Genomic DNA, 72,089 nt, shown 5'->3' on the forward strand with positions numbered 1-72,089 from the left:
TCTGTGTTGGGAGACACGCTGCCGGAATTCCAAACGGCACTGGAGACCTTTTCTCTGTGCCTCGGACATCCATCGCCCATTTCATCCTCATAGTGAGGGCGGACAACCCTCTTGGGTAAGATTCATCACCTTTGTTTTGGCTTCTCGCCTTCCCATCCTTGGTTTTCCCTGCTTGGCTTCCCATGCATCTTGCTCCAGCCGGCCTAACCAGGCCCACCTCTCCCCACTCCTACTGCCTGACCAAGTCCTCCTGATTGGTCCATGTCAGGAGACGTGTGACCAGCACTGCAAAAGGCATCGGAGACCAATTTTGCGTGCCTCGGGCCTCCATTGCCCATTTCATCCTCATTCTGAGGCCGGACAACCCCCTTGGGTAAGATTAATCGCATTTGTTTTGGCTTCTCACCTTCCCATCCTTGGTTTCCCCTGCTTGGTTCCCGTGCATCTTGCGCAGCCGGCCTAACCAGGCCTACCTCTCTCTGCTCCCACTGCCTGCTCGAGTCCTCCTGAGTAGTCCGTGTTTGCAGACACGTGAGCAGAACTGTAAAAGGCATTAGAGACCTATTCTCCATTCCTCAGGCCCCCATTGCCCATTTCATCCTCAAACTGAGGGCGAACAACCATCTTGGGTAAGATTCACTGCATTTATTTTGGCGTCTCACCTTCCCATGCTTGGTTTCCCCTGCTTGGTTCCCATGCATCTTGCTCCAGCCGGCCTAAACAGGCCCGCCTCCCTCCACTCCCACTGCCTGCCTGAGTCCTCCTGATTGGTCTGTGCCAGGAGACATGTGATCAGAACCACCCATCTTCAAGGACTCGCCATTAGCAGCCTGGCCCTGGCATCTAGTTAAGGGTATAAGCAAAGGGCCCCTCCCTAGGGCACCCCCCTCGCCTGTTTGCCCGTTCACCCTGGGTATCCTAGCCGAACCTCTAAAGATGCCTGCAGCAAGTTCCGGGTAGGAGATGAACATTTGGTTGCATAGTCAGAGCTGTATGTGTTTAAATGTAAATTGTAATTGGTTATTTATAACACGCTTAATACCCAGAGGTTTCTAAGCGTGGACCCGAACCTGTGTTGCTCTGTGCCGTCTTGCTACCAAGACGAGCACGTTTCCCCTGAGCTGTCCTCCCAAGAGCACTTGACACTGTCCTGTATCCACCTGAACTACAGTGTTACCACAGTTTTTAACTCTTGCTGTGCTCCTGCTTTCCCCCACCGTGTTTAAATGAAGCTGCATTTTCAGTTTAGCAATTGTGTGAAATTAAGCTGCGCTCTGAGTATAGCCACTGTGTTTAAATTGCATTGCATGTTTGAGTACAGGCACTGCATTTAGATTTAGTTGCAAATTAGAGTATTATTATTTTTTTTAATTTGATTTAGCTGAGAAACAGCCTTTCAAATTTTAAAACATTCAAGTAATACAGTATAACAAATCCACTTCAATTCATTCATTTCAATTCCTCTTTCCTATTTACAACAGAAATCATAATCTAACAAAACAGCCACTTAATATTTTTTCCAAAAACATATAAGCTGCAAACAGCACGAATCACTTCTAAATAGGACATATACATAAAAGTGCATCTTTACTAATGCGCCAACAAATTAAGAGATTGCATAACATTTATTGTTGCTACATTCATTCTGCAGTTGGAACTATTGTGGAGCAATTCTCAGAACGTGTCCAAATCCAAGATCCGATATTTGGGGAATAAGTGTTTAAAAACTTTCACTCGCATTGGTAATAATACTGGGCATTGTGCAATCAAGTGCCTTAAGGCTTCTATTTTAGTGACATCAGAGCAGAAAGGGCAATAATTACAATCACACATATTTCTAATAAACATAACCTCTCTAGTGTACCAAAGGTTGAATCAAAGATCTCTGTTTGGGATCTGGGAATTTGATCACATATTGTTCAGCTACATTTAATTTCTTCAGGGCGAAGGGCTGCACCCCGAATAATCTAAGAAGCTGACACATGTCCCTCGTCCGGATCCAAACCTGTAACCACGATTTTCACTTAACCCTATTCGGGTTGGCAATCAGTGTTTTTTCAGACATCCCTATTTGCTCCAGAATACTTTTAGCACCGGCTTTCCATTTCACCATTTTAACATGATGAGTAGCCAACACATATTTAGCCACAACAGTCAAGATAGAGGGTACATTTGTAATGATAAGATACTTCCTATACAACGAAATCAGCTTGTTTGATTATAGCTTTAGTTACATATTTCAGGATAGCCACTGTGTTTAAATTTAGCTGCATTTTGAGTATAGCCACTGTGTTTAATTTAGTTGCATATTTTAGTATAGCGACTGTGTTTAAATGTAGCTGCATTTTCTTTTTAGCCAAAGTGTAATCTGTCCACCTTTTTAGTATAGCCACTGTTTTGAATTTAGTTGCATATTTGAGTATAGCCACTGTGTTTAAATGCAGTTGCATATTTGAGTATAGCCACTGTGTCTAAATTTAACTGCATTTTCAGTTTAGGCACTGTGTTTAAATTGTAGATTGAATTGTATATTTGAGTATAGCCACAGTATTTGAATTTGTATGCATTTTGAGTGTAGCCACTTTTTTAAATTTAGCTTTGTTTTGAGTGTAGCCACAGTGTTTAAAGTTAGCAGCATTTTTTGAGTGTAGCCAGTGTGTGAAATGTATCTGCATTGTGAGTGTAGCCACTAAGTGGAATTCAGGTGCTCTTTGAATATATCCACTGAGTAATATTTTGAGTATAACCCCTGTGCCAAACCTAACTGCACTTTAAACTTTGCTACTGAGCTGAATTCAGCTGCATTGTTATTTATCCACTGCATTGAAGTTAGCAGCACATGAATTTGACTGCATAAACCTAGCTCCTTTTGAGTATAGCCTCTGTGTTAAATGTAACTGCATTTTAGTATTGTCACTGCGTAAAATCTAGCTGCACTTCGAATTTGCCACTGAGTTAAGTCTTGCAGCATTTTGAGTACACCCACTGTGTAGACTATTTCTGTGCTTAAATGTTGCCACATTGTTATATTTAGCTGCTCTTGAGTATAGCCACTGTGTCAAATTCAGCTGTGCTTTGAATTTGCCAATGCACTACCTCTAGTTGCCCTCTGAGTGTAGCCCCTGCATACTTGAATTCCGTCACTGTGTTGAACTGAGTTACTTTTGAGTGTAGTCACTGTATAATTCTAGCTGTGCTTGAACTTTATCACCGCTCCCACACTAGCAATGCTTTGTAGTTCACGGTCGTATTAATCCCTAATTGCATTTATTTATTTATTGAGCATTTGTTAGGCGCCTATACATCAGAATTGTGTTTCAAGGCGCTATAAGGCTAAATGTAGAGGGAACCAGGGGAATTGATAACAATGGCAAAAGCAGCAAATGTAGATTTGTCCTACTAGGCCTTGTGGCATTCAGATGTGCAGGTGCAGTGAAGAGAAGTGCAAGAAATAGGGATGGTTGGGGGTGGGGTGGACAGTGATAGGGTGGACGAATCCCAACGGTGGGGTGCACAGCCGACAAGCATGGGGCCCACAGAGGGCAGTGCAGTGGCGGGCAGTGCAGTGGAGTGGGGAATGTGCGGGTGTCGACAGGGTTGAGGGCCTGGTGACCTGTGAGATGCATGAGGACCAGGCCACCTGTCCCAGTAGCAGTGGGGTTGTAAGCAAGGAAGGTAACGAGAGAAAGAAGTAGAGCAGAGCAGAGTTTTGAGACGTTTCCGTAACTTAAGGAGGTCCGGCTCAAGTCTAAGGGGGACAGGGAGGATGTTCAAAAGGGAGGCACCAGCCGAAGAGAGAGACCAGCCCCCACTCTCTGCTTGGTGAAGCATCTGACAATCAAAGAGTTGGAATTAGAGGAGCGGAGGGCTTTAGCACAGTAGTATTTAGGAAGCGAAAGTTGGAGGTAGTGTGGTCGTTGGCCCCAGAAAGTCTTGTGGATGATGCAGAGGGTCTTGAATTTGATCCTTGCGGTCACAGGGAACCAGTGGGAAGATTTTAGGGCTGGAGATATATGGTCCTTGGGCTTTAGGCCAAGGATAAGTCTTGCCACCATATTCTGGATTAGCTGAAGGGGGCAAAGGTAGGAGAGGGCGAGATTCAGGAAAAGGCTGTTAAAATAATCAGGCCTAGAGAGGACCAGAGCTCTGGAGACATTGAGCTTCTGGGAGAAGGTGAGGAAAGGGGCAATGCCCCTGAGGAGGTGAAGCTGGAAGTGGGCCTTCTTGGCAAGGTCCAAGATGTGATGGGCGAATGAGAGAGCGGAGTCAAAGATGACCCCAAGGTTTGTGGCCTCACATAATGGTGAAGGTAGAGGGCCCAAGGAAGGTGGCCAGAGGGAAAGAGGAAAACAGGGTGCATGCATCCAAATGAGGAGGATCTCCATCTTACTGGCATTAAGACAGAGGTTGTTAGTTGCACACCATGTCTGGATGGGGTCAGGCAGTCGGGGATGAGAGAGAAGGAAGAAGAGGTTGTGGAGGGAAGTTTGAAGGACAGCTGTGTGTAGTCAGCATAGCACTGGAAATGAGGAGATAAGGAGGAGATCAAGTGAGCAAGAGGGACGAGATAGATATTGAAAAGTCATGGCTGTAGGATAGAGCCCTGAGGGACGCACAGGTCGAGAGTGTGGTGGTGGAGGAAAAATGACCCAATTGCAGCTGGAAAGGGCAAATTGGTGAGGAACGAGGTCAGCCATTCCAGTGCCCGATCCGTGATACAGAGGGTATCACAGAGTCCTCTATGAGGCTAGAATTGTTGACAGTGTCAAAGGCAGAGGAGAGATCAAGGAGAATGAGAACAGCAGGAGAGTTAGAGTCAAGATTTGCGGGCATGTCTTCACAGGTGTTCAGGAGAGCAGTTTCCATGCCTCTGGATGCCCAGAATTCAGATTGATGGTCGTGAAGGCAACCAACAAGTTCAATGTGGAGGGCAAGTTGGGGAAGGACCAGCTTCTCCACGAGTTTACCCAGGAAGGGGGTAGTGGAGATCGGTGTATAGTTAGCCAGACTGGAGGGATCAGCAGACAGCTTTTTTAAGATAGGGTGAACAAGGGAGTGCTTGAGGCATAGAGGGAAAGAACCAGTGGCAAAAGAGTAGTTACAGAAGTCAGAAAGGGCCAGGGTGAGGGAAGAGACATTGTCCTTAATAGTCCTAGAGGAACAGGGGAGCACCTTTTTGGAGGAGACCTTCATAGAGTGGACAACTTTAGAGACCTCATCCGGTGCTATGGGCATGAGGGAGGAGAGAGTGGCGGATGGAGGAAGGGGAACCAAGGGAGGCAGCGCAGTAGGAGCAAGAATGAGGATGGGATGGAGGAGAGTGAGGACAGGATGTCCTGGGGTTTAGATGAGAAATGGGAAGCCAATGCAGTGCAGAGCGCCTTGGAGCGAAGGAGAGAGGTGGAGACTGCAGTTGGATTGGCGAGTATCCTGCAGATTTTGAAACATTCAGCTGTGTTGTTAGTGGCTCCAGAGCTGCAAGCTTGAATGTGGGCCCTCTTCTTGGAATGGATAGAGTAACGTTATTGCCTTTGGAGCAGTTGGCAAGCCATGTTTTCAGAGGGTACGCCCAAGGTCTGCCAATTCCGTTCAGCAATTTGGCACTTACTTTTCAGAGCTGCTAAATCAGAGTCGCACCAGACATTACTCCTGGGGGCAGGTTTTAGGTAGATCATCATGACAGAGGCAAGGATATCAAGGGTGTTCGAGATGGAGAGGTGCAGGTTGGCAAGGACAGAGTCAGAGGGAGAGTCAGAAGCAGGAGTAGCGGGGGGGATGAAGGCAGAAGCAAAAGCAGCGACTAAAACTCACTTCATCAGTCGGATGACGGCGAAGGAGGCTGGCAGTTCTGGGGGTGGTTCACATAGAGGGCCAACAGGCCGCAAATGGGAGAAGTGATCAGACAAGGAGAGGGGGTGGTGACTGGGTTGGAGATAAGGATGTCACCGTAGATTAGAGGGCACCAAGAGTGTGTTTCGAGAGTGGGTTGGGCCAGAGGGAAGAATAGTGAGAGAGAGGCAGTCACAGAGGTCACAGAACTGTGAGGTGGCTGATTCAAGGAAGTCGAGATAGATATTGAAATCACCCAGGAGGAGGAGTTTGAAGGAAAAGGTCGTTACGGGGTGGCAAGGTTGGCCCACTCAGAGAGGAAGAGAGAAATAGAGCCAGGGGCCTGCAGGTGGTAGTGAGGGTGAGAGAGAGAGGGGGTGGGCAAGACCCCAAGCCTGCAGACGAGGCATTTAAAAGAGGAGGAGGATTGAGTAGCTATGATAGAAGCAGGGACCCATTCAGGGAAGATCAAAGCATGCATTTCACGCTTCTTCTTTAGGACCTCCAGATCATATTTATGTTTGGTAACAAAGTGACATTCCTTGGCCCGTATTTTTTTTCCACTAATTGTGTTAGTAAGTGGCCGTATTCAACTTCATTTTGTTCGCTGATATACGCTTTTGCTATTTGATTGATTTCAGCTTTCTGGAGTTTTAACCTTACCCTAGTTGATGCCACCATGATGGGGTGTTTCCAGAATGTAGATTCACCTTTCCCCGGTGCTAATAGTGACATGATCACCATCTCGTGATCACTGTGAATCATTGTAGTCACCTGCAGGGATATTGTTTTTTGCTGTATTTTTTCAGTCACAAAAAAGTGGTCTATGATGAAACTTTGATCACCTCTCTTCCAAGTTGGATTGGCCGGAGTATCGCCAGCGGTGTTTCCATTTAGCATGACAAGATTTCTTAGCTCCATCTCCAAGCACCATCTTGTCGCTAATTGATCTGACATAGACTTGTCTTTGCTGTCTCTCTGCTTTGTGGTTATTCAGTTTATGTTTAAGTCACTGCATACTATAATGTCTGCTGTTCCATCTTCTTCAAGTATCTGGTCCACTGCAGTCGATACTTGATCTATGAAGGCTGTTGTTCCATGCGGCCAAATGAGTCCAGTATAAATTGATGATGTGGGTTAAACCCACATCCAGATTTAGTTTTCTTGTTGTGACAATAGTTGTTGCCTGTATATACGCCGATATGTTCGATGATTTGATGATTCGACATCCCAACCTTTTTTTAACAAGCGTTAGCAGGCCAGCTATCGGTCTGCCCTTTAGTGTTTTGATGGCTGGATTAATAGCCACCTCATAGTCATCAGATAAGGGGCAGACATCCAGCCAAGTTTCCTATAGGCAGGCCACATCCAGTCCGTCGAGCCAGTGTTCCTGGAACAAATGTGAGAAGCCCCTAGTATTCCATGTCCCAAACTTAAGCACCATCTGCTCTTCCCCTGCCTGGCGTTATCTTCGAGGTGGTCTACTTAGTGATTCAGCCAGCCAACAACACTTGTTTGTCTTGTCGTTTTTCTCCTTAGAGGGTGTGCCTTCATTGCAATTTGTTTTAGTTACGTGCCCGCACTGTTTGGTGATCTTGATGTTCTCTTCTTTGCATACTTTTTCTAAAGATTCAAGTTCAGCACTTGATCTGATAGAAACTTTCATATTGTTCGTACACTAATGCTCTAAGCGACTCCCTAGCAGCCATCCTTGGTGCCCACCTCTCCCTCACCATGCTAAGAGATCTCAACATATGGTTCAATGCCCCACACAACCACATGACACTTCCACTCCTGCACAATCTGAAAGCACTCAACATGACACAAATGATATCAGGTGCCACACACACTGCAGAACATACCCTAGACACAATTTCAGTTCCTCCAACCTTATCTCCATGCTCCTGCTCAACCACTCATATGGACGGACCATGCAGTCATTGTCTTCTAGCTTTTGACTCCTATCCCCTCACCCTGTTCGACTATTACTGCATCGCCCACCCACTGTGGAACTGGTTTATAGTAACTACGGACTTGGCAGACTCCCTGCTTTCCTCCCTTTCAAATTTGCCAGTCAAGGGAGGTCTACTCTCTATCAGCCATTTCTACCTATGGCTCTCCAACGCTCTCTAACCTCTCACCCCCTTCAGATCGGCCTCCCAGAGACAAGACCCTTCGCCAAGATGGTTCACCTCTTCTCTCAACACTCTTAAAACACCGAAACACTCACTAGAGCACAAATTGCAGGCCGACCCAACACCCCTTAATAGAGCTGCTTATGCTCTATTACGGGGAGCTGCCTATAAATATTAAACAAATGCAAAGAAATACCTGCCAGATCCATGTCTACTAGGCAGAAACCAGAAGTTCACAAAATCCTTCTACTGGAACATTATTTCGAAAGCCTATAACAGCAGGAAGGAACTCCACAAGATCATCTCAAAATTCATTGCCTCCCCCTCTCATAATTTCCAAGCACTCTGTGATGCCATCTCAGACCATTTCTACATTTCAATAGAAGGAAACTGCACCACTAGTGCAAAACTAGCAGCACTCCAACCCTAATCACCTGCACTCCCGTCCAACCCCTCTAACCCTCCCACCCCCCACCCTATCTTCTCCTATTTCTCTCCCATTTCTCGACCCAAATTCCTCAAGCCACTTGCTAGTAGGGGTGTACCGAACTTCGGCTTCGAGTAAGTATTCGGCCGAATTCCGGCTGAAAAAAAGCTATTCGACTCCGGCCGAATAGTTTCTTGCTATTCGGATCTTGCCGAATACTTTCACTTTCTCATTTGAATACAATGCAATATGAACTCAGAAAGGCAAATATAGACTTTAGTTTGCAAACCTGAAAAGAATTAGACCAGATAAATTGCTATCACACAGCTGAAACATATCTTGTAATGTAATCTGCTCTTTAGGGCATGTTTTGTTACAGATTCTTAGACATAAAAGGTGCTCATCTTTTATTCTTAGCCTGCAACAATACAAGAAAATCTTATGTTTATATGCAATGTGCATTTTTTCAGTTGAAAAAGACAAACTGAAAGAAATGTGCATAGATACTTTCAGTTCCTGTCTGTCCAATCCCATTGCGTACGTCATAGTCCCCACTATTTTTTTTTTAAGGACTTGAGGCCTAAGTTTAACATTATCTGATATTTTATCAGGAAGGATAAGTTGCATATGTTTGGGTATTGGCGAAAAGGAGTGGCTAAGATAAGTGAAAAGTGAGCAGCATTTCGTTGGGTGGGCTGAATATTTGTGAGATGGTGTTCACACATTTCAGATTTCCTATTGACTTGTGTCCTGCATGAGCCAACATGATTCATTTTATACATTTCTATGTGATCTGCAAAGAAGTTTCGAAACTCGACCGCATCGACTTTGCAACCGGATAGAGAATGCAGTGCATCTGATTCAAAAAGCGAGTCCTTTTACATTTGTGATGCCTCATACTTTAACTGGCAATGAATATGCAATAATCTTCTGTACATTTGGCCCCTTCATTTTGGTTACATCTGATTTATTTCTGGCTTTTATACGTTAAATAAAGATGCTACATTAATTACTATGAAGAGAAATAAAAGTATAGGATGCATTTAAAATGGTGCTTTATTTGCTTTTTAATAAGTGTGTTTTTGAAGTTTGGAACATGATTAATTAAATAAAGCAACTATTCGTCTTCATATTCGGCTTCCGCCAAATAGTTATCAAACTATTCGGTATTCGGCCGAATACTAAATATGCTATTCGTTACAGCTCTACTTGCTAGTAGCCGGCCGTCAGGATCCCTGAGTGATCCATACCCTCCCACCTTTCTCTAATAAATCTTTTCTTCAACCTCTGCAGGCGGCATCATAAGATCCATCATTAACTCCTCCCTCACCTCAAGTATTTTACCAGCAGTGTTCAAGACATCACACATCAAACCCCTCCTCAGAAAACCTTCCCTTGACCCCCCTCCTTCCAGCCAACTTCAGACCTATATCTAACAACCGCTTAGCCAAACTTACTAACCAAACGGCCTACTCTCAGCTTTGCCTCTTCACCAAATCCAACCTCCTCCTCAACCCAGCACAGACCACCTTCAGACCCCTCAGTGGAACTGAATCGACCCTAGTCTCCATCTGGGACTACCTCAAAAGCACAGCAGACACAGAAGGCTGTGCCACACTTATCCTCCTCAATCTCTCAGTAGTCTTTGACTCCATCGACCGGAGCATGCTCACTGACAGACTCCACTTGCTCGGCATGTGGGACACAGCACTAAGGTGGAGTCCCTCATTCCTCGCTAACAGATCACAAATTACCCTCCTTCCTCCCTTCACTAATGGCCCTCGCCATGTCATGAACAGGGTCCCACAGGGTACCTTCCTGTCTCCCTTCCTCTTCAGCCTCTACATGAGCCCCTCTCTGGCCTTATTCGCTCACATGACCTAACCTGCTACAACTCCGCAGATGACAACCCAGATCACCTTTAAGATACCCAAGTCCACCTCCAGCCCCCACCCCGACCTTGCATCCTGCCTCACAGATATCAACCCTTGGATGACTGCCAACCATCTCCTCCCAACCCTGGAAAAACAGAAATCAGGATCTGTGGGAAGACGGCTATTTTCCCTCAACCCAGCCCTTGGCCATCCTCCCTAGCCTCCATGCCTCCTGGCTGAATCCAACATAGTAGATAATCTGTGATGCATCATGGTTGTTGATTTGCCACTCTTGCACCACATTAACAAAATATCTAAATCTTGCTATTTACACCTGTGCATTCTCAGACGCATCTTCCCTTACCTCTCATACTTTCACAGAGTCACTGCAATCATGGCAATCGCCTGGACTATGCCAATTCCCTTTACCTGAGCACCCCTGCATATCAACTCAGAAAGCTCCAACGGGTCCAAAACAGAGCAGCTAGTCTCCTCCTGGTCCTTTGACCCAGAGAGCACATCACATCACCCTTAATGTCCTCCACTGGCTACCTGTCGGGTGACGGGCCTCATTCAAAGCTATGTGCATCACTCACCGTGCCCTCCACAAGACAGGCCCTGAATACCTCCAATAGAAACACATCTGTTATCAACCCAACAGAAATCTGCAATCTGGTACTGCACTCCTCCTTGTGATCCCTCCCTTTAAATCGACACGAATAGGGGGATCCTCCTAGTCCATCCAAGCCCCCTCAATCTAGAAATGAATTCACCTTAGCATCTGATGCATAGATGATCACCTTGCCCTGCGCAGGGCCCTCATAACCTGACTCCACCCCCTGCACCCTGACGATCCCATGCCCTCTTCGGGTTAGCTAACCATCTTTCTGGTAAGCTGGGGCAACAATGAACCCACCACGAAATGTACTGAAAGAGAGAAAAAAACTCCAGCAGACCACAGGACAGAATCCACTCCACATCTACAAATGCAAGAAAGCAGCTAGAACACACAAGTATGTAACACACTACACGTGTGTTACATACATACTTATGGAAGATAGCCAAATGCAAGGCCTCCCACCCGCACGCATCTGCCATCATACATCATTTTAAGACACATCGCACAACACCTCTGCCATAAGAATGCAGCTATCCCCCACGACAAACTTCAGTCTAGCTGGACACATAATGAGTCTCCTACACTTGCATACTCTGCAGATGACCTCACAGCACCCATCCACATGCCAGCTCAGTATGGGTAGCTAGTAGTGGCGTGGCCACCCCTACCCACTTTCATATTGGCTAAAATGCACACACGCATTCTAAACTCCTCTGATGATTTTCCCTCAACTTGGACTTTGGTCCACCGAGGACTTTCACCTACAGTGCCTTGAGACCATACCACTGGGAAAAGGTGCATTTGCGGTTGGTCAGCCTGGGTCACTTAACAACAATCAGGGAGCCAGCAGGCCCCCCGACAAAGGTCCTCTACCAAGGCCCCTGTCTGGCCCTGTCCGGGCCTGTGAGGGCCCCCTGCCATGCCGTTGAATTCCACCTACTCTGCCATGGTGGCTTCCATCCCACATCACGGGTAAGCCCTCATCATCCTGGCAAATTACATCGTGTTCCTTTTCTCTTTACGGTTTATCACAACCTGCCCATCTCTCACTTGCTCAGCCCTGCCTAGTGCTGTCATTACACTATTCTCTCAGGACATGCCTGCTAACTCTGCAGCCTCTTATGCTGGATCGTATGGTCTCTCACACTGCGCTACTTGACAGTTGTCTGAGGACCCTCACCTGAATCGACACATGGAAGCCTGCTCATCTATACCCAGTGTTAATTGAACCTTGCATCTTGATGTTCCCCCTTTCTGTTTAACTCTGTACTTACATTGCTTCTTTCTCTCCCCCGCTACCGTCATATGCATCCTGTTGCCTCCCCTATAGCATTGCAAAATGTTATGTCGGTTTGCCCTGACTGTTTGCGCTGACCTTTGTTGCCTCTTTACTTCTCTGTCTCTACATCCTAAATCTAGCTGTGCCCCTAAACCTGCTCACTGAATAGCTATTTGCTGCATTTTTGGTGCTTTACTAGAAATTCGATTCTAGCTGTGCCTCTGAACCGGCTCACTGATTTTCGTTTGTGCTGCATTTTTAGTGCTTTACTAGAATTATGAATCAAGCTGCGCCTCTGAACCTGCTCACTGAACTGCTTTTTGCTGCATTTTCTAGTGCTTTACTAGAAATTCGATTCTAGCTGTGCCCCTGAACCTGCTCACTGAATTGTTTTTTGCTGCATATTTGTTAGTGTTATACTTATAAGAACTCTTGGCATCTTCCTGTGCTATACGATTTTTACTTGAGCATTTTTCTATACCAAAAATCTTCTGTGCTCTGACTGTCTTTGTGTATGCCTGAACCTCAACCCTTGCACCTCTAACACCTCTGCTCCCCAACTGTTAACCCGCTACCAGTGCTGGTTTTCCAGCTCTGTTTGGCTGCTAGGCTACCTGGTGAGTTCTATTGTGAACTGTGAACTGTACAGCTTGTCCTTCTCCCTCCACTGTGCACCCTTGATACCCCCCTCATCCCTATGGTGCTTTGCATTTCTGCTGTCTATTCTAACTACTTCTCCATTGCCTGTCCTCCCTCTCTCATGAGTCTGCAAGGAAGAAATCTAAGAAGGCTCTCCTGGTTGCCAACCAAGGTCTGCCCATAGCAGACACCTATATCAAAGCTTCCTCCAGACAGACCGTCACTTACATTCTCTTTGTGGTTCCTTCTCCTGACCTATGGACTCCCCATATTTATATATTTTATTTATTTATGTTTTATTTTTGTAAAGCGCTACATGCCCATGGACCTCCTAGAGCACAAATAACAGACAGACATTCAGAGGGGATCCAGCAGTTCATAAGGGGAAGGCAGAGGGGTCAGGCAGAAAGAGAGAAAATAATTTATCTGCTGAAGTATAGAGAAGTGTTTTGACAGTCTTCTTAAAAACTGCCAAGGAAGAGAGGGATCTCTGGGCAGGCGGGAGGGCATTCCATTCTTGTGCTGCATGGATTTCGAAGCTTGATCCTGCAAACTATTTCAGATGAAAAATATGGTCTCTGTCCTCTCCCCTTTCTCTTCCTCACCCATTAATGGTGGTACCAGATTGGAAGTGCTCTTGGCTCCCTCACTTCTCATCATCCAGGTGCATCATCAATGTCTATCGAAAATGGCACTATCATGGCCCAGGGCTCTCAGACTTGAGCCGGATCTCCTTACATTTTGGAAACTTCTCAAGACTTCCCTTTTCTCCCGCTCCTTCCCTCTCCCCCTCCCTTGCAAATGCTTCTCTGCTGCTGCGACTGGTGCCTGGTCCCTTATAAGTCGTACAGGGGCCAGGCCCTCCTTGACCAGTCACCCCCAGCATCCCTAACCGGCACTTGCCCTTGGGCACCCTTCCCGGACTAACCTTAATATGGTCCACCCCGTCCATCACACTTGTTTTTCCCTTCCTCCCTCTCCTCTGGCACTTGCCTACGTGGCTCCACACAGCGCTTGCTCATCCCCCTGGTCCCCCTTCTCGTGCACTTCTTCCCCCCTTCCAAGCACTGCCCCTCTAGCTCCACCCTCCCCTGCACTTTTTGTCCCTGCATTTGCACGGTAAGAAGGTCACAAGGCCTAGTACGACCGTTACGGTTTTTCCTATGCCCCCCACCCTTTCTTTGCCTTATGACGCCTGGAAACACTTGTGTATAGGCGCCATACAAATGTCCAATTAAAAAAAAAACACTGAATATCCATCATATGCCATTATTGTCTACCCAATAATGAGACGATATTAACAATGGCTGGGTGCTGACCCTGTCTGTAATGGCTCGCCGCCCAAGTTAAGGTCCTGCTGCCCATGTTAAGGGCCCAAGCAAAGTGAGGGTCCCTTAACACGGGCGATGGTGCCGTTACCAAAACGGTCAGACCTCCGACTAGGGAAATATTGTTATTACAACCGGTGTAGTTAACTACACAGGTGCTAATGGTTTCTTTTTTCGTAAAGAAAAAAGAAATGTACATTTGCAGCGCACCCCAGTGCCACGCAGTGCTGTCGTCCCCAAAGTCTGTTTTCAGTGTGTATGACGTCAGTCCACACTGAAGACAGACTTCGGGGACAACAGCACTGTGCAGTGCTGGTCCGCAAAGACAAAGTAAGGGTTTGGAAAGCTTTTTGTTGGGACCCCAAAGAAAGGTGTTTAGCAGATTGTGCAATGATATGATATGGCATTTATTACGCGCCTGTACACAAGTGCTTCTAGGCGTGACATTCATCCTGTCTCAGCATCTGGTTAATACAGTGCTCTGACTTCGAAGAAACCTCTGTGGGTTCATCATAGTGATCACCTTAATCATCCCCCACAGGCTAAAATACAGAACATGCAGTGTTTTCATATATGTATTAGTTTAAGGAACAAAAATCATGTTCAAATACTTTATTACCAATAATTCATAGGGTGACAGCAAAGCATTTGAAAACATCCTTATTCCATTCAGAAATCATGATCTGTGGGAAGACAGCTCTCTTTCCCCAAACCACCCCTTTGTCATCTTCCCCAGGCCCTCCTTCACCACATCCATCGGAGTAAAGAACCTGGGATGCACCCTGGATGCTGACCTGACACTCTCACACCACATTAACACTATGTTTAAATCTTGCTCCCTACACCACCACATTCTCAGATGCATCTTCCCCTACCTCCCCTATCCTCAGAGAGTCACTGCAATCTTGGCCATCGTCCTCTCCCACCTAGACTACGCCAATTCCCTTTGCCTTTTCTAAGCGATATTCAATCAACACTACAGCTAAGTCAATGCCTAGTCTGGGATGCTGAGGAAAACCCTTATTGATGTATTTTTATGTCCTGTTCAGTACTCTGGATGACAACCCTTGTATCACACCCCCCTCTTAGAATCCCCCTGACCCCATTGAGCCAGGAAGTAGGTTTGTTTTGCAAATTTAAAAGGTTTATTTGGACAATTCAACAATATATATCACACTTTAAAAATAAATTGATAACTGATATCACACTTCCGAATACGACCGTGATCAACAATGGATAATGTTACAGGGGTACACTGATTTGGTTACTTAGGAGTAGTGTAGAGGATGAGGTAGCTGAAAATGCTTGATGGTTTCAAGGAAATGCAAGGTGGAATAAAATGCAGTACAGAAATAACTTGTTATGATTTTAGCAAAAGGTAATATGATCACTTTTTCTTTTGACAATTCACTCCCCCCTATGCAATGCAAGAAATGGAAGGAGAGCACACAGTCTTCAAGAATCCCAACAAATCACACTTTATAATGCAATACACAGTTCCAGTTCCCCCAGCAAGCTTAGAGAAAACAGGGATGAGTTTTAAACACAGGCGAATTACTTTAATGTGGTTTGCAAGGAAGTGGAAAGGTGTTAAAATTGCTTTTAATTCCCTCTAGAGGTTCAGAGTGAGTGAGAGATGCTTGTTGGTATTAGTTCAGGCTCACTTTAGCAATGCCCTATGAGTTATTACCAGGTTGCAAACGGATTTTAACAAAGGAAAGAAAGGAGCTGCTATTTTGACAAGTGGAGAAATTGAGCCAAATCGCAAATCGCTGTAAGTTTTGCGAGTGCGTGAATCGCGATTGCGGTAAAAGTATAAGGAGTAGGACGTCGGTTCTAAATTTCGTTCCTAACCCAAACGGTTCAAGAGAGACGGACGATTTAATAAAGGTAGATTTTCGGATTTAAAGTAAAACTCAAAATGACAGGTGACAGCTTGCAGCTTTAGAATAACAGATGACAGGATTACTAGGAGGCAGTTCTACTTAGGTTAAAATAGTTTGGATTAGATTATTTTAACTACGAGATTGGGTTCTGCACAGTTCTGGCGGTACTCACAATATATTTTGGGCAGGAATGGGCCTCGCCACGGATCTGGTCAGGTTTTGGACTGGACTCCGGTTCTGGTCTCGGCACTTCACAGCGATCTGGGTCAGCTCTCTGGATACAGCGGCCTGTGGTTCTCTGGATCTCTGGTCTGCTTCCGGTCTGGATCAAGTGGATTCTGGATGTAACACTGCTTTCTGGGCACTGGCAAAAGTTCTTGGCACAGAATTCAGACAGCTCGCCCGGCTGTGGAATAGTTTGAAGATGATTTTAAGGATGCTGAGGCCTGCTGAGAAGAGTTCTCAGTTTGTGGGTTTAGGCCCTTGCTTTAAGTTCTGAAGTAAAGTTCTGGTCTTTGGAGATTGATGGATGTGAAGTCTGGAGTCTCCCGGCAGAGCGTCCCGCAGAAAATGGAATTGAATGTCCCTACCTGTCCCAGCAGTTTCTTTTTTATGTGTTTTGAAAATGGGTGTGTGCGTTGCATAACTGAGCCTGCCCCTCTCTACTTGTCATTTGCCCAATTCTCCTCTCTCCCATGATTGGGGGAAGGAAATGGATTGTCATCATGATGAGGTCCATTTATGGGTCAGAGGATCCTCCCCTGGTCAATTTGCCCACAAATCTATATTTGATTCAAATACATATTTTCCAGATACACAATTTGTTGAAATTACATGTACACATTATATATTCCTTATGGTCCATGCTTGTCCGCCTCTGATCTTCCTGGGGGCTTGCATTCAAAAATGACAACATTTTGCGCTTTTTGACTGGTTTTGCAATATCGGACATTTACCCAAAATTACACACATGTGCGCAAGGAGTATGGACATTAATTAATGAAGTGTCAGATTTTTAACATGCAGACATTTGGAGTAAGACCCTATTTTCCGCTAGCAACCCCCCAGAATACACCACAGGGTCCTAACGCCTCTTAAAACGTGCACAGAAAAATCACAAGAATAATGGTATTTATTATATAATTTTGACCAGTCCGCACTATGCGTTATCTATCTTTTTTAAATTATGCTCTGGTGAAAAAGGGGTGTGGCTTCCCACATCACAGGGTGGAATAACTGGTTTATCCACTTCCCCCAAGCTCAGCTGCTAGCAGAGGCACTGCCCCTCCCAGTTTCCCCCAAGAGGAAGCCACTTGTTACGCCCCCCCAATATAACATTTGCCTGAGCCAAAGAAGGCCCATTGTTCAGTTACCTGTAGTCCCCAGCTGCCACTCCCCTTTCAATCAACAGGGCCATGTGACCTCCTTTTGAGTGGGGCCAGCAGGATGCAGCCAGGCCTGGGAAGAGTGGCTGAGCAGGTTTCTCCTGTCGGGGGTAGTTGTCAGGCAGAATACAGTTTCATTAAGCCATGTTTCAGCTAAATGTCACTTTTTGTTCCCAGTTTTCTACATTCAAATCAAACTGACAATTTTTACACATGCAGCTAGAGTGCTGATTCTAAGTTCAAAACTATGACATTTCAACAGTTAAAAACTATGTGACACTCAAAAGTAGGTCCCTCTTTTAATTTAAACATTTCAATTTTAGTGGTTTTCAGTTCAGTTTAACTTAAGCTGCTGACCTCCACAGCTCAGCCAGTTTTGTTATGAACATTGTTTTGGGCTCTTTTTCTTTCCAGATTTTGTATGCACACAAAACTTCATTCTGCCAAATGTCTGCTGGTGTTCAGTGAGATTTTTGAATATCCTGCAATGTTTGACATAGGCATTTTTAGCTTGCATTCAGAGAAACCAAGGTGATTTCAAAGGGCTTTTTAAGCTAACAGGCACTGCTATTTTTCCTTTGGCACACATTCCACTCATGGCACCCCTGGCCCATCACGCTCGCACTGGTGGGTGGAAGGTTAGGCGACCATTTTGGTGTGCGCACAAACTGCGCGGTTTTCCTGGATTCTGGCGCACATGTGGGTTTTTTGGCCATCTTGGATTTTCTAAGCCCACAGCACCAAATGTTGCAGCTTAATGACTCAAACGTGGGTCAATACACCTGACACTGAACGCCCCTGCATATTAACCCAGAAAGCTCCAATGGGTCCAGAGCTCTGCAGTTAGGCTCTTCCGTGCCTTTGAGCCCAGAGAGCATATCACACCCGTCCTCCGTGTCCTCCACTGGCTCCCTGTCGGAAGACGTGCCACTTTCAAAGCCATGTGCATCTCCCACAGTACCCTTTACAAGACAGGCCCAGAATATCTTCAACAGAAACTCACCGCTACCAACCCAACAGAAACCAGCATTCAGGCACTGCACTCCTCCTTGTGATCCTTACCTTCAAATCAAAGAGAATAGGGGAATCCTCTGGAACTCATTTCCCCTTAGCATTGGATGCATAGACATTGACCTAGTTTTCTGGAGGGCCTTCAAGAACTGGCTATTACCCCCAGCATCCTGACAAACATTGCTCTCTTCGGGCTACTTAACCACCGTTCAGCTATGCTATGCCAGGGCAGCAATGAACTTCCATGTAATTACCGAGTGACAGTGAGAATAATCTCCAGCAGATGACAGGACAGAATCCATGTCACATCTATGAAACCAAGAAGCCAGCCAGAACACACGGGTACGTATCACAGTCAATGCCTTTGCAAGATAGCCTAAGGCAAGGCCACACGCACCTGCAAGCATACACCATTTTCAAGAAACATCGCACAATACCTCTGCCTTTAGATTTCAGCTATCCCCCAAGGCAGAAATGAGATCTACCTGAACACATAATGAGTCTCATACTCTTGCATACTCTCCAGAAGACTTAAAAGCACCCATCCAAATGCCAGCTCGATTTGGGTAGCTATTAGGGACTTGGCCAACCCTACCCACCTTCGCATTGGCTAAAATGCACACACACACACATTCTAAACTCCCCTGACTAATTTTCCCACACCTTGGACTTGGGTCCCCCAAGGGTGTTCAACCTACACCGCTTTGGGACCATACCAATGGGAAAAGGCGCTATACAAATGACAAATTACATTGCATTCAAAGCCTCAGTTGTCCAATTCTTTCTTGAACATCCCACTGGATAATGAGGTGATATTTGACGTAATCCAGTTAATAACAATCTGATATTTACAACACGTTTTGCGAAACCCCTTTACATACAACAGGTTTATATAGAATTATTATTACTCACCCAAAGTTGATACTCATTTGAAAACCCTAGAAGGATGAAAGGCTGAGGTGGCCTTGGTGGGATTCAAAACTGTGGCCTTCAAATCACACACATGTCTCAGTAGCAAGCACTTAGCCCACTGAGCTATCTAACCAGCATCACCCCAAACTCATCAACTAAATTCACGAGAAGAGGAGTAGCTCGAAAAGGCAGCCTGCCATTAGCACACACTATTGATCTGCATTGTTCACTGTCCCACTGAAATCATTTCATGTTTATGCCTGATCTATTGATCACTGCCAGAAGCCAGAGAGCAATACTGCCAAACAACATTGATTAGTTCCATTCCGAAATTCTAAAAACTTAGGCAACATTGTTTAATCATACAATAGGGTCGTGCGGCCTGCATAAAGTGCTTTCACAATACCTAAAAGGTTTCACCAAAGTGTGTTAACCAGGATGGCCTGGAGGTAGTCCCCTTCAGTATTGTTGAATGACTTTTCGACACCCACACTGACCACTGTACAGGCGATTTATAGATTATTTGACAAGTGTATTATGTTGTAGACTTGCCTGATGTTATCGTAGCCAAATGAGAACTTAATGAATCCATGTTTGTCTTTGCAAATTAGCTTCTTCACTGTTCGACCCAGCCTGTTACTCCCGATTTAGGCCCGGAACTTGCAGTCAGTGTTCAGAAGTACAATGGGCCTGTAGATGGAGCACATGGGGAACTTGCAGTCAATGTTCAGAAGCGCAATGGGCCTGTAGATGGAGCACATGGGGAACTTGCAGTCAGTGTTCAGAAGCGCAATGGGCCTGTAGATGGAGCACATGGGGAACTTGCAGTCAGTGTTCAGAAGTGCAATGGGCCTGTAGATGCAGCACAAGGGGACATATCTGCCTTCTTTTCAGATTAACCTGATATATAACATCTTCATCTGATTCAAGAATGAATAGGATTTTATGCTACTGAAGCAAAAGCAACTTTGTGGAATCAAGGGTGCCGGATAACAAAATATCCTGGATAACCAAATGTCTGCATCCTGGATAGTGTAGATTGAGAACAAAGCATCCTGGACTTCTGGCCTATTTACTAGCATTTTCTGATGTGCAATGTTCTGTTATCCAGAATGTAAACTTTGTTATCTGGCATTTTATCATCTGGCATGCTACTACTAATGGCCATGGGCGTTGCCAGTTATTTCTCTGAAAACGTATCAGTAACCTTCATTAGTATGAGTGCAACATTTCCTAGCCAGAGGACTTCTTTTGAGGGTCAGTCCTCACCCCAGAGACAGGCAATCCAAATGTTGCCTCTGTTTGAACAAATAATCCCATACTTGTATCTGTTCGATATTATAGGAATAATTTTAACAACTTTCAGTCTACATAATTATTGACCTACAAACATTTGTTTTAACTTACCTGTGGGAGTGGGTGCAGCCTACAATGATTTCTTATAAGAATTCAAGACGGACATACTCGCCCTTAGGGGGTTAAATCCACCTTACTAGAAAAGCAGAACACGCCCCCAAAACATCCTGCATATATCAAGCTATAATCAGGGCATGAGATATTAATACATCAGCAGGGGGGTGGGCCTGCTTTATGTGACTCTGAAGTCTTGAACTCACAGTATTGAGGATTATTGGTAAGTAATGAGAGTATTGGCTGAATATTTGCCTTCCTGGGCACAGTCATTACCTTTCAGGATTTGCCAAGCAGTATCCACACATATTTCACATAGAGCATGAATCAGCAAATAGTATATGATATACATGTGTTTATTGAACCCGGTTTTGAATGAGAGCTGATTCAAAGTGAATTCAGTATTTTAAATGGTGCATTTTACAGCACACCTTTTGAGAAAATGGGAACAATAGCCAGACAATATGCAATCATTTCTCCAGGGTAACATATGAAATATATCCAAAAGATGTCAGGTCACCAATAGTGCAAGGGAGAATTTTGCACCATTTTTGAGATGTCTATATCCACAATATATATCCGCATTGTCATTCTAGGTCATCTTCATAATGCTGCACCCATAATATATGCAAGAAGTGCCACTGTAAATCACTTTGATGATGATGCTGGACCCACAATATATGCCAACATTGCTACTCTAAATCATGTTTATAATGTTGCACAAACAGTGTGCGCCAGCATTGCCACTGTAAATTACTTTCATGATGTTGCACCTGCAATATATGCCAGCCTTCATACTGCAAATCACTTTAATGAAGCTAAGCCCACAACATATGACAGTATTATTTGTTTGTTTTTTAGTTTTAATATTTGTAAAGCGCGCCAGACCCGAAGGTATCAGGACGCAATAGGCATCAAGAAGGTTGGTCAGCTAAGGTTACATTGCTGTACAGGATCATACATTTTATACAATAAGTTGTAGAAAGGGCAGTTTGTACAGAATAGGGCATGAGGCAAGCAGGTTGCACAATACACAAAATACACAGTAAACAATATACACAATACGTACAAATGGAACAGGAATTACATTGTATATGTAGTGAGAGGTCAGAGGTAATATTCCTTGATCCAATGGATGAGGTTGGACCTAAAGCATAGGTAGGGTAGATCTTCCCTCAAAGGCGGACGGAGGGGGTTCCAATATTGGGCAGCTTTGACCGGGAAGCTGCTTCCACCAGTCTTCGTGCGTTTAAATCTGGGCACCGTTAGGAGGTTGGCGTTAGCAGTTCTCGTGGGACGGTTGGAAGGTTGTCTCGTAAATCTGGCTATGAGGTATTGTGGGGCGGCATAGTGGAGACATTTGTGTGTCAAGGAGGCTGTTTTGAGCAGGATTCTGCAGAGGGGAACAAATGCACCACCTGCAGAGCACCATTGTGAACTACTTTTATAATCTTACAACAACATTAATGTGGTGATGGTGTTTCACAGGAAGATTTGTGTCATGGGATATGATACAAAACAACCAAATAATGATAATACAAAACTGAGAACAATAATTCCTCTGGTTTCAAAGCCAGCACGTGTTTCCCCCTTCCCAACCTTTCTCAAGGCTGCAATAGTTCTCGTAATGAATAATCTTTTGTATACATTACTAAATACATAATCTGTGTATCATGTTTCCATATTTCATAATGGAGTTATCCAATTTCAATCATGAGATGAATTAATGTAGAACTCCTTGAGTCTATCATATATCCAATTTGTTGTTATCACGGTTGAGAACAATTATATTAATTTCCTATTTGAGGGGTGCCCCACGATGAGCACGTTTTATCCTTGTTATCAATGTTGAGTTTTTCATATTTTCAAGGGTTCAGATTCCCATGTTCCAATTCCCGTGCCCACTGTTGGCACACCATATTACTTTCTGCCAGGCTCTTCCTTTGAATCTATGGCAAAGGATGTGGGTCGCCTGCACAGAGGATTCCTCGACTCCTCTTCTGCCTCAACATGGTCTCAAACAATGGAACTATCGCAGGCCGACTCCTGCCCTTCCATACCTTTGTAAATTGTGGACAGGGAGATTGGATCACTGGATATTGTTTAATTTTCCAGCTTGACTTATTGAATGTCGTATTTAATGAACGTCAACGTTATAAAGAACCCCTTTAAAGATCAGACTCTTTTCCTGGGGTCCAACTTCTGCTGGTCTAAGTTGTGGGACTTCGCCTTCACACACTTCATGAAGTTTATTCTAAAAACCTTGTAAACATCAGCTAGTGGCCAAGCCTTTTGCAGGCACTATTAAATACCTGCAATTTGGGATTTGCAGGTTTATAACTACAGACATGGTATTTTAGTGCAAGAAATGGTGCTCAGCAGGTGGTGCATTTGTTCCCCTCTGAAAAGGACTAACACCGAAAAACTAATTCTGCTAAGCAGTTGTACAAAGGAACACAGAGCAGAGAACTCCCAAACCAGCGAGATTGCCTAAAAAAGAGGCGGCTTGATTTTGATGTAAAGTAAATGACCTTGGAATATGTTTTAGTGACAAGGAGAGTAGTGACACGCTGCGCTATTGGGCATGCCATCACTTCAGCATTAAAAGTGATGTGTACAAAAGACTGCAGCTCAGCCACAGCATTGCCCTTGCTCTCCCACTTAAATTCCCTGTGTTGAGTGACAGGGCTGCTCTTCCCCAGTAGGTGGTGATATCACTCATGTTTTGAATCACATCATTGGTTTGACATTTGGAGTCTGATCATTTTTTAAATATACACTGATGGAGAAAATATAATATAGACAATACATTACTTGACTTTTGCAAATGGTATTATACAGCACTGAAGTAATGGCATTGGAATGATTCAGCACAATTAATTCATAATAATCATGGATCTCCTTCCAAAGAGCTGAATGATCGGAGCATGCATTGAAGTATTTTTATTTGATTTCATTTTTATATATGATTTTTTTAATTTGATTTTGACTGCTAATTAAGTATATGAATATTTAACACCCACCCCTTTAAAATAGACTCTACTCTCTTTCATACCAGGTAAACCATCCTGACTGCATCTGCTAGGCCACTTCTTTAGCTACATTTGCCACACAGCTTTTAAATATCCCTTGGCTACTTGCAATTCTTGGTCTGTTCCAGGCACTTCTTAGGCCCTGCCCTCAAATAGTGTATCCTGAATCTTTAGGACCCTGTACAGAATGACATCTGTGAGGGGGGAATCTCCTGAGCTTTTGTTTAGTAGTAAAATGATCCAGGTAGCTCAGTCTCTGAAAGTGAGGTTTGCTAATCAGACCTCCCTTTACTTAATGCTGCATATTAAACAAAATAATCCAAATATGTAACTCTGCTGGGCCAGTCAGCAGACACCTCTCAGATTTGGCAACATGAAAGAGCAACGTGTTCATGCGGGTTCAAACACCCCCATCTGCTGGGCCTTGGCATCTCTTGGGGTCAGAAAAGGGACTCTGGAGCAAGCAGGAGACTGGGGCAGTTTTCAAGAAGACATCAGTTTATTTTCTTCCAGAAGGCAATACACCTCATACTTCAGGGATATCTCTGGAACTCTGCTCAAATTGTAAAGTTTACTCAGCCTTATATACAGTCCTAGGGAGGTGAGCTAATGGTTTGGTCACAAAGACAACTCCTTCCTATCTCTGATTCGTTAACTCATATGGCATGATCAATGAGTTGTTCCTATTTCTACTTTGTGATTGGCTGACCTCCCTGCCACTCGACTGGCCCATCTGCCACTTGAGCCTAGTCGAAACTGGTTCTGCTCACTACTAGCCCCCTCCTTTGTCCTTTTCATGAACGCTTATAAACAAGATCCCCACTGGCGTCATCATGACTCACAGCAATCCACCATTTTAGGAATCGTCTGACTCTGCCTGACCTATCACAAAATGGTGGATTACCCTATTTCTAGTCATATCTTGACACCCGGTCAATTTCAAGTCTAGTCGTTTAGTACAATATACTTATCATGTACTACTTAACAAGCCTTCCATTATTTAAAACATTCTAACCTTATAAACATAAATCAGTTTTTAAAGCGCTTTGCCACAAAGCACTATCATTTCTAGATTTCTGCACATTTTAAGGCATAGATCACCCCACCAAGTTATCTGCGCTCAGTTTAAGGGGGAGGGGGTCTATCTCCACTACATTCAGATTGAGGGAGGGGGGATAGTCATTGCTTTCCACTCCCCCATCTGGACAGTATTTCGTTAGTTACTCAATACTTACAACCACACCATGTCCACCCTCCTCAATTCTTAATGTACCTACACATTTCTGTCCTAATCACCCTTTTTTATAGGTAGTTTACTTTAATCTAAGAGATATCCTAACACATTTCTACAACATCAGTATTAACACATTATACTCCCTTAATCTAAAAATGTATGTGTGCCTAAAGATACATTTATTTACTTTTATTTGAGCCCTACCTCCATTCCCCAGTTTACTTTAAACCAACTATATGCCTCAAATAATTTTACAGCCACTATGCCTTTTTTGAGACACAGTCACTACTTGAGGTAACCCAACAGCCCATCATCTGCATACAATTTAGCCATATTGTGGCTCATCGTCCACATCTTTTCTGCTACCCCCACCCCACGACATCATTCCTTGCTCCCATTGTCTTGCCCATACATCTTTTCAAATGCACAAAGTTTATTTTTTTCTTTTCACTGTTAAATCTTCCACCCAACTCATCTCGGTTTGGCATCTGCGGACCGTCTGTTTCCTGTAGACCTTTGTCCTCTCTTTTGAGCTGGTTTGCAGCAAGTCTTTGGGCCTTCAATTCAAGGCCAGCTCTCTCACATTGGAGTGTCTCTTTTTCCATAGAGCATCAGTTATGTCCTTTCAACATGGGGTGGGGGGTGTCAAATCTAATAAGGGATGAAGGGTTTCAACCCCCTCTCCCGAACCACAGAAGCCGAATAGATCGACCCTCCCACCGTGGTTGGCACGGGCGTCTGAATTGAAATACACAGATAACCACGTGGCAGCCAATGGGGGAAGATGGAGTTAGGGAAAGGGGGTGGAATGACAAAGGAAAGATAGGGAACAGAAAACATGCAACTCAATACAATTTCTTAATCCTGACCCAAAAATAACCTAGTACTTCCTGCTTGATACTCCCTGTCTACTTGCCTCCTGAGTGGAATATTAGGGTTCTTAATTACCCTATACCATGACCATAATTATGACCGTGTTAGTATAACATGTAGCAAACACATAGCAGACCAGAGCGATACAAAATGCATGGCACATACAAGGGGAACTCCCTTACATGAAGTCAACAGACACATGGCCCCATGGGCTGACATTGAACATGAGCGAACAAAAAGCAATGAACATAACCCAAGATTTCCCTTCAGAATCAGAAGGAACAGACTTGCCCTTTATCTCTCAGTAGAAGTGTCTCTGCGGTAAGTATTGCCTCATACTTCCCATAGAGATTAAGCTACCCACAACCTGTGGTCATGCCCGTAACTCCTCCAGTCTTTTAACGTATCAAGTAAACATATTCTCGCCAAATAAGCAAAACATGTATTAGTGTACTTATCTTCGAGTCCAGGTGCCTCACAAGTACACCCGGACGTTCTGGTATGCCGCCGTGAAAACGCTGCCGACCCGTGGAGCAGCTGCCGCGTATGGAAGTGAAGGCAGTATGGAAGTGAAGGCAGCGGTCTGAGAGGGAGGAGGTTTTCCCGCTGCGGCCCGGGAGCTATGGGGAGAGCTTACGCGAAGTTCGCGTTACCTTCCAGGTTAACCCGCAAAGCTACACATGCTCGGGCCAGACACTCTACCTCTTTGCCGTGGTTGCCGGAAGCCTTCGTCCGCCTTCGTGGACATAAATCACTCGCTCGCCATCCTGCGTTCCTCACACACGCCGTCGTAGCCGCCCGTGCTGCACAACATTAATTATCAGCACCTGTGCACGGGCGGTCAACGGCTAAATACACCATTAATGAACTCCAGCTGTCTCTTAGCGCAAATACGTGGACTACCATTGCCCTCTAAGCATGCTGGGAATCGTAGTTTTGTCCCTATTTCTTACAACACTGGCGCCTAGACTTGCTCCAGACCCTTTTCCTGACAGGGGGGCTCTTTTAGCAAGGAACACAAGGATGGGTGAGTTTTTTTGCAGATCTTAATATATATGGGTAATTTGAACAGGGCGTTCCCTTGGATTCCTTCATGACTTCTCTCTGCTTATGTAGTTGGCCAATTTTCTGAGCCACATAGGTCTCTCGTTGTCTACCTGTAATATAAAAGTGGAATGAGTTTCTTGTGTAAAATAAATAGGTCTCTATTATCAGTACATTTCCTGTCAACCCATCTCCTTAAAAACCTTGGTTGCATATTCTGGCAACTTTCACCTGCCTTCTAAACAAACTACATGTACATATTTTCTGAACACCCCTACCTCCTAAAAAACTACAGTTAAAAGATTTTCGGGTCATTCCTGCCTCCTTGATAAACTATATCCAACATTTTTGTTTTGGTATATTAAAGCTACTAATTCTCTAAATATTTTATACATATTCTACTGTATGATCAGCCTGCTGGAACCTGATTTCTTTACAAAACATATTACATTTTAGGAAATAAATGCATTTGCATTCATTTTCTTGCCCGTATGTTTATCTGGGCTTTCTTTTTACACACATCATTTGTCCTTCGAGGGACACATTTTCTCCTAAGGTCGACACATTCAAACCAGGGAGACAAAAATAACAAACAACACATAAACACATTGAAAAAGACATTAAAAGAAGTGTGTCTTTTCTTTTCCCATCTTCTAGGCGCATCAGTAGCAGATAAGGACAGCTTCTCTCAAGGATCCCTGTTGTCTGTAGAAAATCTAAAATAGAGACAAAAGTCATTCGGGGACTGGCAAGGGAGTCACGTTTCTTCCTAACCTAAACCCTTTCTCCTTGCTGCTAACAAAAATGGTTATGAAAGATCATCTCTCACTTCCTTCAGCTCATTTAATTTATGGCTTTCTCCGACTCGGTGGTGCACATAAGAACAAACTTGTTTACCGGACCTGTGCACCGTTTAGGCCTATACTTTAGCCTTTTTCTCTGCTATGCTGAACAGTCTTCGTCTGCTTATCAGAACATGCTTCTATGGCTTTGCTGAACGTGCTTCTACAGCTTTGCTGAACAAGCTTGCTGCTCAGCTGTAAATGCTTCATGCCTTTGTTCTTCCGTCTTTCTCCCGATTACGTTGGACTATGGTCTTTTCTCTTGTGCTTTTCTTTCATCCTGTTGAGACAAACAGAAGCGTTTCGATGCATAATATCTCTTCCTTATCCCACTATACTTAATTTAGTCTACCCCAGTTTTTCTGGACTATGGCACCAATTCTTACTACGTGCCTTCATTTTTATCATAAAACTTCAGGGTTTGCCTATTCTAAAAAATGTTATACCCTTGCCAAATCAGGCCCCTTTAGCATTATAAACACAAAAATAATTACCCACCTTCAATTTGATTTCTATTTTCTGCTTTTGTCTGAAGTGGCCATGCTTTCATCTATTTTCTACTCTCTTCACACCTGATTGCACCTATCATGGGGAAATGGCTACACACTTGAAGACACTGTGTCTCTATCTACCTTTTTTTCTGTTACTTACCTGGATCCTCTTACTTTTAGTAATGATAAACTGTGTGGCAACACCCTTCTAGAGTGAATCAGTACTTACCTCTTGTTTCTTTTTCTCCCTATTTAAGGCCATGCAGACATCCCTCCTGTGTTCACGCAAGGTCCACGATTTTTCATCTGTAACATAAACCAAAATTGTTATAGGCACTAAAAAAAATTGTAGTTTACTCACCTTTATTTTCTTCTTAAATTGGTCCTGTACACAATATTCCTTGTCTGGTTAACCCAATTTTGGTCACCATACCCTTTCTGGTTCTCCATTGTTTCCTGAGGCTTTTTTGTCACTTTACGCAATTTTTTAATGTCAGCTGGGAACTCTCATTGATGCTGTATTTTGTAAAATTTTGGTTTTTGCTCATTTTATGTTCCCTATTTAATTCCCTATCCATTTATTCATTCACCCAATCATTTCTTCATTCAATTTTCTCTTTCATTCATTTTATATTTTATTCATATATTTATTTACATACATTTCTTTTTGCATCCAAATGCCTTTAATTTTCTAAACTGACCTCCTTACCTTTATACTATTTAGAATAGAATATTTCTTTTTATCTTCTCCTAATTCATTTTTCTGGACCTATGCCAAAAAGGCCCAAAGTCTACTTAACGTTTTGACACTTTTTCCAATTCTTTCTATTTATTCAAAATACTGCTACATCATTGTCATGTATACTACAATGGTTCCTTTTCTTCTAATGTGTGATGTTTCCTACAGCAAGCACCATCCCATACTCCATTAAGCGCTATCTAGGTATACTGTCATCTGTGGTGCTACTTAACCTAAATCTTTTTATCTTAACCAATACTGTCCTTCGTGATCCTATTTTTATTCTTCACTCCTTAATCATTTGCCATATTTCCTTACTTTATGGCTGTCTCTAATTTCATGGAGGTCAACTGTCCCCCCTCAACACTTTTCTACTAGGTCACACAAAATACAGCGCTTTTGCCACAACAATAAAAAGCTTTAGTCTCTACCAACCAATTTCATTGGCCTTCTGCCTTGTTCATGTCCCTATAAATATACGCATATTCAAATGGTATATTTCTCAAAACAAAGCAAAACAAAACAAAACATGCTTTTCTTTGATGACCTAAACAACATCATCATGCTTACGCTTTGCCATCCAATCCTTTTCTCAACCACAGGCAGGTGCATGTTGCAACAAAACCAAATTCGTCATAACACACTCTACTTCAGAGATTGCTAATTTCATACCAGACAAAACTTACACTTATAGTCTACAAAAATCATCCTCAGCCTTCTACTATTCATTCACCACCTTCCTGTCTTTGCTGCATGGACATACAGTCCCAATGTCTACCACTAGACCAAACATTGTTCTCTCTTTGCCATATTAATTCCTGGCACCTTTTAAAACCTAGTGGCACTAACAATTCTGAACGCATCAGGTCATTCTATGAGGTAATCCTACTGTAAGCGCATGCATACCTCTGTTTTTGTGAAAGCAGTTCTTCCTTTTAGGCTAACACCTTTTATTCCTATGTGTCTTTATGTATTCTGTATTTGCATATTGCTAAATCTGCAGGTGGACTTATTTGTACTTAACTTCTGCAGTAAGTAAATTTTATATACAATGCAATTTACTTATACAACATGCAACGTGTTCTTCTTTATTCAAACCGCACCATTCCTCACACACATTGCTGCGTGGTTCTTTTTTATTGATGTGCTCAAAACAGTATAGTTATCCTATCACCCTACTATAATGACTACTGGGAGTTGTAGTGCTCGCTCCCATGGGCCTATTCAATAACGCTGCGTGCTGCACAAGAGTGCCCCCCATTTGGAGGCCACTCTTCCTTTTCCAACATGCTAGTTTTGTGTGTACTGTCGACGTCACATAGGTTGGGTCACTGTACACCATTACTTTCCGGTCTGCAAGATTTCTCTGGCGTGACAATCAGTGCCATTAATCCAGCATCCTATGATGAAGAGCAAGACGGTAGGCATATATTTTGTCAATACCTCAAACATCTCCATTAATCGTGCATTTTACCCCAGCGGTACCTGCATCTCTAAGTCTATTACCCTGATTGATTCTTAAAGAACCGTCAGAAAAGAGAATCTCCCCTACTTCCACTATTTCTTTCTTTACCCTTGAGGGTTCATCATAAATATTCCTCCAAATATAAACAATCATGAGCTTGCTCAATTTCTGCTAGTGCCTTTCCCTGCACCCATGGTAGAATTCTCTTTTTTATGTCTGACTATTTGATCGTCAGTTTTAACACAATCCCCTCATAGGCAGTATCCCTTGGAGATAGCATCCTACCCTCAGCTTTTCCTAACCAGAAAAAAACCCTACATGTTCAATACATTGGGCCTCATTACAAGGTTGGAGGTAGCCTTGCCGGTAAAACCAGCAAGACTACCTCCAAACTTGCAACAGGGTCCGGCACCCGCGAATGGGCAATTAATAGGGTATTCCCGCCCCACCGGACCCGGTAATTGCCCTTTCGCGGGTGCCGGAACTGGCACATCCCCATTCCCATTGAGCCCTAAAGGGGTCAATGGGAATGGGGATGCCTGTAGCACCGGCATGGTTCATTACCGTGCCGATGCTACAGGCTTGATGTGCTCGCAGGCATCTTTCAATCCGCCAGGTCAGACCTGGCAGAATGAAAGGCACCCGCGAGCACAGCTCGGAGTTTGCCAGTTCAGATACAACGGTACCGGTAAGTTTACCGGTACCATTGTATCCGGACCGGCAAACTCGTAATTAGGCTCACTATGTCACAAAATCATTCAGCATCTCGATGCCCCTGGGCTGTGTGAGCGCTTTAAAAATAAAGGCAAATACATATAATAAACAAATCTTATCACCGTACTGTCAGGCCTCATAATGGCATACTCAACAGCTGTCATCTCTAGTCACAAGGGGAGTGACCCCTTATGACTGGGTCCAAAAATCCAGTCGCATGTAGTGCGCATGAGGCCCACCCTAATATGAGTCTCTGCATGCTCACATTCATTATATCAGTTCCATTTGCATATGGCAAAAAGAACATTTCCTCAGTATAGTTTGAGCATCTTTGAACTGGAGTCTATTTTGTACTCCTTCTCTCATTCATCAAAGCCCTTTCTTGATTTGTCAGCTGTACACTAGGGGCATACAGCCTCCTTTCTCAAGAATTCTCCATTCTGCATGACTCCGTGGCTACTACACATGTGTGCAAGGTGCTGTGACATATCTCATGTATAATACACAGGAGGAGGTCTCCTAACCTGCCCATACTGCATATTTTAATTGTCGTTCTGCATATTTTGGAATTTACCCAGGTTCCTCTGAGAATTTCCCTACCTATTTTGGATGCCTCTATCTTAGAAGCCTCCCCTACCTTATGGTACTGCTTACTGTGCATTTGATTCACCTCTACTACTCCCATTGCACTTCTAATGGTGCATCTCAACAATTCTTTAGCATTTATTTCACTTTTTCCTCACTTGCCCAGCATTGCCTTATTTGCGATTCTTTTCTTGCAAAAACTTAACTACATCTCTAATCATGACCTTATTTCCAGGCCCACTAATTCCTTAGGCTGTGTCAGCATAAGCTCTGATTGCTTCTGGCATTTTGATAGATCCCCCATCTGGTGTGTCTGGACGCAGCACTATAAATGCTTTCAAGACTACCACCCTTTAATTGTTTACACAGCACTCCATTATGGGCCTCATTATGAGAAGGGCGGTAAGGGATACCAGGCACCGTTAAGGAGACCGGTGCCGGTAATCCCTTGCCTACCTACTACGAGTTCCCTTAGCGGGTCCCTCCTTCAACGCCTGGTTTTACCAGGCGTTATGAACCGGACCCGCTAAGGGACTTCAGAGTTAATAACTGTACCGAAAATGGTGGTACCGTTATTAGCTACTTCCCCATTCCCATTCAGCCCTATGGGGGCTCAAATGGGAATGGGGAATGGTATTTTCAATGGGGGCTTACCAGTCCCGCAAAGGTCGGACTACACCGGTAAGTCCCCATTGAACGAGACCGGTGCTGGTACCGTTATTGGAGGCAGTCATGGTGCAAATAGCGCCATGACTACCTCCAATCTCGGAATGAGGCCCTATGAGTGGTAATGCTTACATATCTTACCTTTGACCAACTGTCATCAGTTTTTTGTCCCCACAGCTAGAAGACCTTTGATATCTTTTGTAGCTAATGTGCCTCTTTCTGACACTTTTTCTAGTACATGTATCCACTTCTCAGTGCTAGAAGTCAAAAACTCAGGGGTTTGCACCTTAATTTACTCTTACTCATCTGGGACCAAGGTACATACCGTGATCTGGTTCGCACTTTCTCTGGCAAGAGAAACTATGAAGCCCCAAACTCATTCTCATTTCTCATTATCTGTCTGTCCATAGCGAGGGCAATGGCTCTGCATTGCCTTCTACCTGACAATGATCTCAATTCTACTCACATGAGATGGCAACCTCCCCGCTCTTATCATGAGGTTGCTTTTTTTTAAAAATTGTTCTGGCTGCACTAGTTATTCTGACGCCCGAGATGCAAATGCATCTAAACCTGACCATTCTCAAAAACACCCTTCAGGGCCACACTGTCAGGTTGCTCTGTCCTGGCATGCATGTTTAATGCAGAACAAAACCTTTCTCATTTTCAATCTGCATTGCTGCACGCTTTTGATTCAAAAAAGCCTATCAGTGGTTCAATCACTTGTATGCGATTTGTAACGTTTCCCATTACTTCGTTTTTCTCAGCTATGGCCTTCGCAAGCTGTTATGTACCAAGTTTGATTAATTATTTTCGCTCGCAATGCGCGAGTGCTGCATTCTTTATTCTCTCTTAACATGAGCCAATTTTAAATTGCCAAACCTTTTTCTCAAGACTGCTCCATCGTGAAATATTACTGCATTCCTGTTCAGTAATCTCAATATTACTCCCTCGTGTTTTGAAACAGTCTTTGCCTATGGGCGTACTAAAACATAATTGCTGTTTTTTATTCCTGCTTGCGCATTGCAAGAATCTCAATATTCCTGAATATATAAACACAAAACTCTGCCCTTTCTGTTTTTTTCTCAAAAAGGGATTAACTATTGTCTATGTCAATTTCTAATTTAGCTGAAGAATAAAAACCCCTTCTGTGCACTTGTTTATTGAATGCTTGCAAATGTGCATAGGCATTCTTTAAATGCACTGTCCTAGTGCACAGATTAAATATATATTCCATACCTTTGTATATGTATCTTTATGTGTGCACATGTGTGTTTGTGTGTCTGTTCTTATGTCAGTGCATCTTCATGGATGCCCACATATATCGGTATAGTTTGCTATCATTTTACTTCAATACGTTCATATTTCTTTTTAAACTGTATTTGAATATTTTTCCAAATTTGTCATGTTTAGCTCAAAAATGTTTGTCAAATAATGTTTTTTCTCATATATTACTGTCCCTTCCCATAACTTATTTACTGTGCTTGATCCAAGTATCATCTATTAGCACATTGGCCTGCTTTTTGCTGTATTCTGCACATAAAAACACAATTTAAATCTCAGCTACACCTTTCTCAAATTGTGTGCCCCTGGGCACCATTTCTCTGATTTCATGTCCAAATGTCTTTTATCATGAACCACTTTCAACTTGTGTCAAAACATTTTCCTCAAAGCCAAAAAATGGCATGCCTTTTTCCCTGATCACTTTCAATACATAACACCATATATTTTACCATTCTTAAAACACATCACACATATTTTTTAAATCAATGCTTCATTGATACATGGCAATCAAAAACTCTTCAGTTTTCGCATTTTAAAGACATCAATTTTGTCAACATCTCAGTCCATTTAAAAAATGAACTTGCTTCGTCTTAAAACAAAACTGAAATTCATTCCTATTCCAGTGCCACGCACACCTCTGCTTATCTAATTTTCACTGCGTAGGTCGTTAAACAGATTCATTCCTTAGGTGTCAGTTATCTTGGAATTTTGCCAAGCTACGCACTTCATAATCTAAACTTTTTCCCTGCTTAGGAATCATTGTAAATCAAATGTGATTCTCTGTCGTACAAAGCCTATCAGCTTCCTGAAGGATCTGACCTCGTTAATATAAAGGATTTAAACTTCTGTTTGCTTGCAATATTTTACCACAGGGCTTTTTAAGCGACTACAGATTTGTCAACAGTAAATCTGCTTTTGCTTTTACACAGGAGCTGTTTCGCATACATACAGCTCCCTATTTCATGGCTACACAATCCTATCTCTAAATTTAAAAGAAAATTCAATGCGGTTTTGAACCGTTGGATATTCGTCACGCCCTGGAAGATGTTAAATCATAAATATAGAGGATTTAACCTTCTGTCAAGTGGCATTACTCTATCGCAGAGTTTCCAAAGTGCCCATGCATTTTTCAACAGTACTTCAGAAAAAAGGGAGTTTTATTTCCTACTTTTTCTTATCAAGATGGATGCGGTTGCTTACCGTATGTGGTCCGTAACATGAATCAACTTGCTTAGTTTCAACAAATGTAATAATTAACCTTTTACTTGCTGGACTTTAATTTTTTACAGAGGCTCAAGAGAAGCAGTTTCTTCCTTGTTTTTTCCATTTATTTCACCAAATGTTATTTTGTTTCATGTTAAAACAATGCAACCCTGTTTACTTAGATCCATAGTATATATTTACCTCACTCATTTGCATAATTGATCACTTTAAATTTTTGGCTAAATGCCTTTTTTTTAAAATAGACTAAAAATGCATTCTCTTGTCTTAAATCATAAACAAAAATGTACAGTGCACACATGTGACATGAAACACAACACATAAACAAAACAGACAACAAACACACTTGGCCGGCCACATATATTTTCCTCTAACAGTCTTCTTCTAAGACATATTCTTGCCTTCTAAGAATTGCTCCAATTGGAACGTAAGTTGACCCCTTTGGCACCAATTTTAAGTGGGACTGTCTCCTAGTATCCCGCTATGGGGCTATGGGTTCAAACATCTGCTAAAACTCTTTAAAGCTTAGGAACAAGGCAAATTCTATTGTGGTGGCCTCTCTCACGACACTCAATTGCTCGGCCACACTCGAGTCAATTATTTCACTACCTCAATTGCTTGGCCTCTCTCAAGCCAATTGCTCAATGTATGCACTACTCATTTCTTAAGCTATGTCTACCCCATTTTCCCGTTACACCCTAAAAACATTTATTTTCCCCCATAACTGATGATCTGGATAGGCATTCCTTTACAAACGTGACATTTGCATTCTTGCCCATAGACTGATAGAGCCCAAAGCTCCAGCACTGAGGATTTGCCTTCGAGGCGAAGCCGTAGGTCTCCAAAAAAGGGCATTTCCTTATCCATCCCTTAGGAACATTTGGAGGGATGTGCTGGCTGGACACGGCCTCCTGCATCTGACACCACAGGTATCCAGAATCCTGCCCACGTCTGGAGCAATTCTGTGGAATGCCTGCAGTCACAGGATTCCTGACACTTCTGAAGTTCACTGCGTTCATGGTGCTGCTAGCCCAAAACATTACATTGTTCTATTGTGCACAGTTCCTGCAATTTTAAAGTCTTGTATTTATTTGTAGAAAATAAATATAACTATGCAAATAAAGATTAAAGCTCCACCTGTCATAGCTGGATTGGCTCCACGATCTGCAGTTCCTATACAGATGCAAACATCTCATGTTGGCCTACTGACAATGGTTAGAGCCCCATATGGTTCTCCTTTAAACTGTTATCTTGAAATCATGTTTTATGGTAAATGGTTGATAACTATAGTAGTAATAAACGTGTTCCAAAGAGAGAATACGTGTGTGCATTTAATGCAATCTTGCATGACTTATGCAATGCTAAATTAACAATCGGTTGCTTGCAAGATTTGCTCAAATGCATTTATTATTTTAGTATCTGTTTCAGTTATTTCCATGTGTTTACACTCAATGCTTATATTCTTTACTGTAGGAATAGTCTAGTGGTATGTGCAGCACAAGATATTAGTCTTTATAACCTTAGCCGTATTTCCTTTCATTATTATGGCCCAACGCCATGTATTCCCTCACATCTGGGTCTTCCCCAGAAAATACTTTTGGACCAGTACAGATTGACAACAAATGGGCAAACACAACTCCTATCCTTACCCACTTCCTTTTGGTGTTCCGCCATTGCTAAAAGTACCAACTGCTCATTCTGATTTTGCAGTTCAACCTCTGAGGAGGGGTATCCTTAGAAAGGGAAAGCACAGCAGTGTTTCAGATAATCAAATCGCCCTTGAGGCAGCAGAAACAAGTGGAACTGGAAAGGGTGGGTTTGGTTCACATGCGCCCTCTCCTGGTGCAGACTTGCTCTAACAAGTTGTGAATAACTGAGCTCTGTCTCAGAGGTTAATGAGTGCAATGAGGAAGAGGTGCGGTGAAGTAATATGAAAATACGTTCATGGGGGAAGCCACCTTGGTGCGGGACCTAGTGTTGGTTATACAGCAACAGCAGTGCTGGAAACCCTTTACAAAACATACTGGGGTTCCAGTGTCATCAGTGCCAACACTAGAGAAATGCAACAGAGCAAACGCGGCGGACAACTTCCACAGGAAGTTGCCATTTTAAGAACAAATAACTCATGTTATAAATGATGCTGTATTTATTTTTACTATAACTAAAGGCACCTAGTCTGCTTTTCTCACTATTTACTGAAAATTAGAGTTGATGTTCACTGTAAGAGGTCCAGAGCAAGGCTCAGACACAGAGGCATATTTTGGTTATAAACTTTCATTTTGAAAATGATAAGAAGGGTTGTGGAAATCCTATCTATCCCCAACTCTATGAGGGGTTTCCCAGCCTCAACAAAACCATGGAACTTCTGTGTTAGGACTTTAAACAAACAAAGCGTCTTCAGTCCTGTGTCCAAAATCCTAAACTAACCCTTGCGTCTAAACTAAATACAAGGTGAAAGTGGGGATTTCCCTGAGCTATAGACTTATAGCTTTCTCTTGAGGTTTCAAACATAAAGTTCTAAGGTGCAGAAAAGAAAAAATAAAGTTCCACTGGAACAGGGGGCTTCCCTTCCTCTGGATTTAGCCTGCTTTTTCAACGGATTTTCCGTTACTCTTCAGAATAAAGTCACAATCTTTAAGGAGAATGACGTTTCCCCTTTTCACTCCTTCAGTTTGTCCTCCACTGATGGATTTCTTACTTACGCAAAAAAAAAAGGGGAACGGTTTTGTGCAAGAGCACCTGGAGAATTTCCAAGTGCCGAATGGGATTACCACAATAAATGATCTCAGGCCCAAATAAACGGACAGACTCAAGGAAGATGGCAAAATACTACTTTATTATCAAATTCAATAAAGTAGGGAAACCTGGCGAGCAAAACGAATTGCAGCTCACACAATCTTAGTGCATGTCAGTTACACAAAATGTTTTATAACTCAACATACGTCAGTTATGACCTCATCCTACGTGGATTACAATAAAAGCATACTGGGTGGAGGGATTGGTTAGGGGAAATGTATGTATATATATATATATATATGTATATATATAATTTGGATAAATGTTAGTATCATCATTCGATGCTCCTTATCTGGTAGGCACGCCTCGAACCACCTCTAACTATGTAAAATACAGATAATAGCATAACAACAGCAGTGTATAGGCCCTTGCTATAATGTATGATCCACCATTACATAAGACCTCATGATTGGTTGGTACACTCTTGCCAACCTTGGACATCCGACTCATTAGCAGCACGTAAACAACGAAACCCAGGTTCAAGAGAACTATGTCAGGCAACTGCCTTTCTTGGCTATTAACCTACCATTTCTCATCCGTTAGGACTTTAGCCAAGATGTCTTGTTTGTAGTTGACCTTAATGAATGTTCTCTTCTTCAGAACTTTAAAGGGAGTGAAGGTGCATTGCTATCTTCGCATGGAGTTTTATGAATAGGCCTAGTCTCCTGGTCCCTTCTATTTAATGCTATTTGATTCAATTATAGTGGGTGCTATTACTCTCCTTGGCCTCTGGAGACTTGGTTGCTCCATCCCACATATGCTTTCCATGTCTTTAATCGTAGAATACTTGACATTCGCAACTGTTCACTTCTTTACTTAATCTAAGAGAAATATGTCCTACGTACATAGCTTATCCACTTCGACTCCCCTTCGAGCCATATAGTTGCTCTTTCTGCAGCATTCTTGGTCCTGTGCCAAACAAATATCCTTTGTTCTTGCAGAAATGTGTACTCTAGTGCCTGTCAGCCCTGCAGCCTTGGTTTTCTTTTTCAAGGCTTCTCGCTTACTATTATACGATGCTGATGTCCATTTTCTCAACATGGATGCTTTACTTGTGTTGTATTTCCTACTTTAGCAAGCTTCTGTATATCTTGTCTACCTTGCATTCTGCATATATACATCTATAACTTCCCTTGTTTACTTATTTATTTCATGTATAAAGTGCGCAAACAACCCAGAGGCATTGAGGTGCTGTTACAGGTACAAGTCAGGTAAGCTTAGTTTGTCTTGCAGTTCACGTGAATTACATCAGTAGTGATACATAGGATCAAATACCAAGAACAACAGTATTATCATGCTTGTTATTGACAGTGTACAATTGCTATATACAGGTCTAGGGGATGAATGGGAGGGGTTTCAAGGGGAGGGGATGCAAGTTATGCAAAGAGCTGTGTTTTGAGCACTTTGCGGAATAGCCAGTAAGATTACTCTGCTCTAAGGGAGGCGGGGAGGTCGTTCCAAAGTTTTGCAGCAATGTATGGGAACCTGGAACCTCCTACTTTACATCTCTTGACTTTGGGCATGACTAGACAGTCAGTGTAGGGGGGCCTCTTAGGTCTGGTGGTAGGCGCCTTGGTGATTCTGTAAGTGAGGTACGGGTGAGCTGTGCTGGATAAACATTTGTGGGTGATGGAGAGGGTTTTAAATCTGATGCACTATTGTATGCGGAGCCAGTGTGCTTCTCTTCAAGCTTGAGAAATGTGATCTCTTTTTGGGATGTGGAGTGCTGCTCTCAGGGCATTGTTTTGTACCACTTGTAATCATTGTATATTACTTGCTGAGGTGCCTGTGAATAGGACATTACAGTAGTCGATCTTGGAGCCAATGATTGCGCGGGCAATTGTGAGGCAATTTTCTTTAGTGAGGAAGGGTCTGGATGCGTTCAGGACCTGGGTGGAATAGGCAGCTGAGGAGGTAATGGCGCTTACTTTCCTAGACATGTTAAGAGAGGTGTCAAGGTAGACTCCTAAGGTCTTCACTGTTGATGAGACAGGAATTGTGCCGTTATCTATCTTGAAAGCAGAGTACTGTTTGTCCAGGGACTTCGGGGCATTTGGAGGGCCGACAATTAGAATTTCCGTCTTATCACTGTTGAGGCAAAGGTGGTTGGCTGCCATCCATGCCTGTATGGTCGAGTAGATATTGTTGCGGAAGGTGGAGTCGGCTGTGTAGTTGCCTGATAGAGGGATCAAGATTTGAGTATCATCAGCATAGTTGGTGAAGGCTATGCCAAATGAATCAAGTATGTTGAAGAGTGGCCTGGTGAAAATATTGTAGATAGTTGGTGCAGTGCAGGACCCTTGTGGTATGCCGCGAGTGACTGGAGATGGTGCAGAATGTTCAGTGTTTGAAAAGACCCTCATGACCTCCCTTCCAGAAAGGATGCAATCCAAGCAGTGGCAGGTGGGTAGAGATTGGTGTGTGTTAAGACGGATTTCTGAACTCTGCCCTGGCGGCACAGAAGTTCAGAAGGCCAACCTAATTACTTGGAACAGGGTAACCTCTGGACAAGCCAGACCAATCAGGGTAGCGATCGCGGCGGTCAAGACTAGGTCTCAAGAGGTTTGAGGGTGACTGAAAGCCCGCAATGAGCACACAAAGCAAGGACACTTACAAACTACTCCAAACAGGTGTTATATTAAAAATATATACACATTTATTCCAAGGCCTTTGCAATAATGACCGTAGCGAGAAATCACAATAAAACTCTAGTAAACCAACACATACCAAACCAATACAATATATATCCAAATACAAACGAGTCTAAATCGTTAGATGCACGAAATGTGTAGTCCACCTAGAAGGGGAGGAAAACAGGCAGTGTGAAATAATGATTAGACCCAGTCCGCCTTCAGAGGCACCTAACTAAAAGGAAGTCCAAGCCCTACGAAGAGTGGAGCCTTGTGCTCAAAAGTACCTGCACACGCTGGTGCCAACGGGCAAAAAAGGGGAGTCTCTTCGAGGGAATCAGGCAGTTCAGTTTAGTGCACAAATGAAGAAGAACAGAGTTCCGCGACTCAAGCGCAGCCTCCACTGTGGGCAGAAGCAGAGCGTGAGTACGGAAAGGCGTGCTGTTTTGACACAGCGGGGAAAAGCTATTGGCTCCTGCAGGAGGGCGACCAGTTCCTAGCTATGCTACTCACCGGTCCCCGATGCAAGCAGACCCAGGCTTCTCTGCGTCAGTTTCAGTGCTGGCAGGTTCAGGGGAGCAGGGGACGTCTCGTCGTCGTGTAGATTCTGCAGCAGCAGAGTTGAGTTAAAGATGTCCCAAACGAAGTGAACCCGCACAGTTTGTTACCACAGCAGGGCAACGGAGCGGCCGTGTGTATCTCAGCCAAATGTACACTACTCACTTCAGACCTGGGAACGCCAAGTGTACGAATCGTGTGAGAGTGACAAGGACTAGAAATACAACACAACCTGGCAGCGGTTACAGAGCAAGACTCCTGGGTAGGCTGGTCAGTCTGCTGGATGGCCCAGAGACACTTTCGAAGGCTTACGTGCAGGAGATGGTGAAGATGCCGAGAATAGCTGTCCCCGCTATTCCAAGGGCCAAAGTACCAGTACAGGCCTTCTGGTTCGATCAGAGGTAGAAAGGGTTTCACAAGGCGACAGCAGTGCAGAGGAGCAGTCCTTCAGTGGGTCACCAGCGATTCCTCGGTTCAGCCTCTTGGTTGCAGGATACTTGGCTCCTGTATGCCTTCGTTCGTGAGAACTCAGGAGATCGACATGGTAGTGGCATTTCCAGCCCCCTCTTATCCACGGTTCCCTTCGCGCCAAAACAGAGGGGACCCAATGGGAGATCCGCTCATCAACACTCACACCATATGTGGACCTATCACGGACCACGGTGGTCCCAGGCATTCACACCACCCTAGACTCTCTGGCACCCAGGATGTGTATTGGGACCAGACATCCCAGCCCACATCCTGGAGGCACACACAAGGCCTGTAGAAGCCTGCAAAAGCATCTGTGTTTCGCGGGAAAGTACATGCCCAAATAAGGAAGGCCCCGGGTTGGCTCGACCTGGGGAAGGTGAAAGGAGCAAGACGGTCAGCGGACAGGACAAAGGAGCCTCGTGGTCTGGCCATTTTGGGAGCCAGGCCACCATTTTGGGCTAAGCGCGAGAAACACGCTTAAAACGCCAAAAGGAGCTCAAAACACAAGAAACGATCGCTGACACCATTCCCGTCCGTGATTCACTTGCACCGATCAGTTACAATCCAAAAAGAGTATCTAGGGCCTGTAGAAGGCTAGAGACCCAAGAGAACAGTAACTTAGCTTACAGTGCCCTCTTGTGTCATGTTGCACGAAAGCTGCAACATGATAAAGAAACTACGGAAAACAGCGTTTCCCGCTACTGACTGTCTTAAGGGCATGTCAGTTTCCCCGTAAGAATGGAGCGAAAGCCCAGAGGAGTGCGGCAGAAGGCTGCACTTCTCTGGCAACGTCTAGATCATAGTGAAAACAACAGCAAAAAGTTTAGGGGTTGCCACATGGAAGGAAAATTACCCACAATTACGAAATCTTTCCTAACAGCGTGGGTAGTAGAGTGGTGGAAAGGGATTTGGTGGTTGACCAAGTCGAATGCCACGGACAGTTCTAAGAGGAGGAGCAGTGCAGAATTACCTTTGTCTCGAATCTCGTCAAGTTGTTTCTTTAAATCGAGAATAGCAGATTCTGTTCCATTCCCTGGGTGAAAACCCGATTGATGCATCCCTAGAATTTGGTTGACTTCAAGGAAGTGTTGGACCTGCAGATAGACTGCGCTGTATACGATTTTTAGTAAGAACAGGACTCTGGTGATTGGCCTATAATTTGATGCAATAGCAGATTCAAGGGTGGTCTTTTTTAGGAGGGGGAGGACGCAGGCTTCTTTAAGGCTGACATGGACGATACTCCTAGCAAAAGAAGCATTTCTGAAGGAGGTTATGACTGGCACTAGCATGTCAGCGCAATCTTTAATGAGAGTAGCAGGGCAGATGTCGCCTTTGAAATTAGAGGGCTTTAGGCTTTTAATCAATTTAAGGAATTCGTTTTCAGAGAGATCTCTGAAGTAGAACTTTGCGGAGGACTGTTTGGACGATGTCGTGAGGGGGAGCAGCTGGTATTGCTGGCTATGGGGTGGGCGTTGAATAATGCTTGTTGAGAGGTCATTTTTGCATTTAGGGTATTCATTTTACCTAGTAATGCTGCCTGGATGTCAGTACACCACAAGGCGTCTTTGTTGAGTGTAGTGGACGGTGGGGCCAGTGCCTCAAGTTCTCTGTAAACATTGAACATTTCTTTTACATCAGAGTTTGCGTTGCTTATTCTAGAGTTGAAAGAGTTAGGTTTTGTAGCAATTGTGGCATATTTGTAGAGTTTGGCAATTGTACTGAAGTCCTTTTTGTGAGCGTCGGTTGGGTCCTTTACCCATGTTCGCTGGGCGTGTAACTTCAGGGAGCGCAGTTCGAGTAGGTTAGGGGTAAACCAAGAATTAGAGTGTCAAACTTTTTGGGCTTTGTGGTAGGCTTGTCATTCATCTTCTCAGTATATATAGTTTTCTTCATGTTGGCATGTATATTTACTCCGTCACTTCAATCACATCTTCATTCTTCAGATGTAAATACGTTGGTTTCAGTGCGTCCACAATTCTTCACGCATTAGTGGCATCACATTTCATTTAACTGACTGTGCTTATAGTTTTTCTATGTCCAGTGGTGCCTGCAAGGTAATGTCTCCCGCATCAATTTGAGGGTACATACAATATGGTTGTCTAAGCGTATAAAATCTCTCATATCTTTGATGTGGTATTGGGATTATACCAGGTGTCAGACAAAGTGTTTTCTTGTTGCTCTTGCAGTATGACAGAGGTGAGAGGGTGGGCTCTATAAATGACTGGTACATCTGCCTCTTTATAGTTTCATTTTCCTCTTTCCCCGATTCACATTTAATGTTCTCTTTTCTCTCTGAATCTTTCGATATGATTTCATTACAGTTCCAATTTGCTGAAGTGGGAAATCTCTTCCCTTTTGCCTCCTCAAAAGTACACAATTCTTTTTAATCAAAATACAGTTCTCTTGAATCATAACATAGTTTGCAACATAGTTCTCTTGAATCCTTAAAGGGGTATGAGTCTTCCCTTTTCTGTTACGCACTTTCATACATAGGGATTTTGGCCCCTTAGTTTTCTCAATCGTCCTTCCTCCCTCTGTTATACTCTCCTGCCAGGGTATCTATCATTTGTTGTTCCTGAAAAAGGGGTCTGAACCTTCCCTTTTTATCCTTTATCTTCTTACTCCTGGTTTACTCACCTACCAGGATATCATCACTTTTTTGCTTGGGTGTGAGTCCCAGACTCATGGTTTGCCTGATTCACTAACCTGCCAAGTTCTGCTAGTGTAATCATGACAGAGAGTATGTATTTAAACAACAGGTCTGCCCCAATAAAGCCTACTATTACGATTGCAGCACAAGTTCACAATATGTCTACTAAAATAACTAAGTACTTTGGGCCTCCACCTGATAATAATAATTAATTTAGCATTTATATAGCGCTACGAACCCTCAGGTATCTGAGCCCTGCTTATTATTACCCACGGTGTGTGGTGCTCATTTATCAACCTCGGAAGGATGAAAGGCTGAGTTTGGCTCTGCCGGGATTTGAACCTGCGTCAGCAGTCTCTGCACAGATGTCAAAGCGAGCGCTCTACTCGCTGTTCTATCGGACCAGCTGATCATAAAAACATTGAAGAAAGCAAAGGTGGAGATAAAGGGATGAGTACTGCTTGGCCCCTGGATTTGACACCAATTGGCAATGATAATTTTTTGTTAAATTTATATTTATCACTCCGAGGCGGTTAACCAGAAGGAACTGTCAAAGCAATGTCTGCCATTGGAAGGAGGTAATGTTGCAGTTTTACAAAGCCTGTGTACTGAGTTGTGGGTGCCGGTTGACCTGCAACGATTATCCGTCTCACCTTGCTTGACGGGTCTGATTAAAGAAACAATTGTTGGAGTGCAAGAAAGTGCTACTCTAGGCAGCGACCAGCCAGGCTCTTATGTGTGTGATGAAATAGACCAGCTCAACATAGGCAATGAAGCAACCCATTTCGCTTTAAGCATTTGATTGAAACAATGCATTTTTTTAATCAAATGAGGTATCCAAGCACTCAATAATGCTAAACCAGATTGTCACATTGATTAAGGAGCAAAAAGCATATAAGGAGGTGCAAAATGTAAGGTCTGATTATGTACATCCCTCGAGTGAGACAAATAACATAAATAATAGAGTGGGCCCGTCTAGTGGGGATAATCCATTGGGGGCCGGCCCATTAGAATCAACAATCGGTGATCAGCAAAACTAATCCACTACAGCATCAGCAATTTCCTGTGGAGAAAGTGTGAAATCAAAAAGAAGATATCGAGGCTGAGTACCCCAAAAGGAAATACACCAAACGCGGGTTAAAAAGAAAGATACAGAGATCTTTATTCTATACTGAACAGTTTCAAAGGACAAAGCAACAGATAGCTATCGGGCCCTCAGTACAACACAGCAAACTCCAGCCCTGTTCAGTGTGCTCAGTGAGTGGGGCTGTGCATTAGAATGGTCGCACTTTTTGTACAGTTTGAAACATGATGTCCAGCCCACCTACAAGTTAATACATCACGGATCTAGGGTTCATGCCGAGTTCATGCATCTATACATTTAGGGTTTACCATAAATACATTCACCAACAAGTTACAATGGCAACAGTGTGTCTTCGGATTTCTCGTTGAGCCTTCTCATACATCTTTATACAATGCATTTTAACAAGTGTTCACATTTCAGTATTTGAATATATTATGTTTAGCATGTGCTCGCGGATTAGCTTTGTTGGCGAAGGTAATCCTCTATACACAGGTCAATGAAGGACAAGGTCTCAGTTCATGACCCCAACATGTGGCCTGCAGGCAAGTTACATATTAGTTTGTACACAGAGGTCAAGACAGCCATGTTACATTCGATATGACGCTGTCCACCATCTTTGAACACAAGGTGACTTTAGAGAGAGAATCTAAAATGGCGGGTGAATCTAAAATGGCGGCTTACACTGATCTAAGGTCAAGACCTTGTAACACGGATTTCCTCGCAAAGTGGCTTGGCTTAGGCCAATATACATATATTCATACTGTATAGGAGGCACGATATGATTTACCGTTCCACAAACCCTCCTTTTGGCCTATGCCAAGCACTAAAACTACTTCTGATCACTTTACAAACAACGCCACGTCTCAACGTCCATACACCCTGAATCACTATCGGAAATATCTATTGCCATTAGATCTGTTATCAAAATTTCTTTCAGCACATACTCATTGGAGTTCTTGTCTGGGGCGTGTACCTTGCGTCCTAATGCATCCATCGCCTGTGCGCAACATTCTCCTAACATCGAACATATACTAGGGAGACACTGTATACAGCAACAAAGAAACAACAAAATTCCCAAAATGATCATCAAGACTGAAAGTACCTTCCAACCCCAAGATCGCAAGAAGTCCCTGAACCAAGCGCTAAGATCCCAGTTTCCCTCTGGAACGTGCACCTCTTAACTTAGGACATGCAGATTTTGTATTGCCTTGAAGATAGTTGGGGAGGACTCTGGCACGAAAACACAGCAAGCGGACCCCACTAATTTACACACTCCACCACGTTCAGCCAGAATAACATCTAATGCCATCCGGTTCTGATGTGCTACTAATCTTATTGCTTTCTGTTCTAATGTCATATTATAGAGTATGTTCGTGATCCGGTTGATGGTTCTCTCCAGTACTCTTGCTAGTCTCCTGATATCTTCAGAGTTCATTATTTGTCCCATAAATGGCACAAAGGATTTTGCTACGTTTCCCAGAACTTGTGCTGGATTGTCACCATCCTCGTCCCGCCGTGGATGAGCCTTTGAAACCTCTACAGTACTGGCTATGAATACCCTGGGTAACAGGATCCCTAAATAACAAGTTCCCTGCCAGTCCCTGGGTAACCATGGAAATGCTACATTACCGCAAACAAAGTAGACAGGTTCGCCTACATACAAAGGTCTGTCTTCCCCAGTCAAATTTGAAACCTTGGCGCAACCTTTAAAATCTCCCATTGACTGAGTACCATTCCTCTGTATGCAGAAAGAAACTGAATCGGGGCTATGGTTAACAGTATAAGAAGGAGGCGTGGCATCCTTTTTTTCCCCATAGGAGCCATTTTAAAAGAAATCAAAAATTGGAAAGGACGAGACAGTCTACCAGAAGGCCTAATAGAAGCAACGTTGAGCTTACTCTTATTTGCAAAAAGCGAGCATCCTAAGGGAGTCAAAACACATTTCTCGAACTGATTCAAATTAGTCCCATCAAAGTTCCCAGAGATGCTGTCGTTCCAGGGACCAAAGAACAGTGCTCTAAGAGAAGCATAACACGCAGTTGTCAAAGGTAAAGGATGAATATACCAACCTAACCCCTTATTCCAATGTTGCGGTAAATGTGAACAGACCCAACAGTTGGATTTATTAAAAATAGCATGTGTAGCGTTCATGATGAGTAACAACATACTATTGTAATATCTCTGTCTATGCTGAGAATCCCTAGGAGATAGTGCAGATGCACAAAAGGAGTAGAAACAGTAGGTACATTTTCAGTCGGTAACACATTTTCTAATGGATGTACTTCTTCTAGATACCAGAAGCCTAAAACAATGACTATTATAAAACCAATTATCATTATAAAAAGACAGCAGTACGTTCTCGGGGCCCAAACAGTTTGTCCATTTCCACAGCTGGTCACATGTTCATTTATCAGTCCTCTACGAGTGGTAGCGGTTGCAGGCATTGTAATCTTCAAACAAACTTGCCAATTTTATTAGCTGGCGACCTCCAGGCCGAGCGACTTCTTAGTCCTTCCACAAACCCTAGCCAACAGAATCCCCGTATAAACAGTAGATCGGGCCAAAAAGGCAAGCCCTTGATTATTTTCCTCGATCGCACAGCCGAACTGTGCAGTAGGTCTATTTCCTAGGTCGCAGATCGTACCTCGTGCTTCCTGGTACTGAGTGATCTGAAAACAACGTGTCGTCACTTCCCGTTGGAAGCGACTTATCAAGAACAGGAGAGGATGCAAGATCCGGAACAACAGCTTCCGGAGACAAAACTATTGGAGAATGTGGAGACAAAATGGCTGTTTCTCCAGGCCTCACGGGCTCAGAGAGAGTCTCCGACGCACTCTCGATGCTGTTTACTGCTTTGGGATTGTTGATCGCAGTACTGATGAGGGGTTCTGTTTCTTCTGTATCGTATGGTACTGGGTGTGGGACCTTCTTGGTGTGGGTTGCATGGATCCAATTTTTCCTGCCCGATACCTGCACCGCCGTTTGCGTGACCAGCAGGACTTGGAAAGGACACCGCCACTTAGGTGCAAGGCAAGACGATTGCTCAAAAGCTTTAACAAGAACCCAGTCACCGGGCCGTATGCTGTGACCGGGGCCCTCGTATCATACAGCTAAAGCCTCTTGCACCTGGTGATAAATCAAATACAGGTTTTTAGTCAACTGGCTACAATAAGCTGAAAGAAGTACATTTTCCACATTTCGCAGTGAATGATTTTTCGGAAGGCTCCAGATATTAGCAGGCCTCCCCATAACCACCTCAAAGGGAGAGAGCCCAGTCTTAGTTTGAGGGGTCATACGCATAGACAACAACACGATCGGTAAGGCATCCGGCCATTTTAATTTGGTGCCGGCACACGTCTTAGCAAGCTTGTTTTTGATGATGCCGTTGTGTCTTTCCACTAATCCAGCACTCTGAGCGTATCTGGTCGAATGGAACCGTTTATCGATCTGTAATCCCGCGCATATCTGCAGAATTACAGCAGCGATAAAATGTGGACCATTGTCCGACCAGATGACTCTCGGTAGCCCGAACCTAGGAAAATATTCCTTTAACATTGCCTTTGCAGTAGTCATGGCTGTAGCGTCTTTAACAGGAAAAGCCTCAACCCATTTGCTAAAAGCACAAATGACAACTAGTACATATTTCAAGTTATTACATTGTTCCATTTCGATAAAATCAAAGTGTATGACCTCCAAGGGGACAGAAGACGGACCAAAACTTCCCCTGGGAGTTGATGTTCCCTTTCCCACATTATGCTGTAGACAGATCATGCAGTTCTGAACGAAACGTTCAGCTACTTTAGAGATTTTGTCATTCACCCATACATTTTCCAGCATTTTTGTAATCTTGCGGGCACAAATATGTGTAGGGCCATGAGCCATAATGACCATCATCATGATGTACGCATCGGGAAGTAGCCATTTTCCATCAACTCTGTCCACCCAACACCCATCATCATCAAGTTTCCCCAAGCCCTCAGCCCACTTTTTAGACTCTTCCAATGTGGCATCGGCTTGGATATCCCTCACAGAATCAACACCCTCATCCATTGCATAGGCATTTATGGTCTCCCTTGAAGTGTACATGTCTGCAGAGAGATCGGTGGCAGTCTGTTTAGCTATCTGATCAGCAAAAGCGTTCCTTTTTCCTATATCATCTACAATCTCAGATGCACTGCGCATTTCACAATAGCTAACTGAGTAGGGAGTGCAAGCGCTGAGAGTAGCCGTACTATCAAAGAGCCATGCTGGATCTTTGTACCGTGTGAAGTTAAGAACTCTCTTTCTGACCAAAGTCTCCGAATGTTGTGAACCATCCCAAAGGGATATTGACTGTCAGTGTATATATTCACGGTAAGCCCTTGGGAAAGTTCGCAAGCTCGGGTCAATGCTATAATCTCTGCAGCCTGCTGTGGATGTACCATCCTGAAGTTTGAAGCAGGAGCCATCGCAAAACAGCTCCCCTTGTGGATTGTTTAAAGGAGTATCTTTTAGATCAATTCTACCCTTTGGCTCTTGTTCGGTAGTGTAAAGAGAGTCATGTGACCCTTCGTCACGGCAAGGAGTACCTTGCGGGAAAGGTAAGAGTTCAACCAGATTAAGAACACATCACCTCTTAATTTGTATGTGTGGTGTAAACAAGATCAATTCATATCTTGTCAACCGTGCGGAAGTGAGGTGTTGCGTTTGAGTTCTATTCAGTAGAACATCTACAGAGTGAGGCACCATCAGGGTTAGATCATGGCCTAGGACCATTCCCTCACTCTGTTTTACAGACGCAGCAGCAGCGACAGCTCGCAAACATCTTGGCAAAGCGCATGCTACAGGATCAACGGCGGAAGAAAAGTAACCGCATGGCCTATTCTTCCCTCCATGTTCCTGCGTTAATACAGCCAAAGCACATCCATCACATTCATGCACAAACAACGGTGCCGAGCACAATGCAGTCTTGAGCAAATCAAATGCATGCTGGTGCTTCGTGTTCCATGGCAATGGCGAAGAAATGCCCTTCTTTTCAGAGCCAACATCGGCTTAATTGTTAACGAAAAGTTGGGAATCCACTGCCTAAGCCATTCCTGTCAAGGCTCTAACTTCCTTCTGTGTATTTGGGACAGACATGCTAAAAATGAGTTTTATCCGTTCAGGTGACAATCTTCTTCCCTCCTTTGACAGGAGATAGCCTAAATAGGCGACCTCATGGCAACAATATTGAAACTTTTTAAGCAAAGCTTTGTGACCATGTTTAGCCAGGTGAATAAGCAACAACACACTGCCCTCCTTACAGGCTCTCTCTGAGTCAGCAGCTAAAAGCAGGTCATCAACATATTGAAGCAGTGTACAAGTGGAGGGCAATTCAAGAGTATCAAGCTGTTCTTTCAAACCCCTACCATAGATGCTAGGACTTTCCGTTTAACCCTGCGGTGCACGAATAAATGTAAACAAGTGTCCCCCTAAGGTGAACGCAAACATATATCTGCTATCCTTGTGTATAGGAATACTAAAGAAAGCATTCTTCAGATCCACAACACTAAAGTAAGTAGCTGAAGCCGGGATCATGGTTAATATTGTCGTCACATCAGGCAAAATTGGAAATTGTGGAGCGACGATCTTATTGATGGCACGTAAATCAATTATGAAACGAAAAGGAATTGCATTATCACCTTTTTTTGTTTTTTGTACACGGGCAAAATCGGACTATTGCACAAACTACCTGCAATTTCCTCAATCACCCCTCGATGCACAAAATCGGAGACGATGCATTTCAAAGCCTGCTCACCCTCGACTGAAATCTTATACTGGGAAATACGTGGCTTTACTCCATGTTTCAAGACTATTTTAACAGGCTCGATCTGCAAAACGCCGACATCATTGTCATCAATTTCCCATAAACACTCCGGAACAGTACTAAATTCTGGCGGCAAAGGTCTAGTCAAGAATTGGGAGACAGAAAGTTGCTGTGGTGAAATCGTCAAACGCACTCCATCAGAACAACAATGAATTACCGCATTTAATTCCTTCAAAAGATTCAACCCCAGCAGATTCTCTCCACAATTTGAAGTCAAAAGGAATGGACAGTGGTCCGTAAATGGACCTAAAGAAAAAGGGACCAGCGAAGAAACCAGACAGACAACTGGTGTGCCCGAAAACCCTACAGAAAGATTAGTTTGCCCTGACAGTGGAATGTTTGGAACATGAGAATGATCAATGGAACACTTTTGTGCCCCTGTATCTATCAAGAATAGATGTTTCCTACTTCCCACTATCATTTCAATGAAGAGACCTTTCTGATTAACGGGAATAGGCGTAGGTTCCAAACCCTGCTTCGGGCAATCCTAACGAAACAGAATATCGTCGAAAGGAAGTTCTTCAGAGAGGTAAGCGGCCGAAGGATGATCAAATATGTTTCTAGTATCCACACTTGGTGCCTGATTATCCTGCGAAAAAGCTTGCTGTGAATCTTGTGCAAACTGACCTCTGCCAGGGCCCCCTACACCCAGGTGACCTCTGGGTCATCTACCCATATTCCCAAATGTGTTATTTGACCTCTGTCGGAGGATAGGGCCTCTAACAATTTGCTGTAGTAATACTTTCGTCTTCAAGTCACCTTTTCTTTTTTCAACTCTTTCCTTTTCATTCTTGACATGATTCTCCTAGTACTGAGCCATGTGCAGTACTTCTGATTGAGACTTCGCTTGACAAGCACTCTCAGAACACAGAATTTTCAACTGGATGTCAGGCAACAATCCACGCACAAACCTGTCTATGAATAACCTTTTCCCAGACTCTGTGCCTAAGTCTTGTCCACTGAAATCCGAGAATATCTGTTCGAACCGATTAAAGAACTCGGTAGCACCCTCAGACTTCCCTTGGACACAGGCCGTAAGCTTGTCCCAAATAATTCTCTTTTCGGGAATTATAGTTTTCAATTTCACAACGATTCTATCAGGTAAAGTTAATATCACCTGCGGCGGTCTCTCACCAGCTGGCCTTTCCCATTAAGTCTAATTATGTTAGCCCATGTATCTCCTAACCCTGCTCCATCATCTATAGTCCTAACCTGTTTCCATAAATCAACGGGCAGGAGTACAGTAAATAACAAATCAATATCACTTAAGGTGAATACTGAGGATTGCAAAACAGACTCTATCTCTTTATAGAACCCTGTTGGATTTTTCCTAATATCGGGAATAGATTGCCTAATGGTGTTCACTTCCTGTCTCGAGAACGGGACGTGAACGAACTGCGACACATAATGTGCAGGAATTTCATAGGCCGGCGCACCTGTTCCAACATCCGCCAGAACCTCGACTTTTGGGACAAGTGTCTGAGGAACCTCTCTCAAAGGCAACTGAGAAATAGGCAACTCCGAACGCTTACCAAGCAACAGAGCCAAATCGAGCACTAAGGCAGCCGAAGAAGTGTCAAGTGAAAAACCTCTCTTATAAATACTCAATAACTCTGCAGGACAACAAATCTTTCTTTTTACACACTCATCCTGTAGATACTCTACCATTACTTGTATCACTTTCCTCTGCATTGCTGCTGTATAATGACTATATGTGCCATATACTTCAACTGGAGTTATCGACGTGTCTGAGATCCATCTAATCGCGTCTTTCGTGCAAATTCGCGTTTCCTCAGATATCGATTTACGACAAGGGAGGAATCGCTTCTGCACACACATAATGCCCAAACTATCTTCATCTTTATCCTCATTCTGTAACCTTTCCAACTCCTTTCTATACTCAAATACCCTCTCAACATGCTCTAGTACTTTCCCCACAGTGTCCCTAGAAAGCGCAAAAGTGTTCAGATCCCTCAACCCTTGTGGGAGATCTGTATTGTCTAATCTGTCCCACATTAAACACAAGTGGTGACCTAATCCGTCAATAAACATATTTTTTTTCTCAGGAAAATTGTCCATATTAGAAAGTGTGGTGAAAACATTAGCTTGATCACCCCCCTCCATACAATGCTTAGTCAATGCAATTAACTCACATTTCTTTTCTGGAGGTACAGTATTGCGAGTGACAACCCTAGATCCCACTCCCTGATCTACTACAAGCGGTGCAGGACCACTTGGAAGAGGGAGAGTAGGCAAGTTCAACGGAGGTGTTATCACTGGTACAACAGGAAAGAGCGGAGGAGCAGGTGGAGGAGCAGGCGGAGGAGCAACAACAAAAGGACGAACAACGACTGGAGGAAGAGGAACAACAGGAGGAATGGTAGGAACAGCAGGAGGAGCAGGAAGAACAGGAATAAAAGCAGGAAGAGGCAAACCAGCAGGAAGAGGAACATACGGAGGTGGCGCAGTGGCACCAGGCCTTCGTTCATTTAACAATTTATCGATAAGTTTGTCGGAAACATGAAAATCTTTAGAAGGATAGATTTTCTGAATGCCAAGTGAGAAAGCCCTATCCATATTCCTAGCTGACTCAGACTGTTTATCTTGGTCATATAGCAACGCTTTTTCGGCGTTCGTCTTATGATGGCACGCATGTTTTTCCCTACTCTTAAGCTGCTGTAAAGCTTCTTTTTCCAATTCTGTAATACATCAAATGCTGCAGGTCTAGCCTTTTTCTTTAATAAAATTGACTCTAAATACTCAATACGAGGGATTTCAAAACTACCATTAATCGGCCACTGAAGTTCAGAAGCATGTCTAGTTTGTCTGTGCCAAATATCATTAAACACTATACTACCAATGCCATGCTTACAGTACATAGTACAAGCCGGCGACCCCTCCTGTGATGCCGGACGGCAAAATTCCAAAGATTGTCTATCGCTGCGGAATAAAGCCTTGAAGCAGGTAGACAATTTCCCAGGCATATCAGAATACTGGTGTTACCTGGTCAGTTATTGTATTTGCAGATACAATGCGCCAAAACAAATTATCAGGATACTTAAGAATCGGGTCACGAGTCACCTGATCAATCCTAAGGAGGTCCGATCGGATTTACAAAATTCTTCTCTAACACATTTTACCTTGTGTTTGGTGATTTCGGCAAATCTGCCCGCCTCGATAAGTGGACCCTCTTCAAGATGCCGACTCGGACCGCAAGCTCACCGTCCAGGGATCGGGTCGTGCAGCACTGTTGAGGTGTCGCGTCTCATTCAGAAAGGGGCCCCTTTTTATTTACACCGTCCCATCCCGGTCCGATAGCTTGCGCCAACCTTCAAGGAGCTGGCATCAATCTTGAGGGTCCCTATTCGGGCGCTATCTGTGAAATCAAAAAGAAGATATTGAGGCTGAGTACCCCAAAAGAAAATACACCAAACGCGGGTTAAAAAGAAAGATACAGAGATCCTTATTCTATACTGAACAGTTTCAAAGGACAAAGCAACAGATATCTATCGGGCCCTCAGTACAACACAGCGAACTCCAGCCCTGTTCGGTGTGCTCAGTGAGTGGGGCTGTACATTAGAATAGTCGCACCTTTTATACAGTTTAAAACATGATGTCCAGCGCACCTACAAGTTAATACATCACGGATCTAGGGTTCATGCCGAGTTCATGCATCTATACATTTAGGGTTGACCATAAATACATTCACCAACAAGTTACAATGGCAACAGTGTGTCTTCGGATTTCTCGTTGAGCCTTCTCATACATCTTTATACAATGCATTTAAACACGTGTTCACATTTCAGTATTTGAATATATTACGTTTAACATGTGCTCGCGGATTCGCTTCGTTGGCACAGGTAATCCTCTATACACAAGTCAACCAAGGACAAGGTCTCAGTTCATGACCCCAACATGTGGCCTGCAGGCAAGTTACATATTAGTTTGTACACAGAGGTCAAGACAGCCATGTTACATTCGAAATGACACTGTCCACCATCTTAGAACACAGGGTGACTTTAGAGAGAGAATCTAAAATGGCGGGTGAACCTAAAATGGCGGCTTACACTGATCTAAGGTGAAGACCTTGTAACGCGGATTTCCTCGCAAAGCGGCTTGGCTTAGGCCAATATACATATATTCATACTGTATAGGAGGCACGATATGATTTCCCGTTCGACAAAAGGAGACGAAGAGCAAACAGACGGGTCAGGGCACAAGTATTAACTGTGATGCAAACGGTGGTCAGCATGGCGGCGGACAAAATAATTACTTTGGGCTTGCAGAAGAGCATGCCACCAACGAAAAAGGCACAGAAGAAAGCATCAAGACATGCACATAGGCAAATCGCCAAAGTGGGGAATTTTACTTTTTGACTGCTAAGTAAAAGGGATAAGAAAAGACGGAACAAATGGCTTCCCCGATGGTAACCAATTTAAGTGTTGAAGAGGATAACAACTCTTTGGAGAGCATGGATGAATCTATAACCTCTGAAATGGTGACTTTCTCTAATAAGGCAGCTGGAGGGGTGGGGAAGACGAGCAACACCTTGACAATTGTTGGACCTAAGGTGAGGACCTCAGGGAGAACGATGTTGCCTCAAGACAAAATGTTTACAAAGAACACAGATCTTCCGGTAATGAATGTCACAATTTCAAGACTGTTTGAAGACCCAGTGCTTCCACTAAATAGAAGTGCACTGTTAACTCTATTTGACCATCTATCTGCATTGAGAGTTCTTAAAAGCAGGGAATTCGAATTTGCAGAAAATCTAAAAGGTTGCAGCATTGTTTGTTCTAAAATACATTGTCAGGATGCCGAGGTGGCTTCCTTGGTTAGGAGCAATGCCCCTTCTCTATTGAAATGTTTATTTGCTCCAGACCAAATGGGAAAAGCCATGAAGGGGGCACAATTGAATATAAATAAACCCGCAGTGGTGGTTAATAATGGTCTGGTACAGCCAGGTGGTAACGAAGACAAAGGGGAAAAATCACATTGGGAATGGTTATTATCTTTTTTGCCGATTCCCATAAATAGCTCCTAACAACGCTCAGAGTATAAATTTGTGAAACTCTAGGGGCCAAATGCATTTATTTGCAGAGAAAGGATCTTTTGTCACTTGCAGAAATCAGATATTATTCTGAAACAGGAAACTGGGTTGCTTGACGATGCACATTTTTATGGATTTCGAAGTTTTCATAACCCCACAAAAAAAGGGGACAAGGGTAGCCCATATGGTGGATTTCTAACGTTAACTGCAAATCGGCATAATGGCTATGAAGTAGAAATTGGTCCTAATGTCCGTTTTGTAATGGTTGAAATATCTGTGGGCTCACACATCTTGCTGATAAATATTTACGATCCTCCAATAAACACAAGTATGGAGGTAATTCAGGATAATATCCTAGAAGTTATAACCACTCAGGTTATAATGCCGAAAGATACCCACATTCTAATTGGAGGAGATTTAAATGCTCATAAGAAATTAAGGTAGTGTGGACAGAAAACCTACCTTAGGTGTTGTGCAATAACATCCAATCGGGTAACTCTGTATTGCCAGTGTCGAAAAAGTGGTTTGCTGCGTAGGGGTGAATAGAATTTCTGGACATCAAGAATGCAGGCAGCTAGATTCCTAAAGAAAAGGAATGGGTATTTGGTGTTATAATCGTAGGCTGCAAGGCGCAACGGCTTGGAAGTGCTGATCCGAGTGTGCCACATGAACTAGAGATAGATTTCAAGTCATTGTGTGCGTGTTGTGGTAGAATAGGGCTGATTCTGCTGCCCCGTAGACAGGCCAAGAAAATGCAGTGTGATTGTTGGACCGAATTGGGAGGCTGTTGTGACAAGTGGTGCAGTTTAAAAAGGTACAGAGTGATTATTGAATGGCTCACGGTGCTTGGAGCCCTGGTATTGCAAGCCTATTTGTGGCGCGCAGCGATCCATGGTGCAATACTGGAGCTGAGAGGCACGAATGGTGTGTTAATGCTAAAGGTGGCGACTAGATGTAATTAGAGCAAGATGCATCGCCAAATCGTTGTTTGAGAAATTACGTGAAAAAGCTCTGTTTGGAGACCTCATGAAAGAAGGTCACGGGAAGTGAAAACGAGATAGGTGTTGCGAGCGAATCTAGGAGTAGTGATTTACCGAGGTAGGATGCGCTGTATCGTCAGGTAACAGGGAACCGCTCCGACTGGAGCCGTGTCGCGCTCAGAGTGAGCATTTCTACTTCACGCATGTGTGTGGCGCGTTGTCCTTCCAGCCATTGATTTTATTCGAAAAAACTATTGAATTACTATGAACAAACTTTATTGTCCGATACTGCACTGAGTCACGTGCGTCGGTCTGGTGGTGTAGAAGTGCAGCCGTGTCGGAGGTCTGCGTATATTTGGCATGTGTTGTCAATTGGGGATGGGGACCGGATCAATATGTTATAGCAAAACAATTGTTAGCAAAAAAGTTTTTTCACACAAAGATGAGTTGTGGCAAGGAGTACAATTCTCAGTAACGCATTCAAAGTGATAGACACAACGTTTTTGACACAAAAGCGACATGAAGTGCCAAGGACTGGATGAACAGTATAAGTATTTTTGAATTAACACATACCATAGAGATATCTCGAGTACTATCTCCAGAGACAAAATGCTAGACATATAAGGATTATTACATATAAGAACTGTTCTTCTGAAGTGCTTAGAGTAGACATATTGCACAGTCACAGTTGACAAAGGATGTGGCAAAATCAACAAGGTGTATTTTGTGAAAGGGTAGAACAGGAAGTGCAGTATCTAGTAGTTAGAACATACAGGGAGCACGTGCTCTGCATGGAGGATTTAATACTCTTCGAGGCACACAATTCGAGAAAAACTAATTGAAATTGGATGGCAACAGGAGTCTGATGGCAGGGGTCTCAGGGAATATCGTAGACAACATATGTCTGAGTGGTGCAATAAACAGCTGTTTAGTTGAAGAAGAGGTTCCATTCTATGTAAGGAGAAATGTGGACTTGTAGAAGCACACCCTATTGTTAAAGAGTTAAAGTATTGGAAATTATATTTATCAGAAAAATTAATGATTCCGTAATGAATTTTAAGGTGCAGAGGAGAGATATGCAACCTTGACACCTAGGTTGAGCTAGATACAAAACAAAAACAAAGGTTTCCAAATCGGGAACTCGCGTCCCCTGCACAGTATCTTTTGGCTGGAATACCAGACCAATAACTCATATTAAGAATTCACAATATTACAGTTAGAAATATATCTAATTTAAGCATTTTTTAGGAAGAAAACATTTCGAAATTCAATCAGATTAGGTCACAAGAAACCATCTTCATTTTATTCATGATGATGTAGTCGACAGGGGCCCAACGCGTTTCAAGTGTAAATACTCTTCATCATGGGGCAATTCAATTTCTATGAGAGAAATTATATATACAAAATTTACATTAAGTATGCTGACAAAATTTACAAACAAGCCTCGAATACATTCAAGCATATTAGAGAAACATTTATACAAAACCTCAACTAAGTCTGAGTCCTCTGAATGTTCTAATATCATAGCACTAATGTTACTGTATATTATTCCTGTGCATGTTAGTACAGTAGAGAAATTCTCCATCAACATTCTTCATGATCTAAGAACTCTTTAGTCATTGTTTGTCTAATGCGGCTAAGAAAGAGCATTTAGAAATAGCACTCTATAATCCACTCAGTATGTCTAAGTTAGAATAGAAATAAGAATAATAACAGGTCTAACCTTGTGATTTTATAGGTAAAAACCTGTCCAAGATACTTCAGTTTACGAATCAATGTTCAAACGCTGGTTTGTGAGACTCACTCATGATGCTAAGACTCATTCTGTATCGGAAACAGGTGCCTGTTTATATTATAAGATAAGAGAATTGAGGTAAGTGACTAATAATTAGGAAGTCCCTATGTGATTAGTAAAGTGGCGAAGAAATAGAACTTACAAGAGTCGGCAGGAAGTTATTTCAAGATGATGGCCAAAAAATGACGGACAACCAGAAGCTGGCTTACTTGAGTAGAGCCGAGTCTAAAAGAAAGTGAAAAAATATTTTTGGGAGGAATGGTAGGTGACAACTCAGGGGTAAGTGGCAGTTAAAGAGTCTAGACTGGGTAGGGCCTATCCTAGTTAGCTTGGGAGTGCTTACCTCAGATGCGCGCCATTGCCAAATGGAATCCGGATACCCAGGAGGATGTCTGACTCCATTGGCAAAGCCGCGTCATCTTAAGTACTGTATTGGGTGATGACGCCACTACGCGCATGTGCGTGTGACGTCTTGTTAGGTAAATGCCGTACGAGGTTTGCGGTAGAAAGAAAGAGTTTAAAAACAAGTAAAATAATGATTAAAGATAAGTAGTCCACTTGGGTGGATGGTAAATCAGCACATAGAATTATGCCGTCTACCCTGTAGTATCTGAGGTGTAAATTAAAATTGCTACGGCGTGTGTGCCAATGTTTACATGATGACATCATCACGCTGAGAAGAGAGTGACGTCACATGTAAACACTGCGACACCTGCAGTCCCAACAAAGGAATATCGCTTACGTGTCAAGAGCACGGCAATGGCGTGCCCTGTATTTAGAAAAAGAGTGCAGCCGAAAAACAATACGGACCAACTGGGAGGATTGATTATGAAAAAGAGAGTAAAGGAATAAATAGTGAGGATAGTAATTAAGGAGAAAGAATCTCCATAGTAGTTCAAAGAGACTGTGGCCTGCTATTGGGACATAATAGGCCAGTGGGATCATTCCTATATGGTATCCATGTACATATAGTGTTGTGTTGCAGAAATGATGCAATATAAATTCAATTATTATCGATATTATACAGCTTTCATGCTTACCTCATAATTATGGGTAGGGGTGTCCCTATTTCTAACATGGATATTCACTAAACTACAGTTAATTTGAGGTGGTGACACATGAATTTAGCCGATAGACTCTTAGATCTTGGAATGAATCATGGCACTCGATTCCACCCCATGTTAGAAATAGGGACACCCCTACCCTTGACGATGTTGGGAGATGCCAAATTAGGGGGGCTTGGAGTTCCCAATTTACGAAACTATCAAGTGGCCCATTCTCACGCCTGGGTGTTGACCTCCGACCCCCCAGATGGGTTGAAACTGAACAATCACAGCTCCCCCTCCCACTGCGGTTCCTGCCACACAACGAACCCCTGCATTGCCGGCGATGGGAAAAGCTACTGTCTCTACTACCCAAACCTTACGGCTATGGGACTGGGCCTTGAAACGTAAGGGAGTTTCAAGAGGACTGAGCCCATCCTCCCCGGTCTTTCACAATCCAGCATTCTCCCCGGGCACTCGTCCCCAAAACTTTAAAAACTGATCGCAAGAGGCCTAACAACTCTGAGCCAACTCTTTGTAGGGGGCGAGCCTCGCACATTCGAACAATGCAAGGAGGCCTTTCGCCTCTCGGAGATGGACAGATTACCCTACATCCAACTCTGCCACTGGAGCTCCAACCCCCACTCGCAACAGGCCGCGACACGTACTGCAATGGCCCTCGAACTTTCCCTGCTGCAGCCCCTGGCACGGGGTAGAACTTCTTCCTTATATAGACGCCTGCAGCCTGAACTTCTCTCCATAAAGGTGCCCTATATGGCACAATGGTAGGCCGATTTGGGCCAGCACATAGATGCCCGAGAATGGGTGGACATATGGACGAGAATCCACGCCTCCTCGCCTTGCATAACGAATAGGCAATGTGCCTACAAAATCCTCCTGCACTGGTACTACCCTCCCCTGATGCTCCACCATATGAACAAAGCTTTAGACCCCGCCTGCTGGAGACTCTGTGGCCAACCGGGCTCCTTCTAGCACATGTGGTGTCTCTCTCCAGGGTAAAACAGTTTTGGACACAATGCCTAGCAACCATTGAGAATATCACCCATGTTGCACTTCTACTGGAGCCCGAGCTGGTTCTTCTGGGGGTGCCAAGCCCGGGGGTGTACCCCTGATCCGGAAGGAAAGCGAAGCTGATAACCCAAAGCCTACTTGCAGATAGAATTGAGGTTGCACGCTCCTGGAAAACAACGGAGGGCCCCCTAATGATCCTATGGTGGGGGAAGATGTGGGACATTCTAATAGCGGAGAAAGTAACGGCAGCGAGAGTGGGACTTCTTCACCGGTTCTCAGACATCTGGGGCCCCTTCCTGGAATACGATGAAGCCTTTTCGGCACTAACATTTAAACCCTGACATGCCCAAAGGGTCCTCGGAGTTGGGCGGGAGCCCCCAGAAGAGACAGAGCCCGGAAAGGACCGGGAGGCCTGAATACAGGGGGAAGCTCCAAGCTAGAAGAGACTTGGGGCCGGGTATTTGGGGACTTTACTGGTATAATTTTTGTTGCCTGCCTAAGTGGTTGGTTGTTGTAACCTTGCATTTGTTTAAAATAAAATAAACACATTTATTTAAAAAAAAGAAGGAAACGTGTCTGTTAAGTGTCTGTTAAGACAAGAGATTCGAAAAGTGACCAGAGAAAACATGAAAGCTGATGAAATAAGACAGGTCTTAAAAAAATTTAAAACAGATAAAGACTATGGGTTAAATCTTACCATAGATCCTTAAAAGTGACATCCTGGCAACAAATATATGCTTCTATGAGGAAATATGATACCAGACATCTATGGCATATATTCAACAATAGAGCTGCACATTCTGATAAGGTTCTGTTGAATGTAATACCTGCAAAAACCTGGGAGGCATATAGTTTGGAAAACTTTAAGGCAGCCCATGTGGCAGTGGCATTGGGTGAAGGAAAGCTTAATTTGGAGGTCTCTTACAAAGACATCCTATTTATAACTAAGAAATTAAAACAGTCCCATGGTCCTGGCCCAGACATGGTCTGTAATTTGGTTATTTCGGCAAACCCGGAGTTATGGGCCGATATTTTAAAAACTTATTTTGACTGTATAATAATTACGGGTCAGCTACCATTATCTTGGACCTTATCTTACCTCGTCCGAGTACATAAGCTGGGGAGGAGAGACAATCCAATTAATTATTGCCTTCTATCCTTGCTGGATGGCTATGGGAAGATTTTTGCAGGCTTCATCTAAAGAGAAATCAAGAAATGGACTTCCAAAGAAAAGATTCAGAGTACATTTTAAGTGGGATTCCAAAGAGGGCTGTCATATCTACATAATATTTGTATTGTGAACTCCATAATCCACAAAGCAGTAAAGAAAGCGACTGTGCCCCTTTATATATTGTATAGCGATTTTGTAAGCACTTTTGATACTATTAATCGTGAGAAACTGTTGGTAAAATTGGAAAAGATGGGTATGCCGAATCACCTCTGTTACGCATGTCAAATATTACATCACGGGACAAGGGCACAGGTGAGGTTAAACAGTGACATGACCTCCCCTGTTGTTCAACCTCTACTGGCGGACCTTGATGAACAGCTGATTACTGGGGATAATTGTGTTCCCAAGTTGGTTAGCTATAGAATCCCCTACTTGGCATATGTTGATGATTTGGCTATCTTTGACACCACATTTGTTGAATTGAAGAAAAGTGCTATGAAAATGATGACATACACTGAAACCAATGACTTAAATATGCATTTTGTTAAGTCGAAAATGCTGAACATTGGAAAAATAAGTGTTGTCAAAAGGGGTTTGGTGGTGGATGAGGAGAAGATTGAAAATGTGAAGTCCTACAAATTCTCGGGGATATGAAATTAGCATACAACGGAACAAGCAAGTGTTACTTAAGCATCGCCAAGCAAAGGCGCTATCATTGATGCTTACACTGAAAATGTTTTTCTCAAGTAATCTTTGTTATTATTTGATTGTTGTAGTGACTCTTTATCGATAAAAGCTGGCAGCTGCAGTTACGTTTGCCTTGGAATGTTCATTCAGAAATTTTGAGAGGTGGACTGATGGACTGGAAGGGTTGGTTTGGGGCAGAATTTTGGGCCTATTGCATACAACCCGTAGACAGGCGATCTGTATAGAACTTGGTCTGACCTTGCTAAGTACATTGATAAAGATCAAAAGGGAAATGCTGTATTTGAATATGTTGGTTTATGTGGCATTTTCGAATGTCACATTTTCGAAATACCATTTTTTCGACACCAAAATGGCGGGAAATTTTTTTTTTTTGGGAATGTTTTTTTTTATTACTAACGAAACAAAAATAAAACATTAAATTTAAAAAAAAAAATCGGAAATTTTATTTTTCGGCAATTTAATTTCGACAAAATGCCATTTCGAAAATGTGTTTTTGAAAATGTTACTGGCTACCAATATATTGTATGCAGAGGTGGGCACGATCCTCTTGGTACTAAAGAGAGGAATGTTAGAGGGCGTTGCAAAAGCTTAACAGAATCTAAACAGAAGAATGAAGACTACTTTAGAGAAATTGCCTGGCCCCCGAATTTTATGAAATGTGCCACTGCATGCGATTGGGTTTGTAATCACGACCATACTGGTCGATTAAAATCCTTGCAGGATTTCTCTTAATTACGCTTTACTTATGTGTCCCCCAAAGTATATCTATCTATCAGTTCCCTGACCCAAAATCTCAGAGGGTTTTTAGGTTGAATAAGTTGCCTGTATTGGCTAATACTGGAGTATGGCTCTACAATTGTTAGGGGAAAGAGAGGGCGTAGATTACGTGAATCAACGAATGAAGTAGAAACCCCAAGACATGTACTAACGGCCTGTCTGGCAATGAGATCTCATTATTTTAGGTTTTATAGACACTTGGCGTGTCGGGTACGAGGACGTGGAAAAAGAGTCATTTTGGTTAAATTGAACAGGGGCGTAGTCTTACTCGGGCTATTGCGTGGTTTGCTATTGAGAAAGATTGTAACAAAAGAAATGAATAATGCACACTGATATGTTTGTGTTTTGGTATCAAATTGTGTTTTTAGGTATGACATTTTCGATGAAAACAAAAGAAAATGTTTAGATGACAACATCTGAAATGAAATGGATGAATTTAATATTGATATTTGTGTGTAATGTACTGTATGAAATGCAATGTATGCACTGAATATTTGTTTTCTCTTCATTTTTCTATATTGTTAAATATATTGTGAAATGTTCTATGAACTGAGACACAATAATAAATAAATATATATCTCTTTGTGATTGGCCTCTGTATCTGCTGCCACCTGTTTGCTGTCTGCGAGCGCTGCAGTTATCACATGACTTCGTTCTCCAGGTTACGGCACGAAGGTGTACGCGGCCGGGCTTCTCTCTCACGTGACTGCTGCCTCCTGATTCCAGGGAAACTGTGAAATCGCTGAGAAATGTCGGGAAATGTGCCATTACTGTTTGGGATATGGAACTGTGCCTGCTTCTGGCGTTAAGAGGGAGAGAGAGAGAAGGGGGAGGACAGGGAGATTATTGGGTCCGGGGAGGGAGGGCGGGCAGAAGAAAGAGAGAGGGAGAGAGTCATTGGAGGGGGAGGCAGCTGGAAAGAGAGAGTGAGATTAAGGGGGGCACGACTGGGGCATAGAAGGAGGCTGTTGAGGGGAGAGGTTGGGGGGCGGCAGGGTTGAGAAAAGAAATTACTGAATGAAAACAACTCTTGGAAAGGATGTTTCCAAAATGGATCGCCATAAGGCACTTTCTGCTTAAGAGGGCTGGTAGCTTGAAGGAATGGGAAACTCATGAGACTTGGTACTGTATGGCGATTCAGGGTTTTTTTTTGGAGGGGTGGGGGCGTTTATAGGGAGCGTGTTCCATGGCCCTGGTCCTTGGACTGCACTGCGCATTCCCCCTTTTCGTGGCACAGCCTGTCAGTGGTAATTGGATAAAGATGAGGGAAGAGAGCGACCAGTGATGTGGTGTTGTATTATACAAGCGCAGCGAAGCTGCCAGTAGTGGCAGACGGGCGCTTTACAACACCACTTACATTTGATTATGAAGGTGTTTTAGGGTCTTCCCACAAATGCATTTGTGTGTGGGATGGAGGGTCTGGGAGGTGGTGCTCCCTAAAGGTGAGAGCACATTAGTAATTTATTTTAATGGGCAGGTACTTGGCACACCTGTGAACCTGCTCTTCTTTCATTTGACGGGCATAGTACTGTCATGTCTCAGCATTAACCCAATACATTCAGTGGAGGAGTGCTGGCACTTCTCGACAGTAAGCAGGTACTCTGGGATAACGAGTTCTTGCACTTCAATGTTCAAATCAAACAAACTTCATTTCGAATTCTCATTTCATAAATGTACACATTCAACACACAAGATACAAATCTCGAAAACCTCACATATAATACGAAATCTGGTGTCTGGCTGGTCTAGTAGTAAAACCCAGGTCAGACACCTTTCTGTGCCTGTAATGGCACCAATGTGGGTGACTTGATGCATTTTTTTTATTATTTTGTCCTATTTTAAAGATACCCAGAAACACGTTTCTTTTGCCTATGTTTAGACTGTACAAGGTTCACTTCTGTGCTTCCATTTCAAGCACGGAGATTAGGGGATTTCAAGGTAATAGTATTGGTGCAACAGTTGATCTGGAATAGAGGAAAAAGAGAGAGAGAGGGGGAGAAACAGAGCGAGGGAGAGTGAGGGAGAAAGAGAAAGAGAAAAAGAAAGAAAAGCTGGAGCGCGAGAGGCAGGGAGTGATGAAAGTCAAAGGGGTGGCTTCTGCATTTGGAGTGAGGGTCGTGTAGACCAGATTTCATTTCTGATTGTGAAGTAGCGTTGTTCTCACTCAAAAAATAGGTTGTGAGCAGAAACCGAGATGGACTCACACCCTTTCCGTGTCAGGCTTCTAGGACTTGATCAGGCTGTGCTAATGTTTTTGGGCAGTGCTGGTTATGGACTCGGTGGCCTTTTGGTGCTGAGAACTGGGAAAGAAATGAGTAGAATACTTGCTGGGGCAGCAATGACTGTGGATTTAAGAGGCTTTAGGCCACATTGACAAACGTACGGTAAACAAGCCCCCGGAAAAGCCTTCACAATATGCCCCCCGCCTGCTTCCTTAGCACCCCTCATCCTGGCGACGACGGCTGTCTGTGTCTTTTCTTACAGACGTTTTATTTTATTAAGTAAAATGGGGCTGCATAAAACCACTCAGTCATGACGAACGAAGTGTGGGGCAGACCACATATGACAAGTTGCAGCTTATGTTGTGTGTTAATGTTTGGTAATGAGCACTTACCTTTTCAATGGGTGCTTCCCCCAAAGAAAATTCTTTCACACAGCAAAACGTTTTCAAACTTTGGCAAGCTGGTCCATGCCCATGATGTTGTCTTGTCAAAGGCACAACAATACGTTCACCTTTTTTCTGCCACATGGCATTTCATTCACACCGTGCACAGCATCCAGCTGCAAGCCTGCATCAAGCAATTAATCAAACTGGGCGACTGTTCACGCGGGTCAATCGGGCTGTATTTTAACGGCTTAAAGGCAGAATTCCTCATACTGCGGTTTGCAGCAAACTCAAGCTATCCTCTATCAAGTGTGACATAAGCAAGCAGTCCTGGGGTTTTAGGCTAACTCCCTGTTGCATACTGGTACTTGTAGGCGCCATTGAAAACGTGAAAAATGACAAGTATTTTACAGAAATGCAAAGTGACATGTTGAAAAAGCTTAGACTGCAGAATTCGGTTTAGGACGTTTTTCCCGCATCTAAAGGTTCCCATGAACCAAAAGTTCTAAAAATGCGAACACCAAAAGTTCGAACCTTTGGTGGTAGCATTGAAAAAAAAAAACAGGGGGTGCGGGGTGTCCCCCGAATCGCCCCAGTCACTATATAGTGAGCGGGGGTTGCAGGGGACACCCGCGCAGCTTTCCGTTACAAGAAAAGAAAAGGACCCTGCAGAAGTGAAAGGGAACTGGCGCTGCAGGAACCAGCGTGAAGATGATGGTAAGTGGGGTTTGTTTATGTTGGGGGTGTGGGTGGGGGTGTGCTGAGGGTGTGGGTGGGGGGTGTGTTGTGGGTGTGCTGTGTGTGTGTGTGGGTGTGAGAATGTATGTGTGTTCGCGTGAGAAAGGTGCACACTTTTGGTAGTTCGCACCTTTGACATGCGAACAACTTGCCCGCGGTACTTTCAGCCTCGGGCAAATTACTCGGATTCCAGAATTCGACTTGCACGGTTTTCCAGAATCTGTTTCATAACCACTGCTTCTCACTAGTGAGAATAGTGGGCCATTGCTCTTTGGCATTACTACATTTAGTGGGCTTTTGAGTTCACATACTCATCTGTCATGCGCTGCTACTCCTCATGCAGAATATTGGGATCACATACATGTAGAATGCCTGAGACTGGATGGGTGCACACAAACCTGTGCCTGTGCTTGAATCACGTCAATGCCGCCTCTGCTTTTCAACCTTGCGCAGATGATCAGATGAGTAAGATGTTTGCTCTACTGTAACATCTGTTATTGGAAATGCTGTGAAGAAGCAAAACCACTACAGTGAGCAATGCGCAAAAGCAAGTTGCCATTGAAATGGAGAGAATTATGGCAGGAGAGGATGGACTTAGAGAAATGGGCCAGGTAATAGCGGCAAACGTGCCAAAGAGATGACGGGAGAGTGGGACAGAGATCTGCTTTTAAACAGGGCTGGACTGGCCTACAGGGAACTCCGGAGATTTCCTGGTGGGCCTCTCCATTGTGGTCCTCTTTTATGTGGTCATCCATTTCATTTCCAGATTTTCTTATGAGAAATGGGTTGGGCTTGCTCAAAATGTGTAACATAGGGTCACTTTGAAAATAATTTCCAGGGCCTCTTTTCTTTCCCAATCCACTCCTGGTTATAAACCGGATGGTGATGCAGGAATCACCCAGAATTCTTGACTATGGCACCTCAAATCATTGCAAATGTTTGAATTTCTTCTCTTCCGCTGTGCTCCTGATTTTCTAGGTTAGTAAAAAGAAAGTGAAAAAACAGGAAAAAATAGAACTCTGCCGACTTCAATGTGATTGGTCACAGACTGTCATGATCACACTGAAGTGGGTGCGGGGGAGGGGTTAGGAGAAAATGTGGGTGTCTGACTAGCTGGCCACATATCTAGAGGACTCGGTAGGTTGTGTAACCCGCTCGGGACACAATGCTTGTGGATCTACACTTGCCAAGAAGTGGGTGCACTAGTGGCGGGGCAGCGGGTGGTGTGGTGGGAAGGCACAGAAGCTGCTGAATGACCTGCCATGGACAGGACTCTTTTGTCAACTGAGGCCTGCTTCCCACTTTTTAATATCCTAAATTAGTCAATGGCTGAGTCAATCTTTTCTGACACTTTTTTTTTGTAGACTAAAGTTCTTGTTTTCAGTTTTATGATGAGGCCATTACCGTGGAAACAGTCGATTAAAGTGTTGAACATTTTCTCTCAAGTTTACATTTTTCTTGCTGTGAAAATGTTGTTTTAAAATTGTAGTCAAGCATTAGATAGAGGTCCCTGTTACCATAACCCCAAAAGCTCAAGCACATGTGGCAGCAACTAACATGGCAACGACCTTGGAGATAAAACAATTCAAGAGTTCACCATTAGATAAAGTAGTGTTGAAATGTAGGCGGAGGGTGTCCTTTTTGAACTGCCATCCAATGACAACGACCAGCAGTGAAACGACTTCATGGCAAACCTATTTGTTTCCTACCTTTAACTGTAATTATATCACGAAAATGAAATGAAAAGCCTATCTCTCCCTACCTCTAAGAGGGGGGTTCCCTACCTCAACCAAAATAACTACTGTCTCCGTTAAATGTCAAAAGCAAAACGTCTCCATGTCCAGTGTCAGACTGTGGTGGGTCCCTGACTCTGGTTGGCAGGCCTGCCTTGCTTCTACCAGGTACTGTGACAAAAAAGAGTGGCTTGGATACTCCTCCAAGCTGTAGTGGGTCCCTGACCCTGGTGTGCAGAGCTGGTTTCCTTCTACCACGTACTGTGATGAAGAAGAGTGGCTTGGATGCTGCTCCAAGCAGTAGAGGGTTCCTGGAACTGGTTGGCAGACCAGGATTCCTCTTTGCTCAGGTCTCCTAGTTTCAAACACAGACTTGGTGCACTCGCCAGAAAAGCTGTGTGTTCCTTTATATTGTTCTCACAGTTCTTTTTATGGTCTCTTGATGTCACATAGAGACGTGGTGCACTCCCCTGAAAAGTACTGTCTTCAGATATATTGCTCTGATAGTTCTCTTTACGATTTCTCTTATGTGACAGTCCTGGGTCACATTCCTCCAAGCACTGCCATGAAGAAGATGATGCCTTCTTATCACTTTATATGTCCTTTTCTCAGAAGGGTCCCAGACCCTGTTTCGCTTGTTACCACATCTTGGTAAACTCTCCCTTAGGATCACGTATGGCCTGTCTTGTTTCCCCACTTTTCATTCGTTATCCTTTTCATGGTTTCAGTCACCCTCTGGGGACCCCCAACCACAGGCAAAGCCACCCAGGGTCTTGGCTGCAGCACTGTGGTTGGTTGTGGACTTCACTGTGTTCTTTTCTGCTTTGCCGGTACCCTGGCATACTTGTTGGCTTGCTGCAGTGGCTCCATGGCTCCAGACCCACTTCAGCTTCTCCCTCTTTGCCAGAGCGCGTGGTCCTGTTTGGCAGCGCTGCTCAGTACTTCCAACAGCCAGCATATTGGTTTGTTTAGTGGTTCCAGTAGAGACCGCCCTTTGAACATCTCCACGCCTGGTTCTGCTCTTGCCAGCCTTCTCTGGGATCCTCTTTCCCTCTCGTGGTTCCTCTGAGTAGCGTCTGACAAATGGGTCAGTCTGTTGTCAGTCTTAATGCTACTTACCAGTAAGTTCTGTGACTGTGTACTAGATCGTTCAGATAGATTCCTCTGAGTGATCCGCTCAGCTCTGTGCCTCTTCCTCATCACACTTTCTTGCTTCAGATCTTCATTGTATTCATCCCTATTCTTCCTCATCTCAGTCCTTCCTACTTCTTGTATACTACAGAAGTGTATAGGATAGAAGGTTAGGGTGAGGAGAGTGGGGGTGAAGTACTGTATGTTATAATGAAACTGTAAGCAAACAAAAGATACCACACTTGAATGTCAGGAATTAACCTGGCTAGAGCCAGATATTGTGTAACTAGCCTAGAGGAAGCCATTGTTTGGCAAAACAAGAGGCACGTGCACCAAGAGGTTATTGTTGGCTGTTTCTTACTGCATTGTTGACAGGTTTGGTAGATTCCAGCGAAGATTCCGGTATAAGGCTCACCTGTGGTGTCTTTTGCGTGGTCTTCTTAGCAGCCTTCAACTTGGGGTTTTTCTTTTTAGTTCGAGTCTCGTGAAGAAAGGGGCAAGCCTCCCCCGACACCACCCTGCCCGATAAGTAAACAATCAAGCAGACTGACCCCAGGGAGACAACCCAAAAAGCCAGGAAAAACCCTCAGCGAGGGAAAAAACCTGCAGGAGGTCCATGGGTAGTCTGCTGGTTTGCAGAAGTGATCGAGGAATCAAGCAAGCCAATGAAGCGGCAAGAGGAGCAAGAGTAATGGAGAAAACAAGGTAAGAGCATCAGGGGAACCAGAAGGCTGTACGCAAGGTAAGTGATCGAGCAACTGAGAGAAAGGTTTCCAGGAGGGATAGAACCAAGGAAGGAAAACCGAAGAGCAAGGAAAGGGAAAAGGAAGACTGGAGGAGCACTAAGCAAGGCAAGGGTATGCCGAGCGTTGAGACACGAGGCTCAATGGCAGACTTGGCACATATGAATGCATTAAGCAAAACCACTAGACCGCACGCAGCTCTGTCTGGAAGAGCTAGCAGCGGCCATATTGGTAGTAGAAGTGACACCCACAAAGCGTGAACAGTGCTTCCAGCTGTGCCAAAGAGACCTAGGACATTCATCATGACAATTGTATGCAATGGCTGATTGCAATTGCAAAAGTACACATCTGATAATTATGATGTAACCTTCTGATAGCAAGTCACATGATTAAATAAGCTCTTCTAGTAAAACTAACAAGGAACATGAGAATTTTTTGAATCACTGATCACAGTCATTGAGCGCACAAGTGTGAGGGGTCACCCTTTCATTTCTTGTACACATTTTCAGACCGGCGGATATTACATTCTTCCCCCCACCTGATGCTGACAGTGGCTAGTTTTTGGAAGAAAAATATTACTAATATGGACAAATAGATTGATTCAGCGACACTTGTTAACCAACACCACCCATTTATTTAGCATGGACACATAACAAGTGTCTTGCACTTGCACATTCTCCTGACCACCTCTCAGCACCCATCCACATGCCTGACTATCATGGGTAGCTTACAGGGACTAGTCCACCCAACTCGTTCACTTGGCTGAATGGAGACACGGATTCCAATCCTTTTGATAACTCTTCCGAAATAGCCCTCTAACTGGTATTTGCCAAAAGAGAGACAACACAGAGTGATTGTGGTATGCCAAATGCAAGGTAACCCAGTTTTAAGTGCAGTTTAACCTGAGGGGAAAAGCAAAATTAACAGCCAAGCTCTCACTCAAGAATTTCACCACAACTCAATAGGAAACAGCCGTTTTTCTAGACATTATGATGTCACTATTATGAAAACCTATCGCCCCTGGTCATTGGCTCCCTCTACTAAGCTACATATATAATTCTATATGTTCAATAAAAATGATTGGAGAATCATTTATCTAAAACCCCACCCATAAACCATCCCATAAAAATACTTGAATATTATTGGTAGGCACTAAATTACTTCTGTGGTGAAAAACGACATGTGCTCATCGGTTAGCATGTGGTCACACTCTCCATGAACTGGCTGCATGATGACATGTTTTATGTAGATGGGAGGAGAAGACAAGCATACCGCCTTTGATCTTTAATTAAATAAAACAGCCCATGTTGTCCCCGCCATGATGTCTCGAGTTTCAAGGACCTGTTCTTGCAACCACGCCATCCTGGTCTTGACACATTTATGAATAACTATTATTATGAATCATTCTGCTTTCACCACGTGTGCAGTAATTACTTGTCTTTTTAGTCACATTGCGTTTCTCCATCCCACCTAGCCGATTGCAGAGACATTAATCTGCCAACTACTCATGAACTTGGGGTGTTCAGTCCATCCCATAGACTTGAAATGGTCTGCCGTGTTATCGTAACTTAATTTAGCTTGACAGCTAGATGCACACAATGATATGCTGATCCGCCATGTAACCCTCC

Source organism: Ambystoma mexicanum, chromosome 12, assembly GCF_040938575.1.
Source record: "Ambystoma mexicanum isolate Mex_15411 chromosome 12, UKY_AmexF1_1, whole genome shotgun sequence".
NCBI lineage: Eukaryota > Metazoa > Chordata > Amphibia > Caudata > Ambystomatidae > Ambystoma > Ambystoma mexicanum.